Genomic DNA, 61249 nt, shown 5'->3' on the forward strand with positions numbered 1-61249 from the left:
TCACAGCTTCAACAATCACCGTTATTGACCTTGGATTCCATACCCTACGACATTGTTTCTGTCTCTGACCTTTCACCCATCTCTCGTTCGTCCTCTCTCACTCCCATGCCGACAAAATTGTGCCGAGAAACACCACCATCTTTTCCGGCGATAACTAGACTCAGATTCATATTCGGTTTTGGCATCGTGGACTTGCCTAGATTTCCTATATTGCACTGCTTATAGGAGACCGATCTTCGTATTTATGCAAATTAGGAGAGCCCAGATTGCCCAGACTGAGAAAATGAGGAAGAAAAATGCAGTGATACAAGTGAGAGAGATTGAGGAACAACCCATCAAAGACAGCACAGTCACGACGTTGGCACCTTCGGAATCCATGGAGATGAAAATAAAAAAGAAGAAGACGGAGCAGAAAAAATAAAACCTGAGAAAATTGGGGTAGTGGAGGGAGACTTCTAGAGAGAATTTTTTTTTTTTTGGAAAAGTCTAGTCGATGTAGGTGGAGAAAATAAAGGGGGGAAGACTCTAGAGAGAGTATTAATAAATAAAATTCTTATTCTTTATTTTTTTGTCAAATATCAAAATATTATTCTTATTTTACATTTAATATCATACTCATTTTTGTCATTTGACATGGTCACAACAGTTTTATATAAAAAAAAATTTACCAAACACTCAACTGCTTTATTTTACAGTTGTTTATTCTCACAGCACATAAGAATCTTTTTTTTTTTAAAAAAAAACACATCAATACCAAGCTAGCCCTTATACTTGGACTAATAAACACTCTGATGACACTTTAATCTTCAAGAGACTTGATAAAGTAGTTGCAAATACTTAGTGGCTTAACCGTCACCCTAATTATTGTCTTTATAATTATCCTATTTTTTGTTCGGATCACAAGTCCAAAGTGGATTATTATTGAGGGTTTAAAGAGGTATAAGAGGTTGAAGGCCTTTAAATTTGAAGCCATGTGGTTATTACACCTTGATTTTAAACAATTTGTTAAGGATGCTTGGAAATGCCATGAAGGCTTGATGCCGATTGACCGCTTCAGGGTTGTGTGAACACTTTTTGCTTTCTTGTTAAGAGATGGAACAAGTCTATCTTTGTTAATGTAAAAGAGAGAAAAGAGAAGCTTTTTAAAGATCTGGATGACATACAACACAAAATAATGACTACTAGTAGTATTAATTACAGTTCCAATAGTAATATTTTTACTAATAACTACGCAAATGGCAATGATATTCATAAGGAAGCTAGGTTAAATATGAAATTTTCTCTAGTTCTGCGTGAGGAGGAAGTGATGTTGGCTAAAAACTCCAGGGTTAATTGATTAAAGCTAGGGGATAAAAATACAATATTTTTTCAAATCAGTACTAGAATTCTTATTTTTATTTTTTAACAAATGATATTATCTACACTAAATGAAGGGGACGAGCTTAGCCTCACAATGGGCTAGCAAAAGAAATGAAGTCAATAAAATTAGGGATAATAATGGTTTCTAGTGGTATTTTGGTGAGAGTTTGGAGCAGGTTTTTGTGCAGGAATTCATGTACTGTTTGGTACGTGGGATGGGACGGAACGGAGTGAGACGAGGCGTTCCGTCCCATGTTTGGTGCGCCTAAAACTGGTGGAACACGTTGTTCCATGGGATGAGTTTTGGGTGAATTTTCGTTCCGCCTCACTCCCTCTGGAACGACTCGTTCCACATCTGTGGAACATAAAATTATAACATTTTAAGACAAAACACTCTTTCTTCTTTCCCCCGCCGCAGTCCTCACCATCCATGATTTTCTCCCACAAACCAGAGCTAGATAACAGCCTTTCGGTTTTGAACAAAGATCCCAAAGTGGGTTTTATCTCCTCTTCCGGTTCCTCAAAATTCTCGACCTTGGTTTTCGATTTCTTTCTGAGGCTTTGAGGTATGGGGGGGGGGGTAGGTTCTTGTTTCTGGGTTTTTGTTGGATTTTGATGTCGGATTCAAGTGAGACTTGGGTTTTTGTTGGGTCGATTGTCGGTGAGTGAAAGGAAGAAGATGATAAGGAGATAGACCTGATTCTAGAGAGGAGTGGCTCCGGCTCCCTCTCGGAGTCTTTGGAGTGGGATAGCCATGAGGTCAGGATCGGTGCTGAGGAGCTTCTTAGAAGCATGTTTATGGCTTTAATGAAATAGGAGTTGAAAAAGCTGTCACATATATATATCGCCAAATCACCGATTTGAGAGGTACCCACTGGGTTTTTCCCGAAGATTTGTTCGAAGTCGGTCTGAAAGATTTCAACTCTCAGCCAACGGTGGGGTCCACATCCTAGCAATTTAATCCAGAAGATCCGCACATCATATTTTGGACTTGTAACTTCCTAAGATCCACATTATGCTCATAGAAGAACATATTAAAATCTCATCGTGATCCGACAGTCGGATCTCCACCAATCTCAAATTCAAGTGGTTGTCAACAATTAGTTTTACAAACTTAAAAATACAATTCGGGAATGTCGATATGTCAGATTCCCAATCCGTCAATTCTTACTATCCTCAAATATTATGTACTATTACGTATTTAAGTTTGGTGCCGATCCAACGGTCGAATCGTCAATTCATATAATAACCCCGTGGTAGCCAACTAGGTGTTAAACTACGAAACTATATTAAAACATCAGAATTCCACTAAAGCAAATGTCAAATATGGAATTGGTGCATCAAAATTAGCCAAGGATGGTCAGGTGAGGTCTCGGCCCACGTGGCAGCCGGCCGCCTCGACTTGCTGGAAAATCCACCCAATTCCAAAAATTACCAAAATTCACATAATTGTAGATTGCAATGAGTAGAACAAGTTTCATATCTATGACCAAGGCCAATTTGGTCAGGAAATGCCCTAATTTCACTCAAACCCGCTGGAAACCCTAGAAATGGGTGACTTCGATCCTTCACCTCCAGTGCTTCGCCGCCCCCCAAATCTGTTTGGGTTCCTGACCTCTAGAGGAGTGTTTTGTTGGTGGTAATTGAAGGAGATCATTTCACAAATGGTGGATCTCGGGCAAGGTTTCCCACGGCACCCATGGTGATTTTGCACCAAACTACAACCAAATTCCTTCTGATCTTGGGTAGAAATGGAAGAGGGAGGGTCGTGAAATGTTTTCCAAGTGGTATCTCAACTTAATTCGCTGGAAATTGACTGGGAAACCATCAGGTTCCATGGTTTCCACCGGTCGGATCGCAAGGGTCAAGAGAGACCTGGTTTTCCCCCTCCTTTTCTTCTCCCCTCTTTTCCTTCCTTTCTTCCCTTTCCCATTGGCCCATCCTCCTCCTCCTTTTTCTGATTGGCCGTCTCTTCCCCCTTCCTCTCTCCTTTCTCTTCTTTTCTTTTCATCCCAACCAAACACGTGGCACATCTCATGGCTCTAGAAAATATGAAGAATTCTAAATGAGGGTCAAAATTACAAGAATGTCTCTAACTTTAAACGTTAACAACTTTTTCGTTATAAATCGTTTTACGAATAGTTTGCGCCTATGCGTTCGTGTGATCGAGCTCTATTCGAAAATATAAATCATGACCTCGGAAGGTCTACGGATTTTAGATAATTAATTTCCAAACTTCAAACTTCGTAACTAGTAAGGGGACCATTACTTGAAGAATTCGATCGTAGACTCGGCTCCAACCCTAGTTCAATGAACAACAACCATAAATGCAGTTTCATTTGTCAATAACGATTACTGGGACACAAACACCATGGTATAAATGTCCAATCTGACTGTTTCAACAATTCCATCTAGGCGTTCGGGACTAATGGAAAGCATTGTCAACCAAGGAACTGAGTGTAAATCAATCAAAGATTAACCCCTTCAACCTTAACGATCAATTGACACCAAAATAATTTTTATTCACAAATTTCTGTTCAAAGATAAGATTTATTAGTGTCTATCAATGAACAATCGTCTTTGGGTGAATCGTCCCCCTTAGGCCTTATGAAACACGATGCAATCTTCTGAATTTCTTTCTCCTTATCTTAGCTTTATGTAGTCTCTTCGTCCTGGGTGTGGCTCGTTAGCTGCCTAATCTGTATCCAGTTTTGGAGCTGGTTGTTTGTTTAGTTTTTGGTCTCCTTTGGTGTATCTTTGCTCTGGTTCGGTCCTGTTGCTGACTTTTGGCTTGTAATGTAAATGTACTTTGACCAAAAAAAACAAAATAGTGTACAAAGTGTTTGAGGAAAAGTCTTAAAGAAATTTTTTTAATATGTTTACTCTAACTTGAAGAGGTCGCACTTAGTGCGATGGTAAGTGCCTTCGCCCATGAGCGGTAGGTCTCGGGTTCGAGACTTAGGAGCAGCCTCTCCATAAATGGGGGTAAGGCTAGCCGACATTCACCTCTCCCAGACCCTGCGTAAAGCGGGAGTCTTGTGCACTGGGTACGACCTTTTTATGTTTACTCTAACTTGGCAACAGGATATGTCTATCAAGTGTTTGTGGAAAAGTTATAAAGAAACCGTGTCAACTAACAAAGAAGTGTATGATTTTTTCGATGAGGTAACAAGTCTATCATAGATATGTTTTTACTTATTTGATGATCACGCATTTATATATTATTTCCATTTTGTTCGACTTCTTAATTTAATGTAGATGAATACAACACAATCTCGCATATCCTATATTTTGCATTTTGGTATTCCGTATGTGGTCATTAGCTTTTGCAGCTACCATATGCGAGGATGTGTTGGCATTCATCTATTAGATCAAAAAGTAGTAACAAATGAGGAAATGAGTATAGATAAATGATAAATGCGTGATCATCGAAACAAGAACAAACATATATATGAGGTGTATGTTACCTTATGATCCAAATATCATACACTTCCTTATTATTTGGCACGGTTTCGGTCAGTGTATCAAAAATCGTATTGTTCTTGAGAAACCTATGAAGCTTGTCATATTTTACAGGAGATTCTAGTCCATCAGCCGTAAGACATTTGGAATCTAGTCCAAAAATAACCCCTCAATCAACATAAAATCCAATATTTATTATCTTTTATATATTGTTGTCAAGTTAGAGTAAATAGATTAAGAATTTTTCTTTGAGGGTTTTTTAACACTTGTTAAATATATCATGTTGGCAGGTTAGAGTAAACCTTTTTTTTTTTAGGCTTTTCCCAAAGCAGACTTTTTTGTCGAAACAAATTTTCATTAAAAACCAAAAGCAACAACAAAAATCAACCGGAACCAAGATACAACCAACTACAACACGAAAAGCTAAATAAACAACCGGCTCCAAAACTAGATGGACTTGGAGATAGAGCAGATAAGATTTAAGAAAATGTAATTTACCTCTTTTTTTTTCTTTCTAATTTACTGCGAGACCATTATTAACAAAAGAGAAGATAAAATTTGAGAAAATGACCAATTTAGGGAATTTAAAGAATTATGTTAGTTTGTCCCCGTGATTACGGCTTTCCTGTTCAAATCTACTGTTTTTTAATGTTCAAATCTTCTCCTTTTTTTAATGCGGAAGTTAGTGTAGAATAACGTTTGGGCTAGATTAGGTGAAGAAAAAGGACTAGAATTCTCTTCCCTCATCTTTCCATCAATTTCCATCATCTTCTCTTACATTCTCTTATTTTGTCTTTCTCTTGCTGTAAACAATTAATATAAGATGTTGATGTGGCTTAACCGTGACCGTTCAAATATGAGGGGATGGAAGGGGTGGGGGAAAAAGAGGGGAGAGAATCCTACTCCGAAGAAAAATGCCCATATCTACTGGCGCTATGGGGATTTTCGAACCTCTGGGTTGGTTCAAAAAGAATAGTAGGTATAATGCTATAACAATAAGCACACACCACATTTCAACCTATGAGAGCAAGGTCAGAGAGAAAGGTCAAAGGACACCAACTGAAGATCCCCATTCAAAATACCAGGTTAGATATATACATGATGAATATGAACCACTATATGGATATGAATCATCATTTCAAGAATTTAATCTAAATTTACATAAATTCTTCGTGTTAAATAAGGGGAAAAAAAGAAGCAGCAAAACATAAGAAAATTGCAATTTTTTTTTTCATTTCGAAAGTTTATATTTATTAGACATTGGGCATGAAGCAAACGACCCATATATGGCCAAATATATATAGTAACGTTATTACCAATTACATGGTCGATTTTATTAGTGGTTGTTGACGAAATTTTTTATCCCAGAAATTAGAGCCTCAGTTTGTTCAGCCGTTTGAGGATCCATATCCACCGCAATCTTGTTAAGATAAAAGCTATGACTCATCCCTGGACTAATCAGAAGCTCCACGTCCTTCTTAGCCCTCTTCATGGCGTCATAATATTCCATCTCTGTGTCTACTATCATGTCCATCTCAGCAATGCATAGAAGAAACGGCGGCAGCTTCAGAGTATCTAAAGACGGTGCTCTGGAGCCCATCGGACAAGTTATCGGATGGTCCTTAGTCGACCCCAATGGCAGAGCCAAGCTCAGAAACTTGTCCACCATGTCTAGGGTTAGCATAGGTGACTCTGGCTGCTCCAACTCCGACCTACTCCTCACTGATCGAACGAATCCAGGGTGGATAGGGATCCCACCTGCTAGCCTCAACGGACGCAAATCCACCTTCCCTGCTCGAGCGGCAACTTCATGTACGAGATTTCCACCCGAGCTGTCCCCTATGAGAAAGACACGGTTGAAGTCTGCGTGACTGACTAGCCACTGCTCGTATGATTCACCTTGTGCAACGGAACGAAGCCAGAGCAGCGCATAGAAGCCGTCGATGATTGGAGCGGGGAGACGGTGCTCGGGTGCGAGCCTTAAGTAGACAGAGATACAAATGGCTTTGGCTGAGCGTACGAGCTTGGTGTACATTTGGTAGTACATGTACCAATCAGCCTGGCTTATACAAAAGCCACCTCCGTGGAGATGAAGGATTACAGGGAGCTTCAAAGAATCATCGGGGTTTGTCTCCGGTAGATAAATTCGTAGCCGTAGGTTTTCGTTGACGCAAACATCTCGGGTGGCAACTCCATCGATGAATTCATCATGTGGTGCGACTGGCTCGGTCATGAACTGGACTTGAGGCGGTCCAGTCCATGTCCGATCAACTGAGCCATCGGCGAACACTCTCAGCCAACCAGACACCTCATCAACAAGAACCTTCTGGCAGACCATGGTTCATATATATATGGATATATCTAGATTACGTGATAATTCTTAGTAGTGCTACAGGTAGTGTCAGAGTATGTGGATATGAGACCTTGACACGACCCTTTATATAGGAGTTGGAAGTGTGTGGGAACTGAGAAGGTTGTCGGAAACTGGAAAGAAGATTCGACGCGGTTCAGTTTTTCAAGAATGGTAAGCTATGCAAATAAAAATACTAGGTCATCACCAACTCGATTAAAATAAAAGTTGACTTGATTGACGCCGATTAAATAAAAGAATTCGGATTTTCGCCGGATCAATTTTGTGAGGATTTTAAAGATCCGTGAATCATTTCTGTTTATCATACATCGTACTATTAGAAATCATTTTAAATATTTTTATTTAAAATTAATTACAAACAGTACCTGACAAAAATTGATCGCACATTGTATGGTGAACGGACACAATTTACGAATTTTCATGATCCTCATCAAAAGGATTCGGGAGAGGATCTTGTTAGTAAATAAAAGCGTGTTCCTGGAATATTACATGTACCAATGGGCTGCATTCGCGCTGCTTATGCGTGTGGCACCATTGACTTGTGTACGCTACATTTACTATTCTGTATTTATAGTTTTGTATTATATTTGAGGGTATACACACATTAAATTAGAAGAAAACTAACGAAAAATTAAAAAAAAAACTATAGTTTTAATGAAGATGACAAATAGATGTGTAGTGAAAAGTATCAGGGAAAGGTAAAAATGTGGTATTTCGTTAAAAGTGAATAATACCGAAAGTGTTTCGTTAAAACTTTATATATATATATATATATTCTCTAGGTTGATACTGTAATTACCAGTTACGTAACCGTAGGGTTAGGGTTTGTGATGTGATGTCTTTTGGATTGTATGTATAGGAAACTTTGACTGAGGTTTCGTAGTGTGATCGTCATGTTATATATAATTATGTATAGCCATAATTGGGGTTGTTAATAAGCTTAGTTAGTAGAATAAAATTAGGATTTAGGCTTTAATAAACCCTAGATAAAAGTTAATTGTTAGGCCTGATCACTGGAGAAAACTTGTTGCATGGATTAAGGGTTAAGGGTTAAGTGTACTTATATTTGTACTGTGTGTGCCCAAAACGATGTTATTTTGTACTTTGAATTAATAAGAGTAGCTAGTGAGCTTTTGTCATCACTCCAAAAAGTCGTTACGTACTCTAAATATGGAAAATTCTAATAAAGAAAATAGACGTGAATGCTAATGACATTTTAATATACTATTGCTCTCCGCACATCTTTTCTTTTCTTCTCTTTTATTTTTTATTTACTTCCTAGGAATTTCTGATTTGTAGGAGAAAAGGTAGACTCAAATTTCACACAAGCATTTATACGTAAAACTTGTGAGTTTTTACTTGGCCCTCACACGCCCGTGCATGCAAAGAAGTCCTTCATTTGAAAGACTCGACTTTTTTACTAACATGTTTCGGGTAAGTTATGAATCGGGAAGGAAAAGAAGGAAACACATTAGAAGATAAGAATCGAAACAATTCAAATACTCATGTTTTAGCAAACATAGGGAAGCCAAAGATTACTCCATATAAGTAAACATCCTAGCATTTTTCAATAGTTTGAACGAGTTCAAAACAATGGCAGAGCTACACCCACGACTAAGGTTGGCAGTAGCCTAGGGAGCTTTAGTTTGAACTCTTGCTAATAGTCTATGTACTAACCTACTTTAACCTATTATACTTATACATACCCCACCCAATTCTAATAAAAACTATAAGTTAATACGTAATTAATGCAAGACTTTTTAAGGAAAAAATGAAATTGTATTACTTGTTATGTTAGTTTGGATTATTAGTTCAGATTTTAGAGTTTTATATTCATGTATTATTATATAATTTTATGTAGGTACGCAAAAATTTATGTTACTTTATGTTAATTATTTTAGTCTGCCCACCCAAAAACAATATCTTGGCTCCGCCCTTGGTTCAAAATTTTCAATAATTTCCCTACCTCCCTTTGTCTCTCCCCAACCGTCCCTCCCAAAACAAAACCGTAGATTTTCTGCAATCTAAATCGCCGACCCCTTGCTCTGACTTGGGGTCAATGGAGCCACTCCCTACCTTTCTCCTAGCCTCTCTCTCACTTCTTAACCCTCTGCTAACCCCTCCACCTCTAGTATTCCCTCCACTAACCTTCCCATTCACCTCGCTGCCTCCCTACCCCATGTCTCCCCTACCCTTCTTAACTTATGTAGCTCATTCTCTCTACTCCCTAGCTCTTCCCCACCATTTTGTGAGTAGCTCCTTCATGGCTTTGAGCCTCTACTCATATTTGGGCCATGCTCGTTTCAAGTTCTCTTTCTTTATTTGGGTGAGATTCATGGTTAGGGTAGGTTTTGTGGTTGCTAGTGGGTTGGTTCTATTGAATTTTGATGTATATTTGCTTGATGAAACAATTACAAGATGAAACATATATATAGGGAAGAAAAAGATCATAAGCCTAATTTTGCCTAACTTACCTATCTTGCTTGACTAACCTAACTTGCCTAACTTTGAACAAGAAAGTTGACTAGCCTAATTTCACTAGTCATCCAACACCATTATTCCAACATGTTTATTTCATGCATTTTAACACTCCCCCTCAAGTTGGAGTGTGAATGTCGATGACACCCAACTTGCTAATTAAGACCTCAAATTGTGCCGAGCTTAGTGGTTTGGTGAACAAGTCTGCAGGTTGATTCGAGGTCCGTATGTAAGCTGTTTGCACCATTCCCATTTGAATCTTCTCACGTACTAGGTGACAGTCTATCTCTATATGCTTCGTTCGTTCATGAAACACTGGGTTCGAAGCAATGTGCATGGCAGCTTGATTATCACAAAACATTGTGACTGGTTGTGCATGATTTACTTGCAAGTCCTTCAAAATGTTTCTTAGCCATATAACTTCACAACAAGTAGTAGCCATAAAACGGTATTCTGCCTCTGCACTAGAACGAGATATTGTGCTTTGTTTCTTCGTTTTCCAAGATATCGGTGCTTGTCCAAGGAAGATACAAAAACCGGTTATTGACCTTCTAGTGTCTTTACACCGAGCCCAATCAGCATCACAAAAGGCTTGTAATTGTAGTGAACCTGTAGAAGGCAAAAGAATTCCCTGTCCAGGAGATTGTTTGATGTACCTGAGAACCTTATGCACCGCTTCAATGTGAGGTTGTCGTGGCTTGTCCATGAATTGGCTCAACATATTAACCATATAAGTTAGGTCAGGCCGCGTGATGGTTAAGTAAATCAGCCTCCCTACGAGTCGCCTGTATGAAGAAGGATCATGTAGGAGCGTCCCATCAGTTTGTGTAAGGGACAGGTTTGGTTCCATTGGTAATCGTGAGGGCTTCGCACCAAGGAACCCAGCATCTTCTAGTATCTCCAACGCATATTTGCGTTGGCACAAGGCAATCCCTTGTTTAGATCTTGCAACTTCTATCCCCAAAAAGTATTTGAGTTTTCCCAAATCCTTTAGTTTAAAATGTTGGGAAAGGAAGAGTTTAGTCTCTTCAATTTCTCTCAAATTGTTACCTGCAAGTATCACGTCATCAACATACACAAGTAATGCCATAAAACTGCCTTGACGGTTTCGGACGAACAATGAGTAATCTGACCATGATTGATGAAAACCAGTAGTCTTGAGAGCACTAGACAGCTTGATAAACCATTGTCTCGAGGCCTGTTTTAAACCATAAATGGATTTGTGTAATTTGCATACTCGTGTCTCCCTCTTTCGTCCGAACCCAGGAGGCAGGGACATATAAACCTCCTCGTATAAGTCACCATGCAAAAATGCGTTGTTCACATCAAGTTGATGAAGATGCCAGCCTCGTATGGAGGCAATACTCAGGAGGACACGGACGGTGGTGAGCTTGGCAACTGGAGCAAAAGTTTCCCGATAATCAAGCCCCTCAATTTGACTGTAGCCTTTAGCAACGAGACGAGCTTTGTAGCGTTCAACACTGCCGTCAAGTTTAAGCTTCACCTTATAGATCCATTTGCAACCGATGGGATGTTTGTGAGGTGGTAAGGGCACAAGAGTCCAAGTGCGATTGTCATGAAGGGCAACAATCTCTTTTTGCATGGCGTCACGCCATTTTGGATCCTGAACAGCTTGCGAAAAACTGATGGGTTATTTGATAATGGTGAGGGTGGTGAGAAAGGTTTTGTGAGTGGGGGATACATGGTCATAAGATAAATAACGAGATATGGGGTGAGATGTACCTGATGACTGGACCATGCTTGTGGAAGATGTGGGAGCAACACGGGAAGGGAGGGCCACCTCAACATGAAAGTCCTGCAAAAATGTGGAAGTTTTGGTCGGTCGAGTGCTACGACGGAGTGGAGGTGGTTGGTCTGGTGATGGAGTGGTTGGAGGTGGTGAAGAGTGTAGGGTATGTGAAGGTGTTGATAAGGTATCTGGTGGTGGAGTTGTAGTAGGTAAAGGAGATGAGAGTGGTGTGATGTCGGCAAGTGTGGGAGAGGTGATGTTTATTTCTTCGGGTGCAAGGCTTGAGTGCGACTCAATGGGAGAGGTCAAGTCAAACGTGATGGGTGAGGGTGTAATGTTTGATGGAGACGGGGCAGCGGAAGTGGTATGATTTTGGAATGGAAAATGATCTTAAAAAAAAACAACATCCCTAGAAACAAAAGTCTTATTGTGTTTTATATCAAACAATTTATAACCCTTTTGACCATAAGGATACCCAAGAAAAATGCATTGGATTGCACGGGGGTCGAATTTAGATGGCCTTTGGGCGTGTGTAGAAGCAAAACATAAACTACCGAAAACCTTTAAATGGGAATAGTTAGGTGCTTTGTGAAACAATTTTTCGTAAGGTGTTTTACCTTGGAGAAGTGGAGTGGGTGTTCTATTGATGAGGTAGGTTGAGGTTAAGATTGCATCCCCCCAAAAACGTTTTGGCAAACAAGCTTGAAAGAGCAGAGCCTGAGCAACATTGAGCAAATGCCGGTGTTTACGTTCGGCAACACCATTTTGTTGTGGTGTGTTGACACAACTAGATTGATGTATGATGCCTTTGAGAGCATAAAATTGCTCAAGCTTAAACTCAGGGCCATTGTCACTTCGTATGATTTGAACTCTGGTATTGAATTGAGTCTCAATCATTTGAATGAATCCGACTAAAATGTCTTTTGTGTCAGATTTATGTTTCATCAAATAAACCCAAGTGCTTCAGTGTAGTCATCTACGATGGTAAGGAAATACTTGGCACCTGAAATAGAAACAACTTGATAACCACCCCAAATATCAATATGCAATAATTCAAAACATGATTTGGTAGAAATAGAGCTCAAAGGAAAGGGTGATCTTGTTTGTTTGGCCAATGGGCAAATTAAACATTTTTCCAAATCACAAGCCTTATTGTTAAATAAAGGTAAATACTTTTTGGTTCCTTTACATGAAAAAGAGAAGGCTTTACCTGAAAGTTCTTCATGACTAGGAAGATTACTGACTTGATTGGCAAATGATGATTTGTTCTTGTTCAACATCTGAAGGATTTGCTTGCAGTCCTCCTGAGAGAATGGGAAATTAGGCACTGTCTCTTGCTTGTTACTTTGTGAAACTTGATTCCCCTTTGAAGAAAAGAGACGATTGGATTCGGTCTCTGTGGCTGCTTTCCGTTTTTGAGAGAAATCGAAGGTGTGGCCTTTCCATCCGCAAAAAGTGCACTTGAGATGTGCACGACAATTTTTGGTGATGTGATTGGTTTTATTGCACTTTCCACATCGCATCTCCTTGTCTTCAGGTGTAGGTTCTCGCCACAGATTCTTCACTGCAAAGACAGCAGTTTCTAGTTGTGTGCTTTTCCCATTGGAAACCTCTGCCTGGCGTTCATGTCGAAGGACCAACGCATATGCCTTGTTCACCGTAGGCAGTGGTTCGAGAAGAAGAGTATTGCTTCGAACCGTAGCATACGATTCGTTCAGTCCCATAAGGAACTTCATGGTTTTCTGAGTTTCAACATATGAGTTCATCTCATTCTTTGTTCCACAACTGCATGCTGGAATGGAACACAAAGTATCACGTTCATCCCATAAACTTTTAAGTTTAGTGAAGTAAGAACTTACACTCATATTGCTTTGGACGCAATCATGGATCTCGTTCTCAACATGGAACAGCTGAACTATATTCACATGTGAGAACCTCTCCTGCAGATCGGTCCACATTTGTCGAGCATCCTTGTAGTTGATGACACTCCCTGAAATCTCCTTTGACATGGAGCCTAGTAGCCATGTCTTGACCAAGTTGTTGCAGCGATTCCATTGCTGCAGCTTCTCAAAATTATCCTCACTTGGTTTGTTGATCGTTCCATCAACAAAACCAAGTTTGTTCTTGACCGTTAAGGCCATACTCATGGATTGAACCCATGTGTTGTAGTTGTCTTCCACCAATGGTTGTGGTACGAGGATTGCACCAGGTTGATCCGAGTGGTGGAGATAGAGCGAGTGGTTGGGATTTTCCCATTTTGAATGAGAGGCCATGCCTAGAATGGTTGACCTCGTGGCTGCTTTAGAGCTGTGTTTTGTGGTTTTTCCCAGATCACAGCTCTGATACATATTGAATTTTGATGTATATTTGCTTGATGAAACAATTACAAGATGAAACATATATATAGGGAAGAAAAAGATCATAAGCCTAATTTTGCCTAACTTACCTATCTTGCTTGACTAACCTAACTTGCCTAACTTTGAACAAGAAAGTTGACTAGCCTAATTTCACTAGTCATCCAACACCATTATTCCAACATGTTTATTTCATGCATTTTAACAAGTTCCACTTCCATCAGCTTGTTTCCATAGTGGTGACACTCTCCTCGACCAATTTGGTGGTTGCAGCCTTGCACCCACAGGTCCAGGTTACTCGTTGCCTTATTCAAATCTGATGGCGTTACTGCCTTGTGCAACCACATCAGATGACTTCGCCCTTGTGTAACCTGATTTACTCATGGATGTAGTGGAGCTCACTAGTGTGGTGAAGGTGTTGTCTTGGTTATTGTCCTAGTCGCTGAGATGAGCTGATTGATGGCCACTTGCTCAGAGTAGTGTGTAGTTGGTTTTGTAGCCTCGCCCTGCAAGTGTTGTATTTACGATGACTGGATGTTGACTTTGCTTTAAGTGATGAGTTTGTGGTCTAGTCTTTCAACAAGGACTTTATGTGGTCTCGCTTGAGATGATTTTATGTGGCCTTGCACTTCTACAATGACCTATGTGGTCGTCAGTATAGGTTTGTTGTGTCTATCATGTTATTGTGACAAATTTGTACTGATGATGTTTTGTAGGGTAAGGCTGTGCTTGTGGTCGGATATGGGCTTATTGTAATTTGTTTGATTGCACAACACTCCAGATCAATTTTTTGGTCACTGAAGTTATGTACTAAATTGGAAACCTTTGTAATCTTTGTAAAGTTCAATGAAATACCACTTTCCATTGCTTCTAGTAAAAACAAAGTAAACATGCCAGCGTGGCATTTTTAACCTCTACATTTACGTTTCTCTGCCTTTCTCTGATTATTTAACAGCGTTTTGGGACTCATTTGTGCATACGATTTTTCTCGTCGATTAACCTTTGAATTTTCGTGGGCCTTTTTAATGTTTCTGCCAATTGAAAAGCATGCACTAAGTTTATTTTTTTTAGGACTGACCAGTTTCTTTACATTGCATACGCATGTCTACTAATCCTACAATCATGCTAGGAAGTTAATTACTCCCTGGATACTCTCAAGGTTTGAATCTATGTATTATTTCTTCTTTGGTTATCCAACGTATATTATCGTCATTTGCTTTGGTCTTCGCCTTAATTTTCTTGTATTAAGTTTAACAGTACTGATGGTTTGTCTCAAAAAAATTATGGTCAAGCTACTTGCGAGGGAGTTTTTCAAAATTGGCACGTACAAAGTCAAACGTGTATGTATATGAGTGTTTTTTATATAACGACATATTTACACTAAAAGATACGAGATAAATTAGTTTCGAACTCGTCATTCTCGAGAATTGAACCTAAGATCACTCACTTACAAAATAAAAAAAAATATCACTAAGCCGTAACAATAACTGATGATACATATATGGGTATTAAATTGTTTGGTTGTTAAATTTAGCTTCATGAATTATAGAAACACAAAGAAAACTGAAGCTTAAACATCATTGAGTACTGATTAAAAAAAAAAAAAACTGCATTGACTAAAAAATCATGTCTCCAATTCATGAAATGTCTATTTAACACAATGGATATTTATTCGTACAATTATTATACAAGAATAGCTAGGATATCAGAAGACATTTGACTACAGAACCCATCGAGCCTACTTGTAACTTCACTTTTTGTGGAGACCCAAATTTTCTGAATCCAGCCAAGGCAACCACTATCCAACTTTCCAATATTTTAACTGCTAGGAAGGTCATCGGAATTTGAGGAGAAGTTGAGAAGATGACTAACATATCTATGTGTCTTAATCAACTCTCAAAACCATAGCTTTTCTGGAGTATATAATTGAATATATATATATATATATATATATATATATATATATATATATATATATATATATATATATATATATAGTGACGGTAGACCACGAAAAAGAACCCACCAAAACGGAGGCATGTTGCAAATGCTGACAAAATATACGAGTAAGGTTAGGAATATTAATTTTTAAAACCAAATTACAAACTAAATGAGATGTCATCAACAAGAAATAAGCACGTTAATCGACACTTAACTAATAATCTAATTATTTACAACCACATCATTTAATTTATAAATTTGATTTAAAAATTTTGTTCTACCTAGCATTACTAAAAAAATACATAAGAAAATGAAATCATTGCAAATATGGTTGTTTGGTGCCTCGCCTCCAAATATGGTTGTTGTGTTGGCTGACTTTATATCTTACCTCACTTACTTTTCTTTTCAAGTGATACTAGAGACTATCCAGTTGAAGTTTATTTTGTAAACCATATGATGTAATTGTTGATAGTTAAATTTTGTTTTTGAATCATTAAATAAAAAATTCGATTATCAACCGTCATATCATGTTGTCTACATACATAATCTAAAGACATGATCTCCCTGACATTTTCCCTTTTTATTTTCATTTCTCTTAGAATCAATAATTAACAAACTTAAAATCTTAGTTGTCATCCAAAAACCATTTTATTTTCATTTTTCAAGTTCTTTCGTTTGATAACTATTTTCAGTTTTCATCTAAAATACAAAAACAACTTTATTGAAATTTCAGTTAATAATCAAACAAGTTTTCAATTAAAAATAATAATAAGTAAAAATCAAAAATTTGAAAATAAAATGGTTTCCCATAACCTGTTAAAATAGAGTATGAAAATGTTTTATGACGAAAAGGGTTTGTTATTTGTTATAGACAAAAGGATAGTGCTCCAAGTTAATATATGCGTGATATTATCTTAATCTAAAACTATTAAAAAGAAAATTGCGAGTTTGAGCACTAATCATTGCAAATTTCCATGCATCTGTTATGTGGCTTCCTGCCTCCATACAAAGAAAAAACTCACGCTTTTATAGTTGTGAGGTAGTGGTGGGCCTTAAATTAGGAGTGATGGGATATGCGGTCATTTTAATATCTGGGTCCGCACAGATAAGTAATCCGAATACCCAATTTCATAATTATTTCAAGGGATGTGATATTTACACACCATTTTTTAATTCTTTCATACTTTTTTAGTTTTCGGCTGTCGGATCGGACGAATTGAAGAAGATCAACGGACAGAAATTAACAAATGGTGTATGAGAAGTAAAAAGAAATGTGTGGATAGTACACCCTTTATTTCAATAAGAGAACCTCTCCAGCTAATAAGAGATTGCCAACTCCAGAAGAGATCCAAGCAAACAAAGAACGATAACAATGACATGAGTTTCACATTGATTGGGGACAACAATGGGGGACTCCCCTGTAGAAAAGGAAGCTCCAATTTTTCACACTCAAGAGATCCTTGTCTCAACATTTCATAGTCGTGTTGATATTGTCTTGACTTGACCACCTGTATTGTCTAATAAGTGTTAGATTTTATCTCAAAAGATCTCAGTGTAATTAGGAGTGCAACCCCTAATGTGAGATCGCATTCTTCAACATCTTGATCTCTTAATCCCTATTTAAATCCACTAGTAGCGATTATATTTAAACCAACATTGTATTATTTAAATACATTATCTAAACCTAAATGAGAACTGCTCTAACACAATATCTGGCATTAACAGTCTCAGAGCTGTTATTTCCAGGCTAGTCAGTGCTTTGTCAAATGTTCGTTGGGCTAGCTAGTGCCTTCTTACTCAACCTTTTGTTGCGCCTTTTGCTGCATTTGTCTGTATGTATACTTGGACTGGTCTTTTCTAGAGCCTTTTATAGCTTCTTTATTTGTTTGTAGTAAATTTTCCAAAGAAAAGGAAAGACGACGATGAAAAAAAGGCAAACATGAAAAAGTGAAGTTTCTAAAAAGAATTAGTTTACTACAAACAAAAAATCCTTATATAATATTTCGTTCTTTGTGCGTTCATTCCATTGGCCAAAACAAAGTGAAAGATGTTTTCTTGTCAACAAATTCAAAATTATATTCTTAATCATATTTATCGAGAAACGAATATGGTGGCTGACAATGACAGATCGACATAAGGACCAAAATGGTCCTGGGATCATCCGAAGGCTGGAAAACATATATGTGAAGGTCCAGGGACTCTTCAAATCAACAACACTGGATAGAGTTCGACAGCTTGCATATCAACAACACACGATAGAGTTCGATTCTCATATGCTCTCGATAACACTAAGCAAATTGCTTTGGCATATGGTCAATATATTTTGATATGTACGCAACATGACTCAGCTGACAACAAGTCCACTAAGTGATCAATGAATTGCCCCAGTTAACAAACTGATTTTTTTTTTTGCACACTTCGTGCGTTGTTTTTGTGTAAAAAAACTTGAATTTCTAACATTGTGACCCCTAAGGTTTTGAATCCAAGATCAACCTTTGGCAGCAGATGATTTGCTTCTTTAGTTCATAATCACGATCATACATCTTGTTTACTAATTTTTCAATCTTGCTTTAGGATAAGTTTGATTTGTATGATTTAGAATCCGTCGAAGCCATTCTTTGTGATGTTATTTCAGTTTTCTAAATATTCCTAAACAATACAATGTGAAAAACTGTTGTGCTCAAATGTTCAATGGAATTGGACCCATTATGGACTTTAGTGTTCAAAGCTCAGGAATTCATAAATTTAGAACACACAAATTAAATATGACGGTTCTCATTAACTCATTCCGCTAGCCCACCTCACACAAACCAACGACTCCTATTTCTTTTCCACACAATTGTGTAGCTCAAATTTATGGATCCCTAAGCTCCAGATACTAAGGTCCAAAATGGATCTAATTCCATGTTCAGTGATCCCATCATTTGATTCATTTCTAATGCTCTTTACTAAAAGGAATGGGAATCAACAGAGTACCACGAACGTACAATTAAATATTTTTAACCAACAATACTATAAATCCTCTCTGCGCATGGTAGAAGTGACAAATCAACTCATTAAGTTGTTAATGGGTACTCGTTAAGACTCGTTTAATTTGATATTATCATAAATATAGTGGTGAGATTGGTAGTGATAATAATGGTGTAATGTGAAATCAAACTAAATAGACCTTAATGGTACCTATTAACAATCTAATGAGTTCATTTGACACCCATAACATTCAGCGTCAATGTATACAACCGCGGGCAGAGCAGACCAACCGCCTAACAAAAGTATATCAAGTAGATAAATAAAGAGAGTAGTTGACATCAAACAAAAAATTTAGGTAAGTAATTCAAGCGCAATCTACGGCAATCCAACAACTTTGTATTCAATGTGAACAAATCAAAGTCGTCTAACCTCCAACATGAACGTAAATGCAAATCAAGATGGACCAACTAATACTATATACTACCCATGTGTTCCTTCCATCGAGGACGAAAGATTGTCACTTGTGAAAATCTCCAACTTAAAAAGCAAATAAAAATTCGTGTAGCAACTTCTTTTAGACCAATCTACTCTTAAGAACAAGAACAGGATAAGATTTGAATCCGGATCACACGGTGATTTGAAGATGAATACCCTAACCCGCCATTGAAAGTAAATTAGAAAAAAAACCCTGGATTTTAATCAAGAAAGAAGTTGAAAATAATCAGAATCAGAATCACCTGGCATTGAAGGCCAGTGGCACCAAATCGGACAGAGGGCTTGGACCGGCGGACGGAGCCGGAGAATTTCTACAAACCGGACACGTGGCGCTCATGCGAAGCCACTCATCGACGCATTCTGCATGGAAACAATGGTGGCAGTCCGGAATGCACCGTACTTGATCCTTGGGCTTGTACTCGGACAAGCAAATGGAGCACACGGTGTCGTTGCGCTGAGGGATCCGCCGGCTTTCGCCGAGTACCAACTTTGGGTACGAGTCAATGGTGGGATCGTCGAGGCCCATGAGGACCACCACAGGCTCCGTTGAGTTGCTTATGGTGGAGAAGCGGCGGTTGCGGTCTTCGTAGTAGTTAGAAGGGGCATCGCCTGTGTGACCTCTGCCGGTTGAGCCTTTAACTTTAACGCAGGCGTAAGAAGCGAGCATGATGGCGGAGATGAGGACGAGGATGCTGACGGCAATGGCTATGCCGTAGCCGACGCCGACACCAGGGGCTGATGCAGGTGGCTCCGCCGCGAACATGAGAGAGAGATGTATAATTATGTAAAAGTGTATGAAAGGTGAGATTTGAAGAGGGCAGGGAGGAAGGAGGGTTTATTGGTGTGTGTTGAGTTTTAGGTAGAGACAGTGGTGTCTGAAAGCCCGCCGGGCTCCGCGGGAAAGGATTAAATTGATTCCAACTTTCTGGTTGGTGTATTAATTGGGATTTATAGTGTCACCGAACTTTGGTTTTTAGAGTGGAAAGTGCAGTCACATGCCACTAGCCTTGAAGTGCTCTGGGTTTTATTAAGAGTTTATGTTATCCCACATCTAAAAAGTACAAAGCATACGGAGTCAAATTTGATTTGATGGTGGAATTTGCTGTAATGTTTATAAATATTACAATTACTATTTCACGTCAAATTTATTTATGTGAATATATGTATTTATATTATGATTAATCTCAGTTTATTACTTTAAAATTTTTGGTTTTCAACATTTCATACATCGAGTTTATTTTGTCTCAATTTGTTATCTAAAGTTATAATTTTGAAACACTTTCATACATTCGTTAAGTTTTCCGTCAAAATCTTCGTGAACTGACGACATGGCGTTCACATGGACTATGACTGGGCACCACGTATCAATATGGGGTTCACGTGGATATTAAAAAGTTAAAAAATTGAAATTTAGGGGTATATCTCATACCTTGAAGTTTCTTGATTTTCAACATTTCATACATCAAGTTTTTTTCATCTCACTTTGGTACCTAAAGTGATAATTATTAGACAGTTTCATACATCTGTCAAGTTTTCTGTTAAAATATCACTTAACCTGTGACGTGGCAATCTAGGGCCCACGTGGATATTAAAAATTTTGAAAATGTTTAAATAGGTCATGAGGTTTCAATTTGCTCATGTTACCCCTAATGTTTTAAAATGATATTAATTTACATTTTTTGTCTAATGAATTATTTGAATCTTTATTAAATTGATAACATGATGAGTATAAAATCCGTAACTAAATTTACATATAAGCCACATTTGCATTACAGAGCCTAAAAAACTCATTAATTTAAGGAATAATTAGATGTTGAAACATTCAAAACTTTTAAAACATTACAGAGCAATATGAAAAAACAAAACCTCATGGCCCAATTTAAAAATCACCTGAAGGTAGTTAGCCCACACATTTGTTAGACGGGTTTGTCTCCCGGGTGCCGAAGTTGATAACACGCATTTGGGCAGTTCGTCACTCACAAGTAAAAGGTAACAATCATTTCTTTCCTCACAGCCGAAATCCAACGGCCCAAATTCCTCTGCCAACCCGCTCAAATCCCAAAATATTACCAACAAAACCACCACCGTCCCCTCCCGCTTCCGTTCCACCGCCCTTCCCTTCCTCCCCGAAATCGCACGACCTCGAGGTATTTCTGCTTTCTTATAGCCCACCTTCCGTGCCCTCTTCTCGTGCGGTCCTCTTCCTCAGCTTCCTTCCGGTCCGGCGGTTCGGTTCTTCTTTCCAGGTATTGTTATTGTTCTAATAGTACCCAATAATTTGCATGCAACATCAAAGAGGAAATCTTTTTATTTTATTTAATTTCAATTTGGTTCTTGAGAATCCGGGTGTTGTGTTGGTAACGGAGAATTGGTGGGAAAGGGACTGGATTGCTGAGAAATGAATGAGAAAGTTGCATCTTGCATGCTGCATGTGAATTTGGGATTATTTTCTGTTTGTTTTGTTGAAGGGAATGAAATTTTCCCCTTTTCATTAATCTGCAAGTTTCAGAATTGTGGGCATTATTGCATGTTATAGGTTGTTATTGCCTAAGATGGAATATAATGTGGTAATTCATTGGTTCCTTGCTTCTTGGGCAGCTTCCATTCGTTTTTTTTTTTTTTTTTTTTTTGTAATGTGTTATGGAATTGAATGAATTGTCCGCAGTCGGAGAGTGATGGACACAAATTTTAGTGTAATTTGATGCCAAAAATGATTTTATACACATGTTTAGACTGCAATGGCGTGCTAATTATGCCTGATTTTCCAATACGCAGATGTTTAGTTGCTGCGGTTTTTGACTTCAAGATAGTTTAGTCATATTGGTTTTTTTTTTTTCCTTTCGGAATTTTGTGATCATTAGCATTCTTACAGCTATTATTTTGTATCTGGTTAAATTTGTTGGCTTTAGGTCATGTTAGACGGTTAAGAATACATGTTTTTTTAGGGAGTCTGTCAAACAATCGTATTACATTCTTTGCTTATTTTTCTTGGATCCAACATTTCCACACCAAGATATTAGGTTGCTTGGGTAACATTCATCGACATCGTCGTGGTGTGGATGTGCAGCATAATCATTTATCATGGGCACCATGGAAAATGTCAACAACAGAGAAGATCGTATTCCAGCAGAAGCTAGGGAGATTCTACAATCAATGGCTTCCCAGTGGGAAGATGTGGTAGATTCAAAGGCACTGCAGGTGATCCCTCTCAAGGGTGCAATGACTAATGAGGTTTTCCAAATAAAGTGGCCATCAAGGACAGGGGAACTGTCACATAAAGTTCTGGTTAGGATTTATGGTGAGGGTGTCGAGGTGTTCTTTGACAGGGATAATGAGATCCGGACATTTGAACACATGTCAAAGAATGGTCAGGGACCTCGTCTGCTTGGGCGTTTTCCAAATGGCCGAATTGAAGAGTTCATCCATGCACGGGTACTTTCATGTTTATTTATCTTGCTGTCGTTCTCTATCAATCTCATAATTTGCACTTAAACTAATAATAAAAAATGTTGTTTTCTATGGATCGTTACTGATGAATTTCTTAAGAACACACAATATTCTTTCACCATTTCTACTTGGGTTTAGGAGTATATTGTATGCACCATGTTCTTTTTTTCTATCAATTCTCAGTATACTTCTAGTGCTTAAGATTGCCATGCTAAATTGTCATGTCGTAGTGTTTTATGACTAACCTCCCTAGCTCAAGATCAACTTTTGTAACTAATAATAGTTTTTTCAGGAATTGATTAATTTGGGTTTTACAATTCCTTCTATTGGTGGTTATGCATGAGAAAGATAAAAAACATCTATTTTTAATTTCTTGGGTTACATGGATAAATTGCATAAGAAGTGAATTAAAGAGTTATGTAGCTCAAACTATGGAAGAACATTTTTTGTTCGTTTCCTGATTTTACCACTTTCACTTGTACATTTTCAGACACTCTCAGCATGTGATCTACGTGATCCGGATATATCTGCTCTTATAGCTTCTAAATTGAAGGAGTTCCACGAACTTGATATGCCTGGTCCAAAGGTTGTCACCCTCTGGGATAGATTGCGGTACGTTACTTCGTTTCTGCTCTATTATTCTCTGAAAATTTGAGATAATGCTATGTGTCTAAATCAAATGAGCTTAATTTGTCGCATAAATTACTGGTCCTACTGTTATTATAGCTTCACTCACTTCTTTGTAAATGCCCCAGAAATTGGCTCAGTACGGCCAAGAGATTGTCTACACCAGAAGAAGCTAACTCCTTTCAGTTAGATTCCATTGAAAAGGAAATCCCGTTACTGGAGAAAGAGCTCTCAGGGCCTCATCAACGCATTGGTTTTTGCCACAATGATTTACAGTATGGTAATATAATGCTTGAGGAAGAGAGTAAATCGATAACCGTAATCGTAAGTTTCTCATTCTGCTTTTAATTTCAATTTTTTTTTCTCACCTGAATTTTGGCAGCAAAATCTTATTTTTCATTTGATCATTAAATTTCGATTTAAGCAAGTAGTTAAGACGTTTCATTTACATGCAACAATAGAATACCTAGTTATCTGTACTATGCTTAGATGATTTCCTAATTTTAGTATGGGAGATGTCATTACTAGAAGGGATACCAAGTATTTCAAATAGTTCATGTCTGTGAAATTCACAATATAATCCAACTTGTGAACAATACCAGAAAAAAAGATTAGCACTGAGATCATCATTAATCATCTGGACATAATATTTCAGTTTCTATATGTATGTATATAGGTTTAAAGTTTAAGCGTCATCGCATATGATGTTTCGATGGAAGGATTCATTTACTGAGGAAGTATGGATTTGACTGTACTTCTAGAAGAAAGTTCTATAATTTTCTTCTTATTTTTTCATTTCTTGGGAAGCAAATTGAGCACCATGTTTGTTGGCATATATGGAATTTCCAAGTATGTCATCTACAATGTGCAATAGGGCATGAACAACAGTGATAAAATTCTTTGGTTCTGATATTATATTTACCTTTCATGCCAGGACTATGAATATGCAAGTTATAATGCTGTAGCATTTGACATAGCAAATCATTTCTGTGAGATGGCAGCTGACTATCACACTGATACACCTCATATTTTGGACTACAGCAAATATCCTGGTTTGTCATCTGTTGTTGTGGCACATGTTTTTATATCTATCTTGTTTTATTTCCTTCTGTTTCCATGCTATAACTTGACCTGCCACTCACAACAGGTTCAGAGGAGCGTCAGCGGTTTGTTTGTTTGTATCTGAGTTTTTCTGGTAATATTTATTATTTTCTTGATTATGCTGTAATCTCTCTCTCTCTCTCTCTCTCAAGAAATTGGAAGATTTATTTTATTTTTTCTGAATTGTGGGATTTGTATGCAGGCAATCAACCTACTGAGAGCGAAGTGGAGCAGCTGGTTCAAGATGTTGAGAACTATACCCTTGCAAGCCATCTCTTTTGGGGCTTATGGGGAATAATTTCGGTACTTGTCGTTTCAACATAGTCTTTGTGGCTAGAACCTTATTATCATAGAAACCTATTGCCACTTTGACTAGGCACTTGCACTCTTGTGGCTTCCATAATGAGTGTTAACGCCTTAGGTTTTTTATATGATAGTTTATCCTATAAGCTAACCTGTTGATGACAGGATGTCTTTCTGATTTTTAATTGTGATCAAGGATTTACCTGCCTCCTACTTGATATACATAATGCGTAGAAATACTTTCGTGTGGCTATATTTAAGTTGGCAGGAAATAGTAATCGTGCATTCATTTGTTTCTTGGAGGAAATATTAATTATGCATTCATTTTTTCAGGAACATGTGAATGAAATTGACTTTGACTACATGGAATACGCAAGGCAGAGGTTTCACCAGTACTGGATAAGCAGGCCTAAGCTGTTGGGTTCTGTTGGATCTCCTCCAAATCTTGTAACTGATGGTAACTATATTGATTAGTTCTTCTGTGTGTTCAACTCACCCTTCTATAGACCTTTGATTGTACTATATTGCAGGCTAGAAAATGTATTTTGTTATCTGATAATGACTTTATAGGAGAGACCCCCAAGTTGTTTTCTGTATTTACTTCTGTCTCCTTGGATGCATCATCTTTTGATTGATCCTGTACTGTTTTAAGGATGTGATGAGCAGTCAGTGATGTATATTTTTCAATGGATATTTTGTGCCATGACTTTCTCAGTTGTTGATTCATCTAAAGGTGGCCTAAACCTGATATTGTGATCTTCAAAGCTCAGTTAGGTGGGAGTAGTTCAAGGTACCTTAGGTTGAGTTTGGTTGGATGAACATAAATGACTTAACGCGGTTGAAATTTAACGAGTGAAATTGTTTTGCAAGTCCTAGTAGGCTAGTACTGAAGTCGTGACCACTAATCAGGTTCATTTTCCCAAAGCTATAAGACATAACTTGTAAAAGTTCTAATTTTCTATTTATCCCAAGCTAAATCATAGCTTTAGCTCTTGATTGTGAAAGGGTTTCCATAACTACATCATAATAATGCCTTCTTCTGTGTATTGTTAAAGATGACTATTGAACATGTAGATAGTGGAGCACTCTCTCTGAGTGGTAAATGTGGTAATGGGGCTGTAAGTTATGGAGACTAGGCACCTGAAAACATTAGGCTATGGTTGAAAACTCAGTTTGATTGATTGGTAACTGCAACAAAGGATATCCACAAAATTTTGGGTAAACGTCAAAGTTTATATTTCTTTTTAGGGCTCTGTTGATGAATGCAGAGTGCATATTTTGGTGTGGGAATCCAATGGGCGTTTTCTTCAGTTTCCTTGCCCGTCCTTTTAGGAAGCTCTCTAGCTTTTTGATTTCTCTGCTGCAATTTCATTGCTGTATTTCTTGCTTCTCCATCCCGTGCTTTAGTAAATGCATCATCTCCATGTCATGAAGTTGCACCATACATATCTTTAATACTTTGTATTTGAGAATTTTCCCACATTATGCAATGCTTATGTACAAAAAATAAATGTTTCAGTTAAATATGGTATGCATCGAGCTGATGTTTAACAGCACATGTGAGGCTGTGGAGACGCTCTTCTTCTTTGCATCTTTTGTTCTGGTAAGTGTGACTATGGTTCTGGGTTGATGGTAAGTTATAAAAGGGACGTATTTCTATTCGCTTGTAACCTTATCGTGTATGCTTTTTTAACATGTTTAATCTCCCCTGTGGTTTTCTTTTTCTCTTGTACGTTCTTCAGGCTTCTCTTTTATGTCAAAGTGAGTTTTGGTTTGCAGGCAAACAAAAGGGTACCGAAAAACATTAGCTAAGTGGCCAAGTATGTTGAAGAAGCTTCAGAAATATTTCAGCTTCACAAAGACGAAAACTCAGGTTTTGACAATTCGCGAGTGGATTGCATAATGGGATGAAGTGGTGTACCATGTAACATAAGACTGGTGTAGCGAGTGCAGGAAGTGGGATTTGAGGTTGTAAACGATCGATCATGTCTTCGTCTGATCGATCTTTCATAACGTCCTCTCTTATATTGGCATTCGCCGCGTGATTGCAATTTCTGGAGCCTCTGCAGTTGGAGTGGCCCTTTGGTAACAAGCGGGTAAAGGTTTAATGTTGTCGAGAGTGCTGTTTTCTTTGATGGATGATGTACTGTTGGTTTATGTTATATAGCATTCGACGATACTTTTTCTATTTGTCTGCCTTGTCCCTTTTTTTGGATAAAATTTTCTCTGATTTCTTGGGTAACAAAACAAATCAAATTTTCTCAAAACTCAGTAATTTAGGGACTTGGTTACAGTACATGCATTTACGTACATTCACCGTATCACGGTCAGATACGTAAAAAAAGGTCGTACCCAGTGCACAAGGTTCCCGCTTTACGTAGGGTTTGGGAGAGGTGAATGTCGGCTAGCCTTATCCCCATTTTACGGTCAGATACGTAACAAAAAAAAATATAAAATATCATATTCGATTCCTATTCGGAAGTAGCCTTGTCCTCCTCCTGCAGAGCTTCCTTTATGAATTTCGAACCTCAATGAATCCATCCCTGTTGATTCTTTGCATATGGTTTCCCCAAGCGTTCTTCGATGCCACTCTTCAGATCGTAACGGCCAGAAATATTGACACCGTACGAATGTCGCAGTACATTGAAGCATGCGGCAGTACCACATTGCCTCCTTTACTTTCGTTCGCGAGCCTGACATCTCCGCCGTTCTCGTCGTCGTGCCGGTCGGTCTCCATCGACCCATGACACATTCCTAACTCCATAAAGTATGGGTTGGGTTAGAGATCTCTGCTTGCCATAATATAATCATCTACAGAACAAAAGTCAAATGATGACGACTCCAAACCCAAAACTTCGTTGTTGGTGCAGCCGTTTTAATCTTATCGAAATATAATGATCTTAGATTTTTATTTTTCAGTAACTCTTTTTTTTTTTTTTTTTTTTAAAGAATTCAAAACACACATATTTAGTCTTATCAAAATATAATGGCCTCAAAATTTACTTTTTTCAGTTGGTCGTTTTTTTTTAAACTCAAAATTCACAGATTCAGTCTTATCGAAACATAATTGTCTACCCTCTTTTGACATCTTTTGTTGATCCAATATATATCTTTGTGGCAAAACTCGTTAAATTACATTTTTTCATCCCAAGAAAGAATTCATCCCAACGTTCCTATATAACTCAATAAGGTGAAAGCTTAGATCATCTCCAAACCTGGGCTAAAAGCCAAATTACCCCCCAAATTACCCCCCCCCCAACACTCTCCAACCCATGTTAAAATTTTAGGCTAAATGCCAAATGTTATTTCTGGGCTAAATACCCCCCCCAGCTTTCCCCCGGGCTAAATGCCAAATGTTTATCGGAATTTAAATTTTTTTAGATTAAAATGTTCATAAAATTAATTTACAATAATCTACATATTTATTATTTTTTTAAAATTGATTTAAGAAAAAAATTAGCCTAAGTTCATTCTTTAATAATTACAGGCTAAAATTTTAGGGCAAAATGGTTGGAGCAGAAAATATGTTTCTGGGCTAAAAGCCAAATTTTCCGGGCTAAAAAATTTAGTTTTTAGCCCAAGGATTGGAGATGATCTTAGGGGGGAACATTCAAGAGGGTGCAACGGTGATTTCATAAGTTTTCCTTATGGAAAATACATATTGGACCAATGAAATATGCCAAAAGACAAGAGTTTATTATGTTTTGATATATTATATTTTGTGCGTTTTGAGTTCATGAGGCAAAATTAATAATTGAAAGATTAAAACGAAGGCTATTGAATTATGGTTGTGCATTTTGAGTTGGTCTTAAGCTATGTGAGCTCTTTGTTGGTATAGTGTGAATTACAATCGTTGGGGTTTTATACAAATTAGGAAAACATAAAATTGTTATTGCAAGATAGAATAAACTGCAAATACTTCATTTCAAATCACAAAAAGATATATAAATTCAAATACAGTAACAAATGTGACGAACAATCAAATTTTTTTAACATGACCATAGATTAAAATTAAAATCTTAAATTGATTACATATTCTCAATAATTATCCTAGTTTTGTCATTTCCAGGTTAAATTTTGAAATGTATGATTTTAAGATCCGCCGAGAATCTTCGTTTCACTGTTTGTAATTTGTTTCAGTTTATTTTTAAGAAAAAAAAGGAAAAAGTTAAAAAAAATAAAAATAAAAATCATTTAGATGACGTAGCCATCTTAGTATCCACCAAACCTCCAACACAAGGCAAAGGACACCAATCCGCAAGTGGGAAAAATATCATCCTTCCCTCTCCTCCTCCTCTGCATCACTTTTGTCTCTCCTCTCCACAATAAAACTCCCCAACAAAATTTACTTTGCATTTGAGTGTCTGAGTGTTATTCTGCAAAGAATGGCAGCCGCAGCACAAGCTCTGATTGCAGCAGCAAACACATTCACGTGCACATTTCCTACACAACAAAGGAGCTTCTTCTTCTCCAGAAAACTTCATAAAGCTAATCATCTCACTGTAGTTAGAGCTTCCACTGAAGATGCTGACTGTAATGTGGAAGAATGTGCTCCCGACAAGGAGGTAACCCTCTCTCTCTCTCTCTCTCTCTCTCTCTCTCTCTCTCATATATGTATATATACATATGTATGCATATAAACTCTACCTAGGTGTTTGGTGTAAGATTGTTAATTGATTAATTAAGGCAAGCAAAAGTTTTGAATTTAACCCATCAATGTTGGAGCTTTTTGCGTGATGGGTTGGTAATCTCAGATTACTGGATTGGATTCTACAGTAAACAGAGACCCTAATTTAGGATTAAGTTTAACCATATGTAATTGGTCATTTTCCCGATTAATTTTTCACTTCCAGTTATGTTTGCTGTAGTAATTGGGGAGAGTTGTTACTCCCTAGGACGCTAATTCAGGATTTCAATCACATTGCAAACCAATATGTTTGATTCCTGAAAGACAAATAAATGAAGATTTTTGCGTGGTGTTTGTGTTTGTGTTTGTTTTGTGGACTTATCTACCGCGCATCCTCATGGCATTTAGGCAGTTTGAAGAGTGACTTCCCGAAGGGAAGAGGCAACTCGACTACTCTTGGTCTTTGATGGACTCTGGAATTTGATATAGTTTTTCGTTGTTTTCGTAGCATAATTGGAACTTTAATAGCAAGTTATTCCTTAAAAGTCCTGTTATGATTCACCTCACCCATGCCTTGAAGCTGTTGGTATACTATCCAAGTCTCCCTTTGCACCGATAATTGCAATGGAAAGAAGTTAGTTTGTAAATCTCTGCGACCAGCGGTAGCCCATAGGCATCTGTGGATGAGAAAAGATTTCCAACCATCAGTTAAGAAATCAAAACATATTGGAGTGAAACTCTCAAACCACAAATGTTGAACTATTCTTTGGGTCCTAGTGTTCCAAGCTGTGGTGCCCACATCCTTCTTCCTCACACGAGTCTTTCTTTCTCATGGAAAACAAATCTGACCAGGAACGAAAACTGACAATTAAAGAGCGGGGGATTTCTAGGGTCAATGACATGTTTATTGGCATTCTACTTGACAGAAAAAGGATAATTGAACAAATATATTTTGATATTTTTCTTGTGGTGTGAATAGGTTGGAAAAGTGAGCGTGGAATGGTTGGCTGGTGAGAAGACAAAAATTTCTGGGACATTTCCACCCCGCAATCGGGGTTGGACTGGATACGTTGAGAAGGACACTGCTGGACAGACAAACATATATTCTGTGGAGGTTAGTAGATATTGAATTTTTACACTGTGCTAGACTTCTGCATTCCTGCCTCTTTTTACCTTTCTCTTTTTTGTTGTTTTTCTTTGAGAAATCGGTGTTTTATTTCTTATTTGAAATTTTGAAGCCAAAAAAACATTGAATGTACCGGACAGAATGATTATAACTGATCATTACGAAAAAAAAAACCTCTAAAAAGTTATTCAGAGCTTGGTTGAGCGATGATACATTAGATCAAAAAACAAGGATGACCTGAGAAAAGTAATGCCAACAGAAAATGGAAAATCACAGTTGACATCTTCTTCACAAGACCAAATTTTCAGTTCATATGACCAAACTTTTTGGGTTTTGTATATTGGAAAATTTTGAAAGTAAACTTGTAGTTCTTCCTGATGCCGAGCATCATGTACTATCCTAATCGAGTATTTCTATAGAATTGCAGAATTAGAGAGCTGTAGTAGAGATAGTAGTAAACATCATTCTGTTTGTCATATTCTTGTACTAGTAAATAAGTCTTGCCTCCTGACAAGACGTGTAGTGAATTACCATGAGATTCAGCGATACTTAAAACTGATGGATCATTAGCTTAATCGAGTATTTTAGTTGGAATGGAAGAAATTGAAAGTTGCTGTTGAGAAAATGGTGAACGTCATTCTCTTTCTCGTATTTTTTTAACTAGTAAATAAGTCTTGCCTCAGGAAGTGGAGAGTATAGTTTACTTTAAGCTGAAAACGTTGATCATAACTCTTGTAACGCACACGCTTCAGAGGGGTATAGAAAGTTCATTAACCACACCCTCAAAAGAGATGTTTGAAACCTACTAATGTATATTGTGGCTATCAGTTCGTAGGGTTTGGTGGTTCTGTTTCTTTTCCTCTCTTATTTGCTCAACACTCGAGTATATCATATATGTCACGTTACAGTGCGCCAACTTTCTTAGCTTGTCTACATTTTCCAGCCTGCAGTTTACGTAGCAGAAAGCGTGATAAGCTCAGGAACTGCAGGGTCTTCTGCCGATGGAGCTGAGAACACAGCAGCAATCGCAGCTGGGATTGCCCTCATTGCTGTTGCTGCAGCTTCATCAATACTCCTCCAAGTAGGTAAGAACTCACCTCCGGTGGTGCAGAAGGTAGATTACTCTGGGCCATCACTTAGTTACTACATCAACAAGTTCAAACCAGAGACAATCGAAGCCTTGGCGCCAAGTGTGGTTGAATCTTCCCAGCCTGAACCCTCCCAGATTCAGGTTGAGTCAGAGATTCAGCCGGAGCCTTCTGCGAGCGAAGTCAGCAATATCTCTTAGGCAATGAAGCCGCGTAATTTTCTGATATGTAAAATTTACTAAAAGCTTTTCTTCTTTCTCATCACCAGTTTATCTGAGTAATTATTAGGATGTATGTTGTGATACATCTTTGAACAGCAGAATGTAAATCAAAGTACACGAGTTGTGGAGAATGTCATTTTGGAAGAATATGGGCTGTGAGAAATGACAGATTTTGTAAGTGCTTTTAAAATAGTTAAAAGCGTTTTCAAGTAACTCAAAGCACTTCTAATGCCAACATTTGCCATGAAAAGTTAAAAATGCTTGTGGAACATAGAAAGCTTTATAGAAGCACATGCTTCCTCATGAAGCAATTCAAGCGCTTCTTAAGAAGCATTTAAAATCGCAACATGCTTCTAAAAGAAAGTGTTTAGAGTAAAAGTGCTTATGAACAAACGTGCTATATAGAGAAGTGTTTCCAAGATTTAACCAAAAAATAAAAAATAAATTGAGAAGTATTTCCAAGCATGTGTTAAAAACACTGGTTGGAGGCATGTATGATCTATTGTGCTGCTTAGCCTTTCAATAATGACAAATGTTATGTCTAGACAAAAATATTAATTTCAATCACTAAAATGAAAAAATGGTTGAGTTGAAATAAAATTACTAAAATTTTTACAGTTGTTGGGGAGTGTAGAATGTGGGAAGAGATCATCTCCGGATCTCTCCCACCAAAGCCACCAAGTCCACTCATTCGGGCATTTAAAATTTGATTCAACGGTTAAATTATTATAAGTTTTTAATGGGTTCCTTGTTTATAACTGTTGGATCAAATTTTAAAGGCTTGGATGAGTGGACTTGGTGGCTTTGGTGAGAGAGATATGGAGAGGATCTCTTCCCGTAGAATGTTACAAAGTTTATAATTATTTAATTTTTATAATTATAGCAAGTGGTGAATTGTCCTGATAATTAAAGTCTTAATTTTGAACTTAATGCGTCACAAACTCAATTTCTCACACCTCATAATATAAAATAGTATAAAACATCGTTTGTTAACAAAAATATAAAAAGAAAATTCCGTAATTACTTGAAGTTAAGACACTTAAGAGTTAAACTCCCTAAAATTACCCTTTGGAAAAATATACTCCAAAACCCGCCAAATTAGAGTCCTCTTGGCGCCAAGGATTCCTTCTCGTTATAAGGGGACGTACCCGGGGTAGCGGCGCGCGTAAACACAAGGCGGCGGCAGGGGCGGAGCAGCTAATTATGTCTCATTCTGTCGACACGTTAGGGTTTCGTTCTCCACAGTTCTCCGAGGTGCGTCTTTCTACCTTTCCTCCTCATTTACCACTCTGCTAAGACTGGATTTTACCATTTGTTTGGCTGCCGATAAATTGGAGCAAAATAATGAACTAGTTTATTTTACTCTTATTATTTTCGAAAAGGTAGAGAGGAGTGGTGAAATTTTGACGTCGATTAGTTGATTTAGGGTAGTTTAAGTGGACCAATTAGGCATTTCGGATGCTAATTCGTAGAAAATTGACGCTTTATAATTTGGTTCATTTGTTTTCCTTGGGTTTTCTGGTAGTAAAATGAATTGGGTAAAGTTTGAATTTTGAATGTAGAACGAGTAACACAAGTGTTTCGCTTAAATTATATCAAGTTTGTTTGGAAACAATCAGAACACAAATTGTGGTTTAGTTTTTATAATTATATATGTTAAATGAGATCAATTTTTCCTATTTAGTTTTATTGATGTGCTGATTTTTACGAAGTGAATGTGAAAGCGTATTTTTTTCGTATGTTGTTCGAGATGCCATGAGAGGGGATTTTGTTCTTAAAGCTTTGGTTTTGTTATGTAAATGGAGCTGTTAGTAGAAGGTATACCACAACTGAAGGCTTACGGAGAGTCGTTTGATAGTCTGAGACATTTTGATTGGAAGCAAGTCCATGGCACTAAGATTTTCCCTTGCTTTTATCTTCTTCCTTGTTTTTTTCATATTAATTTTTAATTTTTAAAGTTAAAAAATGAGTAAACTAAATTTTACTAAGGAAGCATGGGAAAGTTAAAGGGAACTTTTGAGAACGGGGTGTAATGAAAAAAGAGAGGCAATAGAAGCATCAAATTTGGAGATAGATAAGAGTTATTGCGTTTAATGATAACATTGATGAGTTATATACACTACCGAGATTACTTATGTTAATCAATGATGATGTCCAATTTTCTCCTAATTACAGGATTTAGCTTGGCTTCCTGGTTGGCTTCAGCAGCACCAGAAAGAACAATTGGATGAATGCACCAACGAACTTAAGGGTACCAACTTAGAGCTAGCGTCCAAGGTTGGAACTAGACCCATCCCAACCATATTCTAACATTTACTGCTTGTTCTAAAGCCGAGAGGCGTGGATTGGTTAAACTCTTTTCTCATGTGTCTTCTTTATTGCACTAAATAGGATTTGAGAAATTTTCAAGGAAACACTAGTGAAGGAAAAGATGCTAATACATTTTCACGCGAGGAAGTTGGGTACAAAAGCTGTCATTTATTCTTATCTGGGGAAGACAATTCTGCAGTTAGTTTTGCTTCATCTCCTGGAAATGTAAGCTCTTAAGGATGACTTGATTTTACTTTTGCTTTTCTTATGTTGTTAACCATGTCCTATCAATTCACAAATCGGTCCACTTTTCTTTTTTAGAAGTTAGTGTTAAATTTGTGATATATTGACATAACAGCATGTTTTGAAACCATGTTCTGGAAAATGTAAATCTTTGTACATATTAGCTGAGAGATGTACCTGAGCTATTAGAGGAATCTTAGAATCAAACAAATTGTCTCTCAAACAGGAGATGGATTCTGGATTCTGTTTTCAATTAAATTAGCTTTCAGTACTTTCGTCAAATATTGAAGCTTTTATCTTGTATAATCAAAGAATATTTTAGAGGTAAGAAGCTAGAGATGAGAAATTTGATCGTTCATGAAAAATGCTGCATAATGTCAATGGTTACTTATACCACGTGATGAAACACACTGCGGCTAGGGTTAAGATTTTCCCTTCTTCAATGCATTTTCGCTTCATTTTAAGTACATACCGATAAAAAACAGAGGGAAGGGTAACATAGTATAGAAAAACAAGAGCTATTTTATTTGACTACAATCTTCTATTCTCTAATCAATGTGAAAACTATGATTCAAGTACAAAGAATGGCCTGTATACACGATCTAAAATAAGATCTTACATTGAAAACGAAACAATAAAAGTTAAAGGATAGTAAAATAACATAGAAAGTAAACAACATGCAGATTATTAGTTCTGTGCCTATGCCTAAACTGGGTACGTAGGCCTCCACCTTTACCAATAATACACTAATGTACATCTGTTTTATTGTATAGGTACTTCATTTCCATCTTCATCTTTCATCAAATGGATATTCACAATGTAGCCCACTTCAACCTTTGGATGCTTCTCAAAATCATATTGAATCCAATACAGTTCTGTCCGTGCAACTAAATAACACCTCAGTGGGTTCTGAATTGAAGAGCCACTCCAAAATTGGCCTAAATGTTGGTGAGATAAATTCTTTACCTCCAAAGTCCATTGAAAAACCCAGGGAGGATACTGTTCCACCCTGTCCCTCCAATAACAAGAAATCAGCAAGTCATTCTGGTGAAAAGCTTGATACCAGGTACCTGAAAGCAGCTGACATCTCTGATGCAGTTGAACTCTCCATTGCAGCATCTGAAGCATTGGTTATAAATGAAATAATGGGGAGTGGGTTGCCTTCGGACGTATTGCCAACAGCAGTGGTACTGGAAGCAGCCCTTCAAGTAAAGAAAGCAAGATTGGAGTGGCTAGATGATTCCTTAGATGGCCCAGCCGAGGAAACTGAAAATTGTGATTCTCTCTCAGATTTGGATGATTTCACCATGGCCGATGTATATAAAGATGTAGGGCTGTCTCAGAGCATACCTTCTGATGAGTGTGCATGTGATTCAGCTATTTCTCAAGTGAAAGAGACCCCTCTCTCTGGAATTCTGTATGAGTGTGTAAATCTATCTGATTCTTCAGAGCTCAGGGCTCAATGTGTCAAGTTTGATGATATCCCTATGCAAAAAGAACTAGGACAGAATTTGGTTATGGATCTCAAATCAAGAGAGAACTTCCATCCAGAATCCGTCAACTATGAGAGGGAACAGTTTCATGATAAGCTTGTTCTGGGTTCAAATATCAGTGTGGCCAGATATGATCCTTCAGCTCTTAAAAATTCAGATGGTTTTGTCATGAAGCAGGTAAAATCATATTCACCTTCTCTGATCTCCCATTCTCCTCTTATCTAATATATAAAACTGATATTATATATATATATATATATATATATGTTATAGAAAAAAACTAAAAAAATCTTTTTTATTGCAATTAGTTTAGACTGTCATTTCTCGTGCACTTAATATGGAAAAGATTAGCTACAGCCTGCATGCTGGACTTTTTATCTCATTCCAATTGGGTTAACTAATTCAGTAAGTTTAGCTTCCAGACAGTTGGCTCTATGGTGGATGTAGCATCATTTCAGCATCAAAACAATGTAAACTTCCGCCCACAAGCTTGGGATTCAGGGAACTCTAGTGAGAAACGTTTCCTTTTCCATGCACCTCCTTTTTCCCTACTCTTGATTAGGCATATGTGTGTATTCTTTATTTCTTGCTATTTATTTATCTTCTTATTAAGCTTTCTATGTCCTGTAGAGGGAGAAGATACAGTAAGTTACTTAGCTTCGAACAGATTCAGGAGCCGGTGGTTAGGGGGTTGGACAGGCCAGGTGTGTGCTTTACTTTTTTATTTGTCCCAATTCAGTTTCAATCTTATGCATCTACACTTACCCAAATATTAAGTTAATTCTATATGTATTATTCTAGACCTAGATGAGTGCTTAGTAACTTATGCTGTAACCCGTTAGATACTGGCAAAATTCTAGAATACCTTAAAGATTTTTATTCTTATATCACTGCTTTTAATATTTCCCCTTTGTTTTGTCTCAGACAGCTTAATCACATACAGACTAGAAATCCAACCATATTTGCTAAGATCACTTTTACATTTTACAATGTTAAAACGTGGTTTATTTAATTTCATTCTTTAAATGCATCTAAGTTTTGAGGCCCGTGCTGTTGGTAAGTTTTGGTCTACCACTTACATTTATTCATATAATTCAATGGCTTCTTAAGATACCAATATCATCAAGCTTATTTCTATTTTGCTACTATCTCTTCACATTTCCTGTATTTTTTCCATTTTTTTTTTTTTTGTAGCAAACGATAGATTTTGTTCGATTAGATGTTAGATTAGTCACTGACGGGGTTCGAACCCACGCCGTCATACAGGGCTCAATACTTTTCCACCACTGTGGCAAAGGGTCACTTTCCATTTCCTGTACTTTCTGAATGTTCCATATACTTTCCCTCTCAACTCCACAGAATACTCTTTAGCAGTTGGAACTATTATAGTTTTGAAGCTTTACGTGACCACTTTTTCTTCTTTTACATGTCAAGATTCCTTTCCTGTTTTAAGCATATCTACTGTATGCATTATACCATCCTGCCTGACAGTAATATGCAAGATTAAACATACCACTGTTAAATTAAAACCTCCTGTAAGCAGTTATTCAGGTTGCAGATTTACTATTTTGGATTTTGGTGTTATTGGCTTTAGTGAGGTTCATGTTATGTCATTCATACTTACTATTTAATGCAACATTTATACGATCATTAGCATCATTGTTATTGTAGTTTCTTCTCTTGTTTTTGATAATATTTTTGTTTTTTGTTCCTTTTCAAATATACATTTGGCAGGATGCATCTGCTACTCCAGAGTTGAAACAGAATACTAAAAGTGTGATGAAGTGTTTTGCTGGTGAGACGAGTTTTTTCTCAGAATCGGCAGATATTGCTCCAGACGTAAACTCTTTTGTGCAAGTGCATGACACCAAGTTTTATAGAACATCACAGTCAAGCATAGCCTTTTCTGGTTTACATGACGAAGATAACAATGGGATAATGCTCTCTCAAGATGTGGTGACATCTTCTAGCCTATCTCCAGTAGATCCTCTTTGTTCTGTTGTCCCGTGCAGTATTTCTTCAGAAAATGCTAGTCTTACATTAGCTCACAATCAGAAGGATAAGGAAAATCATAATGAAGAATGCTTTAGACCCACACTGGAACTTGCGGTGGAGAATTCACACACATCTTCAAATCCAATTATTAAATTTCCCCATGAGGACGGGCCATCTATGCCCATAATTAATGGTGAGCGTTCTCCAGTCACAGTTCGTAGGCAGATGATTTCACTCAGGACATATAGTACGCTTCTCCCAAACCTTGTTTCCATTTTTGATGGGGGAAGCTTTTATCGTGATCAGTCATTTGAACTAGAACTCGATCAGAGGCTGAATCCCTTGAATAAGGATGTCCCCTGCAATAGATCTTCTGATAAAAGGAGTTATAATGAGTCGCTTCCTTCCAATACTGTATCCTCATATTCTGCTGGAAGAGACGATGAGGGAAACAGTGAAACTACCTTAGATGCGAATCCTGTTGGAACACTGAAAAATCAGAAGAGAAGTTATCATGAGACTGAAGGAAATGGGAATGAGCTACCTATTCAAGCATTGAAAAAGAGGAGGCAGCCTCTTATTTTTAATCATAGGTCACGTTTCCGTATCCAGGCTTCTAAACCTTTAATGAACAATTCCACTGTGGAGAAACATCTCAAACTTGATTTGTTGCCGGAAAATGTTGTTAAGCTTCAACAAAACGAGGAACTCCAAACTATACAATCTGAATGCAAGAACTTCCTTGACAGAGATGTGTTAGTGAAAAAGAGAGTTCATTTCTGTGAAGCAGATATTGCAGTTCAGCTGAACAAGAACCTCCAAAAGCTAGATTCTTCAACCAAATATTGTAAGCCATGCCTATTGATTCTCTAAAATTTGGTCCAAATTGATGAACTCTACAAATCGTTCTAATTTATTATGTTGCTAAACTTTAAATGTATAGGCTCAAATGCTAGAGTAAGTAAAAGATGGAAACATCCCAAGTTTCGAAGTCATGAGAGAAGTAGCTGTACAAATTGTCACCTTAAGTCTGGGAAGAGATTACTGTTTCATGGTATAGACTTCCTGCTTACAGGATTTTCTAGTCAGAAGGAAAAGGACATTGAACGAGAAATATGGAAACATGGTGGCATTGTTCTTTCTGATATTCCTTCTCCAAATTTAAGGGCAAAAAGAAGCGTACGATCCAATGGCTACCATCTTCCCGTTATTCTATGTATGAAAAAGGTTGTTTTTTCTTACTTTATTTCTTATGACTGAAGTTCAAACTTGGTTATCATGTATTCGAAAATGGCCCTATTTCTACTCTTAACATGTTATTCTTTATTCATTGCAGCTACAGACCACCAAGTTTTTGTATGGTTGTGCAGTGAACTCCTTAATATTAAAAGTTGATTGGCTTACTAATTCAATTTCGGCAGGCTGTATTTTACCACCTGAGAAGTAAGTGGTGCATTTTTCTTGGAGTTTTACCATCTGTTTTAGTCGTGGGGATTGGTTACAGTTTAGATTCTTAGAGTATTGGCGAAAGGAGCGTCTGCTTTGTGTTTCACAGCTCTGGTTGGAACATGTGACACAGGACAATGCAACACTAGGAGCCTTGTTCTTTTGTGATATAGTAAATAGATTTCCTAGGCTCCTTTTTCCAGATCTATTTGCTTTGATCCTGGGGCTTTAACTTTTTGTGGTCATGTTAATTGGTTATTGTAGGCATTTATTGTACCGTAAGTTTTTATACTTCGATGTTTCATGATTCTAAATCAATATCATTATTAGATACATGATACTACCGAATCGAGCTGATGCAGAGCATATCATTATCGGGGAGCCATTTCACAACTGCGAATATGTTTTTGAAAAAGTAGGAATCATGCTTCACGGAAAGCACAGTTTCTACAGCAAATTGGCAAAAATAATTAAGGTAGGGGTCATTAATGTTGTTATAACCTTAATCTGTCACCGAAATTCAAACAGTACATAGTTCATCTTGGTTAGTTTAGTTTCATTTCTAAGTTCTCCCTCTCACTAGTTGCCATCTCCTCCTACCCCATGTAATGTTGTCGAGTTAATGTAGAATGAAGGTGTATCTCCTGCTGTCAAAGTTGTGATATTGGTACTCTCGGCAGGAACTAAATTCATTGTCATAAATTTTGGTCATGGCATGCATCTTACTCTGCGGTCTTACTAAATGTTTAATTTCTATGAGTCAGTAAGTGATGCAGAACGGAGAAAATTGTAATCTTCCAATTCATTTGGATCATCTAGTGGGATCATATGTGTTTCCAGCTTTCCAATGAAGATACATTTCGCTGTAGTCTGATTCGTTCTGATAATATTTCTGGGTTGTGCAGCACGGAGGCGGGAAGGTCTTTAAAACCCTCCAGTGGTTAGTCCACAGTTTGGACAAAGAGAAAGTTACTTTGGGAGCCATTGTTGCGGAGGATGAAAGTAGGACATCACGTCACTTGAGGCAGTGCGCGTCCGAGCAGAGGATAGCAGTGATGGTAAGTAATTATTAATTGCTTTTACAAGTACATTGTCTCACATGCTATTTTCCTATAAAATTGAGCTTCCACCTTTTTTCTGAATTGAGTTGGTCACCTGTGGCAGCCAGCTAGCTGGATCATAAAAAGCTTGTATTTAGGTAAGCTGCTTCCGTCTCCAGATAATGGCCATCCCGCTTTACCAACAATTAAGATCTCAGAGATCCCAGTTTCCGCAAAAGTGAGTGAAGATGTATAAAGTTACCAGTTTCTGCAACAGCATTGGTCGTAGATGTATGTATTTGTAATTTTGTAGGATACACATATGGCGATTCCTAAGCTTGCGACCGCACATATGTAAGTTTGGCGACCGTAGGCAGTAGATGTGTCCATGTATTTGTAATTTATCAGTTGTTCAAAATGCCTACCTTAAGCACCTAGTTTACGATTTAGAGGTGCTTAGTTAAATTTTGTATTGAATAATTTGTAGCAGAAAACACAAGAACCGGCCAGCATTCTTCGCATGTGGTTCACCAAATTCGGCTTACTTATTTATGAGCCACAACAAAAGTTGCATGTCTCAGTTTCAAATAACTATATATATTATTGATTGTTTACAATTAGCTAGGTATAAATTCAAGGATGGTGCTATTCCGCACGTTCCTTCTATTTTTCACAGACTTCTTTCAATTTCTGATCATTGGATCGAATGGATCAAAGAAAATTAAAATACAAAAATAAACGAGTGTGTATGTAAAAAATGGGTCTCACAAAAACATGTCAAAAGTTGTGTAGAAAAGTGATGTTCCGAATCCGTGTTATATATATTTGTTGTAATATTATTTCCATGTGGATGTCCGTATTCTCCTCTCAATCACTCTCTAATTTCTCTAGTCTCTCTCTTGTGTCTTACCCATAAACTTTATTTTTAATACGTTATCAACACGTCCTCGTACAATTTGAGATTTTTTTTGTTTGTACCAACTTTCATTATCAATGGATTGCTGTCACAGCTATCAAATTGGTACATACCATTCATAGCTTGTCTGCCTTCTGTACAAAGAATTTGTGGTCCATATCACGGGAGTCTTAGACATTCGAGATGCTTATATAATCCATATACTTCTTATTGTTAATAATAATTATATATTTATGATTCGTCTCATAGATTAATGTTTTTTCGTCCTTTGTGGGTGCATATGCCTACGATCATGTATCACAGATCTGCCTTGAGTGCAGATTTATTAGGGAAGGAAAAGTTTATGCTCTTCGTTGATGTGCGAGACAATTGAAATACAAAAATAGAGGAAGATACATTGACGGAGATAAATTTTACACGAATAAGAAGCTTTTGAAAACTAAGTATACTTTTATTTATAATCGGTAACGATATGTTCCCATATTTTAGAAACGTCCTATCATAATATTATTATCAATATAATCAAATAGATTTTTCATTCTATACAATCAAGTTATCATTTAAATATTAACCTCCATTCATTTTTCAATGTATACAACAAGTGATCATTCAACATTGATTTCTCATATGATGTGGATTATTCACAATATTGATCGCTAAAAAAACTCTCTCTATTTTAGAAAGGTTGCACTTTTATTTTGTTTTAATTAAAAAATATATTAATAAATGGTCTTTCTATTTTGTTTGCCTTAGCTATTAGAGGGATCGTATAAAAATTCGAAGGGGAGATATTTGAAGTTGTTGGAGTCATTCTTTGCATGTGGTTCACCAAATTCGGCTTAGTTTATGAGCCACAACAAAAGTTGCATGTTTCAGTTTAAAATAACTATGTATTATTGATTGTATACAATTAGCTAGGTATAAATTCAAGGATGGTGCTATTCTACACACTTTTTTTTACCTTTCATATAGACTCCTTTAATTGTCTGTCGGTGGATTAAATAAATTGAAGAAGATTAAAAGAACAAAAATTAATAAGTGGTGTGTGGATAGCATCATCCTAAATTCTTTCTCATCATCAAGGGTGTATATATACACACACATACATATAATGGATTAGTTTGATTACCCATTTAAGTTATTGATGTAAACAAGAATACTTGAGCTTCTCTTTCAAGTTATCCTTATCCTTATCCTTATAAATGAAGGAAATTACACTTTGATTTCTCCTCCCAATCACTCTCAAATTTCTAGTCTCTCTCTTGTTGAGTTGTCTCTTACTTTTATAATTTTTTTTCTAACACACTCTTATACAATTCGAGTTTTTTTATTTGTACCAACTTTCATTATCTACCGATTGCTACCACAGCTATCAAATTGGTACATACCATTCATGGCTTTTGTCTGTCTTGCTGTGCGAAGAATTTGTGGTTCATATCAAGGGAGTTTTACATATTAGATGCTTATATAACATATACATCCACATACTTCTTATTGTTAATAGTTTTTATATTTATATGATTCGTCTCATGGATTAATGTTCTTTTTTATCGTTTATATGGGTGCATATACCTGTGATGACAAATCACAGATCTGCCTTGCGTGCAGATTTATTATGGAAGGAAAAGTGTTATGCACTTCCTTGTTGTGCGGGACAACTGAAATATAAAAATAGAGGAAAATTCAGTAGTGGAATAGAATTTTATAATGATAGGGTCACAAATTGAATAAGAAGTTTAAAAAAAATTAAATATACCTTTATTTATAATTGGCACCATCTTTTCATATTTTAGAAACGTCATATTACAACATCATTATCAATAGAATCAAATACATTTTTCATTCTATATAACCAAGTTATCATTTAACCATTGACCTCCATTCATTTTTCATTGTATACAACCAAGTCATCGTTCAACATTGATTTCTCATCCGATGTGGATTCTTCACAGTAATGATCTCTAAAAAGACTCTCCCTATTTTGGAAAGGTTGTAGTTTTGGTTTGTTTTAATTAAAAAAAATTATTAATAAATGGTCTCTCTATTTTATTTGCCTTAGTTATTAAAGGGGTCATATACAAATTCGAAAGGGTGGTACTTGAAGTTGTTGAGGTTAGCGACAGCTAATGGCCCATGTTGGCTCCGCAGCTGGGAAGACGTGCATTGCTTTTCCGGCTGCCACCATGAAACACCCACACATATGATTTGGTTTCCAGTTTCCTCTTTAATTTGATTATTAATTCCTATAACCTTTTTTTATTTTCTACAAACATTAATTGTTATTAATGCTACATTGTTAAGTGCCGTATAACAATAAAAGAATAAAAACGAAAGATAAAATGAAAGGTCCCATATGAGAAGCAATTGGGATAATCAATAAGCATGAATAAACTATTTTATCTTGCTAATTATTTGCGATACTTATTCGATCATACTTGCATATCAATGATATATTATGTTCTTATTCACAATGCGTATCCTAATCATAATATTTATCAGGACTTTATTTCATTACTTTATGTCCATATAACTCTCATTCAACCATGAGTGGGAGGCGTAGAATGTTTTATAAAATGATTTTGAAGTTCATATTCATGCAATTAGGAGCATATAGTTATTGTGTCCATATATACTATCTCATAAAAGAAAAAAACACTCAAAAATTTAAGGAATAATACGAAGAAGAAGAGGAGGTGACAGAGAAGCACGAATAAGAAGTAGGAGAGAGAGGAGGAGGAGGAGAGAGAGAAAAAGAGAGAAGTGCCAAAGAAATAAAAAATTGTATCTCTCTCCAAAATGTAGCCTTATAATTTGACTATGTGTGTAATTTCTCCTGCTTTAAACACCTTAACATGTTTTATTTTTTATTATTTAACAACGCTAACGCCATTTTGTATATTTTTTTGGGGGGATCTTAATTTAAATACCAATTCTAAGAAAACTTTAAACTAAAATACCATGATTTTAGTTTAGGTAACAATGAAAAAGTCAACCAAAACAATTATATAAATACTACTATAATTCAAAATAATTACATGATTGTCACTCAATCCTACCACGTTTGTCGAATGGCCAACTTTTTCTCTATTGATCAAATTTTTCGATCTCAATGTCATTGTCCAACAATGACCTTCAAAAAATCATGTTAAGTAATGAATTATCTCATAAGTTCTCTAATTTTATACATTTAAAAATAATAATAAACCCACACATAAAACACAATTGAAGATGAAAAAGTTACACTTTTTGTTTTTTTGTTTTTTTTTCTTTTTGTAAGTTACTAGTGAACAATGACTTGATTTTCGACAACTGAAAACATTTCTGCCGACACTGACGGTGACCGACGGCAATTCAGACCGGTGGCATGTGGGGATAAAAATATAAATGTCCCTGTACTTATAAGTAATAGAATGTGAAAAGAATGGTAGTTTTCTTAAGTTGGTATTTTCTTTAAAGCCTTTATTAATTGATATACAAGAGAATCTGAATATCAAAATGGATAAATAAACGTGAATCTGAATTTCAACGAGTTTATGGACTTTTCATTCCCACACATAAACTATACGATTGGAATTTTGTCGGCAATATATGTGACGTGAGAAGGTCCCCATGACATAAAGATGCCTCCAGAACCTTAATCTTTCTTTTTCTTTCGGTAATTTCGGCGAGTAATATAGGCAGTTCGATTCTCGTAGTATTTATTTATGGCTGACGTACGCTGCCTTATCGGCAGGCATGTCGACGCGCTACCTAACATCCACCACGCAACAAATTGTGCCCACATAACCACTCCAAAGACAAAAGACCCCACTCTTCTGATATATATTTTCGGTAATGTTAGAGAGATTAAATTTTCAAATAAAATTTATAAACAACATAATGTGTTATCAATAAGAAACAAGCACATTAATTGATACTTAAGTAATATTCTAATCATCAATAACCACATCATCTAATTACAAGTTTACTTTAAAAAAATTAATCTTTCTCGCATTACCCTCCACTCTTTATCTCTCAGGATATTTTCTTTTTGGATATTTTTGTTCAACTTTATCCTAACAGTATCTAATAAAGGGCGGGTGTGCTTAAAAAATATCACTATTTTATATAAAATCGCATCGGGGGTCATGTGCTTAAAGACATTTTTGCTATTTTACTAATTTCTTGACGCACAGATGACTTAGGGGTAAGATTTGTGTTTTAAGTACTCATGCGAGGATCAACCAAAGGAAAACAACGTCAATGGAATTATGTTGTATTGCCAACTTAGCTAAGAAGAAGTCCATCTAAGTTAGATATATGTTTGTTGTGGTAATAAGTGGTGGTGTTTGTACCGGTGATGATGAAATATTTATGGACGCTCATTGACCACCCCAGGTGACGAGCTATATATTGTAAAAATATTTTCTACCCCAAATCGTCTAGCGTCATGAAATGAAGATTGTTAGGAATATAATGAAGAATGTGATGTATCGGGTTGTTGATCCTTGTTGCAATCCGATATTGGTTAGTTATATTGATTAAATTGGTAAGATTGTTGTATTGAGATAAAACTGAAGTTGTAAAGCAGAGTGCTCATTATTAAGAAATACAAATAACAATCACATTGTTCTCGCTCCCTCTCGTTTCTTTCTCTCTTCTATCTTCTTCTTCAGCTATGTTAACAAAGATATGCCTCTAAAAACAGACAAACTTGAGCAACATCGGTAAAAACAATGTCTTTGGGCAATAATTGCATACATCTTGAACATCCAATTGGAATTTATACAAAATTCTCAACAACAAAAGATAATGTGATTGAATTTTTTTTGATAAAACGATGTATTTACAATAAGGGGTAAAGAATTGTGTTAAGTTAGACAATGGAAGTCAACCACGAAATTCAAACTTCTAACATCTCGCTAACGAGATTAACTTATATGGCACGAGTATACTGCTATGTGGTGTCTCATGCGAATGAAACAAAAACATGTAAATAAAAAACTTACACATGTCTTTATTTCACTAACACGAAACCACTGAAGCGGTTTACTTGTGCTATTAAGTTCTTCTACATCAAATATCATTAAAAAATAATAAACACATACAAACATTAATCAAATACTATACGCTTCGCGTTTTTAGATACAAATACACTAATTAAGTTTACATAATCTAACTTTCAACCTTTTATGTACAAATTAATTATATAAAACAATTAAATCCTACAAATGTTTGGCTCAGCCTACTCCAACTATCCTCAGGGCAGCCTGATGAACCCAGTTGATTTGTTTCTCATTTTTTTTCTTTCTCAACATTTAATAATGGCACGCCAAGAATGGGTGCATATGTTACACATTATTCAAAACTGCACTTTCCATATTCTATGATAGGAATATAGCTCCCGCGATGCTTATGACCTATTCATAGAGATGTATGTAGACCCCTTGCAATTTAAATATTTTATAGATACATATCAACCCACCTACTTCTCCACTTCCAATAAACATCCAAATTTTTGGTGCGATTGCAATGGAAGAATATAACTTGATCGTGTTAATTAGGAGAAATTATGTTTTTATCTTTCATTTTTTTATTGATTAAAACTTCATTTTTTTTTACTTTTTATAAGATTTTTTGGTTTGCACCCATGTTACTGTTTTCAAATTTATTTACTTGTTAACATATTCAGATTTTATATTTAAAAATTATGTACACTTTTCAAAGAGAATTGTTATTGATACTCTAAAAATCTCATTGTGCATTCTAAATTTTCTATAATTAGAAATAAAAATACATTTGTAAGGACTGTCAAATGAGATTTTTGAAGTGCTAATAATAGTTCCTTTTTCAAATATATTCATTTAGTGTTAGGAACGTTACATTTGGTATAATTGTGAGAAAATTGTGAGAACTTCATAGAATAATGATGATAAAATTATTAGTCATTTCATCGTATGTAATATTGGCTTCGAAAATATATGCGTGAATGATAGTTGTAAAGGATACCAAACAGTATGTATTGAGAAAATGATTCACTTCATTAATCTCAAGGATAAGTTACACAAGTATTTATAGTTACACTTAAGGAGAGCTAAAGTTACAAACTAAGGGAAAGTAAAAGAATATTTACAACAGTAACTTTCTCACTAACTTGGTAACTATTATGATTTACTAACACATTTATTTACTATATTATCCTCAACCTACTCCAATACCATATTGAGAAAATGTTTCATTTCATTAATCTCAAGCAGTGGCGGATCCAGGAAATAATGTTTGAGGGGTCAATAAGGATAGCGCGCGTAGCGCGCAATTTTTTTTTAACAGAAACGACATGCATATCGTCATTTCATCGAATCTTGGTAGGATAGCGCGACCATTCGTATTAAAACACGTGGTGGGGTCACATACAAACATAGTGCACTGCAAGTCCTAAGTTGTATAACCTCTCAGAAAATAAATATAAGAACCAAAACTTTTGTTTGAATTCGATGCAAATGTTTGGCTCCGTGTCATCGACCTCCTCGGCATTGCCGAACCCAAAACAAAACATAAACACAAAATAGCAACGTATGTCTCCACTCTGCCTCTTTGTGGATAATCTTCGTCACAATCTGACTGAATTTTGAGATTTTTCTGCATCTTTTGGTGTGATCACAGCCACCCCCCCCCCCCAAATATCGGTCTCGTTATGCATGCTGGTTGGCTTCCCTTCATTTGTGTTAGGTCTTGGCTGACAGCATCCTTGGTTCTTTCAGACCTTTCGTCGAACACTTGGTGTGCAGCCAAGGGGTCTCACCAGCAGCTCCAATGGGTCTCTAAGGTTGTTTTCATAGCTTCCAATGGGTCGTGCGACCCCATTGACCCCACTGTGGATCCGCCACTGATCTCAAGGATAATTAAGTTACACAACTATTTATAGTTACACTTTAGGAAAAGCTAAAGTTACAAACTAAGGAAAGTAAAAGAATATTTGCAACTTTCTAACTAACTTGGTAACTATTATGATTTACTAAAACATTTACTTACTATATTATCCTCAGGATTCGTCCTTAACTTTAAAACAGTGTATTCCTCCTCCGCATTCAAGTTTAAAATTTCTTTTTTTATGTTAAAAAAAATTACGGTAAACATCATATCGGTTGTAAAAAAAAAAAAAAAAGAAATTCACGAAACGCTCCACCGATTTCTCTTTATTGTTTAACTCCAACTTCCAACAACATGTAAAATATCACCATCACGTCACAGACTCACATGTTGCATAGGTATGGTCCCGGGATTTTGTACAAAGATTACAAGTAGCATGACAATTTCAAAAGGCACGTGCTTGATTGGAGCACACAAATGAACAGTTGATCTTGTACATGCAAAGTGTATGCATGAATGTGTGGGAGCTCTAGTATATATACGTGGGGTGTTTGCGTCCTCTACCACCTCCACAACCACATCAATGGCACCCACTGAGGAAGAAAAAATCGGTGATGAGTGCAAGCAAATGCTTCTTTCTCTCCCCAAGGAGAGAGGTTGGAGAACCCTTCACCTCTATCAGTTCCAAGGCTTTTGGTGCCAGGCAGCTGAGATCCAGTCCATAATCACTTTCCAAAAGCACTTCCAAGCTACTGACACTGACATAGTGTTAGCCACCATACCAAAATCCGGCACCACATGGCTGAAAGCCTTGGCTTTCGCCACCGTCAACCGCCACCGTTTCACCACAAACTCAAAGAGCCACCCTTTGCTCACTTCCAACCCTCATGACCTTGTGCCTTTCTTCGAGTACAAGCTTTATGCAAACAACCAGATTCCTGATCTCACCACCACCAACCTTCCTGATGATCAGCCAAGACTCTTTGGAACCCACATCCCTTTTGCTTCTCTGGCTAACTCCATCAGAAAATCTAACTCAAAGATTGTTTACATATGCAGGAACCCTTTTGACACATTTGTGTCCTCTTGGCATTTCCTTAACAAAGTGAAGCCAGAATCAAAAGCTCAACTCTCTATGGAGGAGGCATTTGACATGTACTGCAAGGGCATAGTAGGGTTTGGTCCCTTCTGGGACCACATGCTGGGGTACTGGAATGAGAGCTTGCTTAGGCCCCAAAAGGTGCTTTTCTTGAAGTATGAGGACCTGAAGGAAGATGGTGTCTTTCAACTCAAAAAACTGGCCAAGTTTTTGGGCTGCCCTTTTACTCTGGTAGAGGAGAAAAATGGTGTGATAGAAAGCATTTCGAAGCTGTGTTGCTTTGAAAACATGAAGAAATTGGAGGTTAATAAAACTGGTACTTCTATTAAGAACTTTGAGAATAAGAACCTGTTTAGAAAAGCTGAGGTCGGAGATTGGGTCAATTATTTGTCCCCAAAGATGGTGGAGAGGCTGTCCAGGGTCATAGAGGACAAGTTAAGTGGTTCAGGTTTGAGATTCAAAGTGTTTCCCTAGGAACTACAGAACCCTAGCTAGTTGCAGTGGTTTTGGGTCTCGATTATTCAATCTATCCAGCTATTTTCATGTCTGCTTTATTTTACCGTAGCCAAAAGGTGGATTATGTCAAGTTTCTGTCACAAAAAGAAAGTGGATTTATCATTTTAATTATGAAATGCTATGCAGTGTAAATCTTTTCAGTTTCATTGTTCCATATCAGGTTGTCGTGTTTGTTTCATAATATAATATAAATCAGTTTCAATATATATTGCATGCCACTATTAGGGCAAATCTGAAGTTAAAAATTGAAAGAAACAAGGGATCGAATTTAGTGGTCGCCTTTTGATTTAATTTGGGTGATTATATCTCTGCGCATCTTTATTTCTACTCACTAATAGACCCTTCACTCCCCAAAATTTTCTAATTCACCACTTGGGTTAATAATGGAAGGTAATTGAATTTTGTATATTTCTAACCCACTTCCACTACGCTCACCACTTGGGTTGGGACTAACTCCCTAGGGATTCCCTTCCACAGAGACAATAAGGATAGGCAGTAAAACCGCCAAACTGGAAAACTGATCCGAATTGTAAGATCGCAGGCGACATCGCACATAGACAATGGCTCTGGCCAGTAGGTGGCCTAGAAATAATTAGGATAAGAGAGGGTAGGTGAAACCAGTGGGGTTAGGAGATTTATTTAGGAGGCCGTCCACGAAGGCAAAATATGGCCTTCTAAAATTCAGAAACTCGACCCATAATTTGGTTGGTTTATTCTTGTTTTGGACACTCTGCCACTCAATGAAAGTGAAAAAGTTTATGCCAAAATTGAGATTATCAAGCCACTTACCGTAGTTTAGTAGAAGGCTTCGGTTCGACTACCACTTACTGCAGTGTGTTTAGCTCTACCCCGGTCCTATTTGTTAGAATAGAATCGTTGATTATGGATTTTTCTCTGTAATTATACTTTCTTATATATCAGGTAATTGATCATTGTAACTGTTAATGATGCTGCACAATAAAAACAGGAACAATATTACCATAGAATGAAGAACATAAAAATGAAAATCTGTCTTTGGTTGAGTCGCGAACAATATCGCTTTCTTTAAAACGTTTCGCGGTTCTGCCCAATGTGTGCAAGCAGTTCAAACAACACCATGCTGTCCCCAGGATAAAACAGCCCATAATCCTTCTGTCTAGACTCTCCCTTGCACTGAGGAAAGTCCGAAAACTATCACCCTCAAACTGCTCAGAATGCTAAGTGTTTAACTAAGTTTTTTTCAGCTTTCTAAATCTTATCTTTCGACTAAAGAGAGGTCCTTATATTTATACAGAAAACCCAAAGTTAACGTTGAAGAGGTTGAGGAAAATATGGCCTAAGAATCATGCCAAAAAATCTGGAAGTGATCACCTAGTTGAGGAAGACTAGGTCTTTACTTTTATCTTCAAAACAAAATCTGTTTAATAGAAAAGAAGTGGTCATCCATAAGAATAGGAGAGCTAGTTTCTGAATAAACTATAACTAGTTTTTTTAAATAAACACAAGGTTCCATTAGTAACTATGGTTGTAAAGTTTCATCAAGGATAGATTGAAGAAAAACTTGCAAAATAAATTTACATCGTTAGGCTAATTGACGGTCCCAAGCCCGGATAAAGGAGGAGGGGGAGGGCGTCAGGTAGTCGACAGCCGGCACTCCATGATCACGTCGAATCCTTATGAAAATGAATCCAGAACAAAATCGCGCTAAAGCTAGGGCGTCACCCGTAAGTGGCGCGCTGTGTGGCCCAAGCACAGTGATAAGTGAGCAAGGGTCGCTGTATCTCCATCGGCACCCGGATGCAATGTTAAATGAGCAAGGGGGCCATAGAAACTTCTTTTCGAACGACTCCACTCAAAGTTGTTTGGGAGCATATGCTCCCATCAACTTTACCCGGGACACACAAAAGAAGTACTTTGATCCTCTTAGACGGGGGAAGGTGAATAAGCTAGGACAGAAGGGTAGAGTTCAAGAGAGCAAAATGCGTTTAGGAACGTGGAATATAGGAACCTTAACGGGAAAATCTATGGAAGTAGTGGAAGTTATGGTGAGGAGAATGATAAATATTATGTGCCTACAAGAAACTAAGTGGGTTGGTAGTAAGGCAAATGATCTAGAAAACTCAGGGTTTAAACTTTGGTATTCGGGCACAAATAGAACGAGAAACGGTGTTGGCATCATCGTGGACAAGACCTTGGTACAAGATGTTGTAGATGTCAAGAGGGTAGGAGATAGAATCATGGCAATCAAGACTGTAATAGGACAAGAACTTATCAATGTGATTAGTGCGTACGCACCTCAAGTAGGGTTGGATACGAGTTCGAAGGAGAAATTTTGGGAAGATCTTGGAGACTTGGTGCAAGGAATTGCTCAGACGGAGAAGTTATTTATAGGAGGAGATTTAAATGGACACGTGGGCAGGGAGACAGGCAACTATGGAGGTTTTCATGGTGGCCATGGTTTTGGGGAGAGAAACGAGGATGGGGAAGCTATCTTGGATTTTGCAATGGTATATGATCTCTTCTTAGCCAACACCTTCTTTAAGAAGAGAGAAGAACATGTGATCACCTACAAGAGTGGGTCGTCAAAAACACAAATAGATTTTCTTCTAATGAGGAAAGGGGATCGTATAACTTGTAAGGATTGCAAAGTTATACCAGGAGAGAGCGTGGCTAATCAACATCGCTTGTTGGTGATGGATGTACATATCAAAAGAGTAAGACAAAAGAACAAGACTTGGAAGTGCCCAAGGACTAGATGGTGGAATCTAAAAGAAGAAAAACAAGCCATTTTCAAAGAGAAGGTAATCTCCCAATGTGTGTGGGATAGAGAGGGGGAAGCTAGCCAAATGTGGGATTCCATGGCTAGTTGTATCCGAAAAGTAGCAAAAGAGGTATTAGAAGAGTCCAAGGGCTTTGCCCCACACCAAAAGGAATCTTGGTGGTGGAATGAGGAGGTACAAACAAAGGTGAAGGCTAAGAAGGAATGTTGTAAAGCCTTATACAAAGAGAGGACCGATGAAAATGGTGAAAGGTATAGAAAAGCGAAGCAAGAGGCAAAGAAAGCTGTCAGAGAAGCTAAGTTAGCGGCTTACGACGATATGTATAAACGACTAGATACCAAAGAAGGAGAGTTGGATATCTATAAACTATCTAGAGCAAGGGAAAAGAAGACAAGGGACCTAAACCAAGTGAGGTGCATCAAGGATGAGGATGGAAAGGTTCTTGCTACAGAGAACGCGGTTAAAGACAGATGGAGAGGTTATTTTCATAATCTTTTCAATGAAGGACATGAAATGAGTGCTTCTTTAGGGGAGTTGAGTAACTCAGAAGAGTGTAGAAACTACTCTTTTTATCGTCGAATCCGGAAGGAAGAAGTGGTTGTAGCTTTGAAGAAGATGAAGCATAAAAAAGCAATAGGCCCAGACGATATACCAATCGAAGTGTGGAAACTTTTGGGAGAGACGGGTATAACATGGCTCACTGACCTTTTCAATAGGATTTTGAAAACGAAGAAGATGCCAAATGAGTGGCGAACGAGCACTTTGGTGCCTATCTACAAGAATAAGGGCGACGTACAAAATTGCATGAACTATAGGGGTATTAAGCTAATGAGTCATACAATGAAGCTCTGGGAGAGAGTCATTGAGCATAGATTGAGGCAAGAGACACGGGTTTCGGACAACCAATTCGGGTTCATGCCAGGGCGCTCAACCATGGAGGCAATCTATCTCTTACGAAGATTGATGGAAAGATATAGAGATGAGAAAAAGGATTTACACATGGTCTTTATAGATTTGGAAAAAGCGTATGATAGGGTCCCAAGAGACATTCTTTGGAGGATTTTAGAGAAGAAATGAGTACGAGTAGCATATATCCAAGCTATAAAGGATATGTATGAAGGAGCAAAGACTGCCGTAAGAACTCATGAAGGACAAACCGAAAGCTTTCCCATAACTGTAGGATTACATCAAGGCTCATCCTTAAGTCCTTACCTTTTTGCGTTGGTAATGGATGAGTTAACAGGACATATTCAAGATGATATTCCTTGGTGTATGCTTTTCGCAGACGATATAGTGTTGATAGATGAAACTCAGGAATGGGTAAATGCAAAGCTTAACCTTTGGAGAGAAGTGTTGGAATCTAAAGGTCTTCGCCTAAGCCGATCAAAGACAGAATATATGGAGTGCAAGTTCAGTGCAAATGGAGGCCAAAACGAGTTAGGGGTGAGGATCGGATATCAAGAAATACCAAAGAGCGACCGTTTTCGTTACCTAGGATCTATCTTGCAAAAGAACGGAGAATTAGATGGAGATCTCAACCATAGAATACAAGCTGGATGGATGAAGTGGAAGAGTGCATCCGGCGTGTTATGTGACCGCCGTATGCCACTGAAGCTCAAGGGAAAATTTTATAGGACGACAATAAGGCCGGCGATGCTGTATGGCACAAAATGTTGGGCGGTGAAACATCAACACGTACACAAAATGGGTGTAGCGGAGATGAGGATGCTTCGTTGGATGTGTGGGCACACGAGAAAGGATAAGATTAGGAATGAGGATATCCGGGGTAAAGTAGGAGTAGCCGAAATTGAAGGAAAGATGAGAGAAAATCGGTTACGGTGGTTTGGACATGTGCAAAGAAGGCCTACTGACGCTCCGATTAGAAGATGCGACTATGGGACAGAGGTTCGGGGCCGAAGGGGTAGAGGAAGACCTAGGAAAACTTTGGAAGAGACTCTAAGAAAAGACTTAGAGTACTTGGATCTAACGAAGGACATGACACATGATCGAGCACAATGGCGTTCTAAGATTCATATAGCCGATCCCACTCAGTGACTTGGATTTTCCAAGTCTCCAACCGAGAAGTTTTCCTCACTCGGAAAATTAAGGGAACACTACCCCAACCTACATGCTCCACTCAGAAAGCTTCAACATACAAGCTTCATATAGCCGATCCCACTCAGTGACTTGGATTTTCCAAGTCTCCAACCGAGAAGTTTTCCTCACTCGGAAAATTAAGGGAACACTACCCCAACCTACATGCTCCACTCAGAAAGCTTCAACATACAAGCTTCAACAAAAGAAAATTCAAAGAACTTAGCGAAGAAGGCTTTGGTGTATTTAACACAATACGTTGAAATGAAGGAAAGCTTATTTATTGATATCCCCGATAAGCTACAAATATGTATATATACATGAGTTAACATAAACACACAAGAGGGAGCCTTCACAAAGGTTGCTTAGGAGAAGTCTCAGCAGTCGGTAGAGCCCCAGAAAGAGAAGGCACCGGAGGGGGATCATTCGGAGCCTCAGTACTGGACAGAACCCTAGAAGGAGGAGGCATCAGAGGTTGATCATTTGGAGCTTCATTACGCGGTACAGCCCCAGAAGACGAAGGCAATAAATGCCTTTGGAACAAACCCACAAATCTCTGATGATCAAGTAAAACCTGACCATCAGTTTCCTTCATCTGGTCAAGCTTCCTCTTCATGTTTGTAGCATAGTCATGTGCGAGCCGGTGCAACTGTTTATTCTCATGCTTGAGCCCTCTAATCTCCTGTTTGAGACTCATCACTTCAGCCGCCAATGATTCAACTTGGCGGGTTCGAGCAAATAGGCGTTGGGCCATATTAGACACAGAACCTGCACACTGAACACTGAGAGCCAGCGAATCCTTAACAGCTAACTCATCAGACCGTTTGGAAAGTAGTCTGTTATCTTTGGGAGTGAGAAGGTTCCTGGCCACCACCGCAGCGGTCATATCATTCTTCATCACGGAATCCCTAACGGTAAGAGGACCAGTAGGGGAGACGAAGGATGGGCGCCATATGTTGTCTGGAGAAGGCGGGGCTGCCTCTTCAACAAGGTTCAAGTCAAAACGACGGTCGGAGGGGCCAGACATTTTCAAAGGTGTTGAAGAGAGAAGAGGTCAGACAAATCAAGATCTTAGAAGTGCAAGAATGAAGCTTCTACTGGTGGAGATTCAAGTGTGCTTTGGAACTTAATGCCAGCCCCTATAAAAATCTGCACTCGACGGAGCTTCAGAAATCGAAGAGGCGCCTGCTCAGAAATCGAAGAGGCGTTTGCTTTCTCAAAAGCTGGGCTGCTTAGAGATCACGAGGGTTGATCTCAGAAATCGAAGAGGCGTTTGCTTTCTCAAAAGTTGGGCTGCTCAAAGACCACGAAAGCCGATCTCAGAAATCGAAGAGGCGCTCGCTTTCTCAAAAGCTGGGCTCCCCAGAGACCACGAGGGCCGATCTCAGAAATCGAAAAGGCACCTACTTTTCCAGCCTTGTCAGCACCTGTCACACGCACACTCAGCTTTGCGGAAATTATGGGCATTCTGTTGAAGACTTCTGGGGAAGTAGAAAACACATGAATCTTACTGTTCAATCACCCACTTCCCACACGCAACAATAGCTCATGGGTACCACAGATAACTTTGCCAAAGTTCTCTGCCAAAGTTGAGCACGTGAAGCTTGCAGCTCCCACTACATCGCTCTGACCAAGAAGGGTAAAAGAATAGCAAAGAAACAGCACTAACAAAGTTTAGACCCATAAATTTTGAAGGTCTAGCTACCATATTATTACCCACAAGGGTAAAGGAACAGTACCACTGCTGGATAATTGGAAAGTCCCTGTGTGTCAACCTCTGTGCTTCGCGGCAAGGTAGACTAGCAAACATGCCCAACCTTTACTCACATTCGAGAAAACACTCCCAATAAGATTGCTTGCTCCAAAATCGAAGAGGCACCGTCCTCCGAATCTCGAGAGCCAGACTCCCAACATGACTACTTTCTTAAAAATCGAAGAGAGGGTAAAGGAACAGTACCATTGCTGGATAATTGGAAAGTCCCTGTGTGTCAACCTCTGTGCTTCATGGCAAGGTAGACTAGCAAACATGCCCAACCTTTACTCACATTCGAGAAAACACTCCCAACAAGATTGCTTGCTCTAAAATCGAAGAGGCGCCGCCCTCCGAATCTCGAGAGCCAGACTCCCAACATGATTACTTTCTCAAAAATCGAAGAGACACTGCTCCCCGAATCTACGAGAGTCAGACCCCCAACATGATTGCTTTCTCAAAATCAATGAGGCATCGTTCTCCGAATCAATCGAAGAGGCGCTCGCTTTCTCAAAAGCTGGGCTGCTCAGAGCCCACGAGGGCCGATCTCAGAAATCGAAGAGGCACCTACTTTTCTAGCCTTGTCAGCACCTGTCACACACACACTCAGCTTTGCAGAAATTATGGGCATTCTGTCGAAGACTTCTGGTGAAGTAGAAAGCACATGAATCTTACTGTTCAATCACCCACTTCCCACACGCAACAATAGCTCATGGGTACCACAGATAACTTTGCCAAAGTTCTCTGCCAAAGTTGAGCACGTGAAGCATGCAGCTCCCACTACATCGCTCTGACCAAGAAAGGTAAAAGAATAGCAAAGAAACAGCACTAACAAAGTTTAGACACATAAATTTTGAAGGTCTAGCTACCATATTGTTACCCACAAGGGTAAATGAACAGTACCACTGCTGGATAATTGGAAACTCCCTGTGTGTCAACCTCTGTGCTTCGTGGCAAGGTAGACTAGCAAACATGCCCAACCTTTACTCACATTCGAGAAAACACTCCCAACAAGATTGCTTGCTCCAAAATCGAAGAGGCACCGTCCTCCGAATCTCGAGAGCCAGACTCCCAACATGACTACTTTCTCAAAATCGAAGAGAGGGTAAAGGAACAGTACCATTGCTGGATAATTGGAAAGTCCCTGTGTGTCAACCTTTGTGCTTCGTGGCAAGGTAGACTAGCAAACATGCCCAACCTTTACTCACATTCGAGACAACACTCCCAACAAGATTGCTTGCTCCAAAATCGAAAAGGCACCGCCCTCCGAATCTCGAGAGCCAGACTCCCAACATGATTACTTCCTCAAAAATCGAAGAGACACTGCTCTCCGAATCTCGAGAGCCAGACCCCCAGCATGATTGCTTTCTCAAAAATCGAAGAGGCATCGTTCTCCGAATCTCGAGAGCCAGATACCACAGACCAATTTTTCAAAAGTGCTCTGACAGAGTTAAAACATGTGAAACTGGCAGCTCCCACTACCGTGCTATGACCAAGCAGGGTAAAGGAATAGCATTACTACTTGTTGTTAGGAATACTCCTATATATGTCGACCCCCATCCCCAACGGACAGGCAGACCTGCAAAAATGCTCAACCCTTCATCATATCTGAGAGGGCACTCCCAACGAAGCCTTTCGAAATATTCAGCTTTCTTTCCCCCCGATAATACCTCTGCAAACAAGCTATACTAGAGCAAGAATATCTCATATCATCAGGGTTAAAAGCAAGAGTATCCCATATCATGCTTTTTCCCTATCTTTTCCTTTGGCCTTGTTTTTACCTGCAAGACAAGGAGAAAGAGAGCAATCAGTCAACACTTGGAATCAAGCTTCCAGCCAGGAACTGACTGCCTGGAACCCCTTACCTGATTACTTACCTGGCATTGCTCTCGAGTACTTATCTTCAACATCTTATGTTTCCAGGGAAGATTCCGCATCTACTTGAGGAACAGATAGGGCAAGTGCGAAGGATACAAGGAAGCATGTGGAGACAAGCGTAACAGCACACGTGCCGATACATCCATTACTCTGTCAAAAGCAAAAGTATCCCATATCAGCAGGGTGGAACGTACTCTAGATTTGATGGACTTGTTTTGACCCTCAAATTCTTCAGCCGGCCTTATACTCTGGAGGAAACCAGAAAACCCTCCAGCTCAGTTCAAGAATAAGCCTGTGGAAAGTTACTTCTTCAAAAGCAAAAGTATCTCATATCATCTCTTCTCATTTTTCTTCTCTTTATCCTTCATGCTGCTGCAAGATGGGGAGAAGGTGAACAATCAGTCGGAACTCTGATTGCTTACCTTGTCTGTCACCTCTTTCAGCAGACCCCCTAGCTCGGTGACTTGGGGGACTCCTACTACATGGCTTGTATCGCGCTTGACCAAGCCTGAAACTACAAGTAAGCTTCAAGTGAAATTGATACATTACCTTGTGCATCTCCACCAGTTAAAGATACCACCCCTGGATGGAGGAAGAGTACTTCCAGAGAAGATGCCACATCTACCTATGAGACAGATAAGGCAAGTCAAGACGACACCACACTCCGATACTTAGAAGTTTCGTGATTACGAGATCATTCTCCCACAATACTTCCTAATGTCATTTGTACTAAATCATTCACTTGTACTCACTAAAGGAGAGCTTGAACCTATGTACTTGTGTAAACCCTTCACAATTAATGAGAACTCTTCTATTCCGTGGACGTAGCCAATCTGGGTGAACCACGTACATCTTGTGTTTGCTTTCCTATCTCTATCCATTTATATACTTATCCACACTAATGACCGGAGCAATCTAGCGAAGATCACAAAAAACGACCGTTTTCGCTACCTAGGATCTATCTTGCAAAAGAACGGAGAATTAGATGGAGATCTCAACCATAGAATACGAGCTGGATGGATGAAGTGTAAGAGTGCATCCAGCGTGTTGTGTGACCGTCGTAGGCCACTGAAGCTCAAGGGAAAATTTTATAGGACGGCAATAAGGCCAGCGATGTTGTATGGCACAGAATGTTGGGCGGTGAAGCATCAACACGTACACAAAATGGGTGTAGCGGAGATGAGGATGCTTCGTGGGATGTGTGGGCACACGAGAAAGGATAAGATTGGGAATGAGGATATCCGAGGTAAAGTAGGAGTAGCCGAAATTGTAGGAAAGATGAGAGAAAATCGGCTTCGGTGATTTGGACATGTGCAAAGAAGGCCGACTGACGCTCCGGTTCGAAGATGTGACTACGGGACAGAGGTTCAGGGCCGAAGGGGTAGAGGAAGACCTAGGAAAATTTTGGAAGAGACTCTAAGAAAAGACTTAGAGTACTTGGATCTAACGGAGGACATGACACAAAACCGAGCGCAATGGCGTTCTAGGATTCATATAGCCGACCCCACTTAGTGGGAAAAGGCTTTGTTGTTGTTGTTGTAGGCTAATTGACGAACACCTAAGCAAAGGGGGAGAGTGTCTGTCAAAGGATCTCCGATGCCTAAGTCAGGAAAATAATTCTAGAGAAACTGAACTAAGAGGATTCTAGGTAGTAAGTAACAACTACCAATCTCCTTGATTGACTTGTCTATTTATAGGAGAGACCTCTCATATGCAGTTTGACAATATGGTAGTAGACTTTTGCTAGGATGGTGCATACCTTACTATACGGACCGTTTGATCATATTTCTACTGGTAGGCTCGGTATTTGGCAGATGGACTAGCCAGACCGAGGGACAGCTAAGGGAGATTCTGAAGAGTAAGGACATATACCCGAAAGGGCACAGTTGTAGGAGTATGGATATATACCTGGTCCGAAGGCCCAAGACCTATAGGGTAGGCGATGCTTAACCACTGAAGTATCATGTATGATCTATTCAAGATGTCAAGGACAAATTAGTCATAGTGAATTGATAATCCACATGTCATTCACCTATTAGGCATGATTAATTGAAGTCTACACAAATGCCCGCACATATAGCTACTTGTGTTTAATTAGGAAACAAAAGGAGATGCAATTCCTTTTGATTAGTACTTTTCTTCGCAAGGTAGGGATCCAAGTCTTGGTGGGAAAATGATTCCTTTTTGCTCCTCACAAGGCTTCAATATAAATAGGGGATAACCCCTGTAGATATGCTCTCAAAATCCTTAGGACTTTTCTTATATCTCTGGCTGGTAATTTGAATTGGCCTTTACGACAGTTTGATATGCATTATGCTTTCCTTCATAGAGATCTTTCTTCCAAATTATTCCAAAGAACAGCAAGATCCTTCACTCCAAGGTACTTAGCTTCATGCCTTCATGAAGATGGTGACGAAGGAAAATCATTATTTTCACGCAATCATGATTGATTGCCTTTTCTTGGTTGTGTTTTCAAGGTTCTTGACATTCACCTTCAAGAAAGGTACTTGTCCATCAGTTTTCTACCATTCATATTCCAAGTAATGTTGAGAAAATCCAGTTTGGTCCCAAATGGGGAAAGGCCGTGAAAAAGAGAAAGGCAATGATGGAGGAGATTGAGGCATTATGAAAAATCAGGATTGGAACTTGGTTCCATTACATAGAGGTAAAAGGTAGTTGGTTGCACATGCATGTATACTATGAAATACAAGGTAGATGTTACGGTGAAGAGATACAAGGCAAGATTAGTTGCAAAGGTCTACACTCAAACTTATGGAATTAACTAAGTAAAGACATTTGCTCATGCGGCAAATATCAATGAGGCTCATGTTTTCTTATCTTTTGCTGCTATTGGCCTTTACAGCAGTTTGATATGAATTATGCTTTTGTTCATAGAAATCTGAAAGAAGATGTTTATATGAATGTACCTTCAAGATATGTTGCGTCTAATAATCCAAAGATGTGTAAATTGAAGAAAATCGTGTACGGGTTAAAGCAGTCACCTAGAGCTTGGTTTGGAAAATTTTATGCGGCTATGAAGAAATATGGTTTCAAGCATAGCAATTCGGATCATTTATTTTCCTTAAGCATCATTAGGGTAAGGTAACTGCTCTCATAATTTATGTTGAGGATATGATTGTA

The 61249-nt window shown here is 38.0% G+C and overlaps 7 protein-coding genes across 12 annotated transcripts; 4 read left to right on the plus strand and 3 right to left on the minus strand.

The window, feature by feature from the left end:
- Window positions 1-6029: 6029 nt before the first annotated feature.
- LOC114821962 (probable carboxylesterase 17) lies at window positions 6030-7240 on the minus strand. The gene has a single exon (XM_029095634.2). The coding sequence runs from the start codon at window positions 7157-7159 to the stop codon at window positions 6158-6160; it is 1002 nt and encodes a 333-aa protein (XP_028951467.1). The 5' UTR covers window positions 7160-7240; the 3' UTR covers window positions 6030-6157.
- A 5124-nt stretch (window positions 7241-12364) lies between these two features.
- Window positions 12365-13693, minus strand: LOC114823182 (uncharacterized). Its single transcript, XM_070813022.1, has 2 exons — window positions 12631-13693; window positions 12365-12423 (listed from the first exon to the last, which is right to left on the minus strand). Exons 1-2 carry the CDS (start codon window positions 13691-13693, stop codon window positions 12365-12367), a joined length of 1122 nt encoding a protein of 373 aa, XP_070669123.1.
- A 5286-nt stretch (window positions 13694-18979) lies between these two features.
- Window positions 18980-20176, minus strand: LOC114823184 (putative RING-H2 finger protein ATL69). Its single transcript, XM_029098595.2, has one exon. It carries the CDS (start codon window positions 19941-19943, stop codon window positions 19419-19421), a length of 525 nt encoding a protein of 174 aa, XP_028954428.1. The 5' UTR covers window positions 19944-20176; the 3' UTR covers window positions 18980-19418.
- A 958-nt stretch (window positions 20177-21134) lies between these two features.
- LOC114823183 (probable choline kinase 2) lies at window positions 21135-26846 on the plus strand. Of its 6 annotated transcripts, none has more exons than XR_003771295.2 (10): window positions 21135-21426; window positions 22248-22612; window positions 23118-23239; window positions 23383-23578; window positions 24189-24306; window positions 24402-24449; window positions 24558-24658; window positions 24992-25115; window positions 26178-26261; window positions 26401-26846. XR_003771295.2 is itself a non-coding variant. In XM_070817848.1 (9 exons), the coding sequence occupies exons 2-9, from the start codon at window positions 22262-22264 to the stop codon at window positions 26464-26466; spliced, it is 1089 nt and encodes a 362-aa protein (XP_070673949.1). In that variant the 5' UTR covers window positions 21135-21426; window positions 22248-22261; the 3' UTR covers window positions 26467-26846. The 6 variants fall into 6 exon arrangements, 2 of the variants coding, with proteins under 2 accessions (XP_070673949.1, XP_028954427.1); XR_003771294.2 differs by having other exon boundaries at window positions 26438-26846; XR_003771296.2 differs by having other exon boundaries at window positions 21161-21426; window positions 22194-22612; window positions 26438-26846.
- A 2032-nt stretch (window positions 26847-28878) lies between these two features.
- LOC114823185 (protein MAINTENANCE OF PSII UNDER HIGH LIGHT 1-like) lies at window positions 28879-31933 on the plus strand. Its single transcript, XM_029098596.2, has 3 exons — window positions 28879-29223; window positions 30265-30399; window positions 31355-31933. The coding sequence occupies exons 1-3, from the start codon at window positions 29044-29046 to the stop codon at window positions 31697-31699; spliced, it is 660 nt and encodes a 219-aa protein (XP_028954429.1). The 5' UTR covers window positions 28879-29043; the 3' UTR covers window positions 31700-31933.
- Window positions 31934-32782: 849 nt separating this feature from the next.
- LOC103407413 (uncharacterized) lies at window positions 32783-40814 on the plus strand. The gene is made up of 12 exons (XM_008346343.4): window positions 32783-32974; window positions 33896-33997; window positions 34112-34255; window positions 35047-35943; window positions 36189-36276; window positions 36397-36470; window positions 37501-38608; window positions 38705-38988; window positions 39098-39204; window positions 39538-39682; window positions 40113-40265; window positions 40372-40814. The coding sequence occupies exons 1-12, from the start codon at window positions 32924-32926 to the stop codon at window positions 40501-40503; spliced, it is 3285 nt and encodes a 1094-aa protein (XP_008344565.2). The 5' UTR covers window positions 32783-32923; the 3' UTR covers window positions 40504-40814.
- A 7682-nt stretch (window positions 40815-48496) lies between these two features.
- On the plus strand, window positions 48497-49831 carry LOC103407412 (cytosolic sulfotransferase 15-like). Its single transcript, XM_008346342.4, has one exon. The coding sequence runs from the start codon at window positions 48521-48523 to the stop codon at window positions 49583-49585; it is 1065 nt and encodes a 354-aa protein (XP_008344564.3). The 5' UTR covers window positions 48497-48520; the 3' UTR covers window positions 49586-49831.
- Window positions 49832-61249: the final 11418 nt, after the last annotated feature.

Source organism: Malus domestica, chromosome 02 (genome assembly GCF_042453785.1).
Source record: "Malus domestica chromosome 02, GDT2T_hap1".
Lineage (NCBI taxonomy): Eukaryota > Viridiplantae > Streptophyta > Magnoliopsida > Rosales > Rosaceae > Malus > Malus domestica.

Excerpts from the sequence above, each read along its gene's own strand:
- LOC114821962 (XM_029095634.2), bottom strand. The coding sequence starts at position 7,159 with ATGGTCTGCCAGAAGGTTCTTGTTGATGAGGTGTCTGGTTGGCTGAGA.
- LOC103407412 (XM_008346342.4), top strand. The coding sequence starts at position 48,521 with ATGCATGAATGTGTGGGAGCTCTAGTATATATACGTGGGGTGTTTGCG.
- LOC114823182 (XM_070813022.1), bottom strand. The coding sequence starts at position 13,693 with ATGGCCTCTCATTCAAAATGGGAAAATCCCAACCACTCGCTCTATCTC. Across the intron at positions 12,424-12,630 it reads TAGTCATGAAGAACTTTCAG|GTGCCAAGTATTTCCTTACC; the intron begins GTAAAGCCTTCT and ends TTTCTATTTCAG.
- LOC103407413 (XM_008346343.4), top strand. The coding sequence starts at position 32,924 with ATGTCTCATTCTGTCGACACGTTAGGGTTTCGTTCTCCACAGTTCTCC. Across the intron at positions 36,277-36,396 it reads TTGGGATTCAGGGAACTCTA|AGGGAGAAGATACAGTAAGT; the intron begins GTGAGAAACGTT and ends TATGTCCTGTAG. Across the intron at positions 39,205-39,537 it reads TGTATTTTACCACCTGAGAA|ATACATGATACTACCGAATC; the intron begins GTAAGTGGTGCA and ends TATCATTATTAG.
- LOC114823184 (XM_029098595.2), bottom strand. The coding sequence starts at position 19,943 with ATGTTCGCGGCGGAGCCACCTGCATCAGCCCCTGGTGTCGGCGTCGGC.
- LOC114823183 (XM_029098594.2), top strand. The coding sequence starts at position 22,262 with ATGGGCACCATGGAAAATGTCAACAACAGAGAAGATCGTATTCCAGCA. Across the intron at positions 24,659-24,991 it reads GCTTATGGGGAATAATTTCG|GAACATGTGAATGAAATTGA; the intron begins GTACTTGTCGTT and ends TCATTTTTTCAG. Across the intron at positions 25,116-26,177 it reads TCCAAATCTTGTAACTGATG|TTAAATATGGTATGCATCGA; the intron begins GTAACTATATTG and ends TAAATGTTTCAG.
- LOC114823185 (XM_029098596.2), top strand. The coding sequence starts at position 29,044 with ATGGCAGCCGCAGCACAAGCTCTGATTGCAGCAGCAAACACATTCACG. Across the intron at positions 29,224-30,264 it reads AATGTGCTCCCGACAAGGAG|GTTGGAAAAGTGAGCGTGGA; the intron begins GTAACCCTCTCT and ends TGGTGTGAATAG. Across the intron at positions 30,400-31,354 it reads CAAACATATATTCTGTGGAG|CCTGCAGTTTACGTAGCAGA; the intron begins GTTAGTAGATAT and ends TACATTTTCCAG.